The sequence below is a fragment of the Camelus ferus genome, chromosome 1 (genome assembly GCF_009834535.1).
Source record: "Camelus ferus isolate YT-003-E chromosome 1, BCGSAC_Cfer_1.0, whole genome shotgun sequence".
In the NCBI taxonomy this organism is placed as follows: domain Eukaryota; kingdom Metazoa; phylum Chordata; class Mammalia; order Artiodactyla; family Camelidae; genus Camelus; species Camelus ferus.
In genome coordinates, this window is record NC_045696.1 from 109,575,177 (window position 1) to 109,636,741 (window position 61,565).

At 52.9% G+C, this 61,565-nt stretch overlaps 1 protein-coding gene across 1 annotated transcript; it reads left to right on the forward strand.

The window, feature by feature from the left end:
* The first annotated feature begins 1,797 nt into the window (after window positions 1-1,797).
* RAB6B (RAB6B, member RAS oncogene family) lies at window positions 1,798-57,627 on the forward strand. Its single transcript, XM_032488203.1, has 8 exons — window positions 1,798-2,258; window positions 29,520-29,578; window positions 45,828-45,881; window positions 46,053-46,158; window positions 47,580-47,691; window positions 48,605-48,698; window positions 51,428-51,494; window positions 53,120-57,627. Exons 1-8 carry the CDS (start codon window positions 2,189-2,191, stop codon window positions 53,182-53,184), a joined length of 627 nt encoding a protein of 208 aa, XP_032344094.1. The 5' UTR covers window positions 1,798-2,188; the 3' UTR covers window positions 53,185-57,627.
* The last annotated feature ends 3,938 nt before the right edge of the window (window positions 57,628-61,565 follow it).

Below are 61,565 nucleotides of genomic sequence, written 5' to 3' on the forward strand. Positions count from 1 at the left end.
CAAGCGTTCTGGCCCACAGACAACACACAGGCTGACCTAGAGGCTGAGAGGTGCCCAGAGGGACTCGTGTCCCTTCCCACCATCCCATATTGCCGCACCGTCTCATGTATGGACTGGATGGCCCGGGAAGGCACAAGACTCGCCCAGGCTCACCTAAAAGATGGTACTTTTTCTGTCGTGCCTCAATTGCTTCGTCTTGCCACAGACGATTTCCTCAGGAACACACGAGGGTATGGGAAGACAGCACCAGATGTTAGGAGAAAATGCCCATTGGAGGAAGATTACCCGGTTGGGTGCCTCCCCTACCCCTTCTATGGAGGGACCACTCAAGAGGCAGGAAGAGCTGCGGCTTGGGAGTGCCATCTCCTTCCAGAGCTTCCTTCAGCCCCGTGCTGGATGCTGTCTCCCAAGAGAGCAAAACCCCAGGGCAGGAGTCGGGTGGGAGTTTGGAAGGGGACCCTGAGCCTGAAGCCATAAAGCCAGGGGGATGACCTACAGTCCCTGGAGCTCCAAACCAAAGGGACATTTGTTCTGATTTGGGTTCTAGACATTCACTCAAACATTCAACAGCTATTTACTAAGTTCTGAGCTAGGTCCTTGGGATTCAGTAGTGGAGCCTCAGCTCTGCTTCATGGAACTCACTCTCTGGTTCTTAAGAAGCAATGAGAGAAGAAGAGACTCTAGGCAAACAAACCAGGGAGCTAGATGGGAAGGCATTCCAAGAAAGCCCTGTGAGTTAAAAAGAGGGCAAGAAATGTCCCCTGGAAACTTCCAGAGATGAAGGCTGCTTTTCACTTTTGTTTCTGTATAACACACACACACACACACACACACACACACACACACAGCTTGTTCCCAAACGTTGGGGTTATAATCCCAAATAAATGTTCAGACCAGGTGGAGGCCGCTTTGTAAAACCTCAATTAACCACCATGCTAGGCTCGAGCTGGCAGTGCTTCTCCACAGAGCATCTTCTGCTTGTTCTCACCCACTCACGACTTACTCTGTGTGCCTTAACGGGTCAGGTGAATACAGAGGCAGATGAGAGGTCCCCCTCCTGGCCTCGGGGACTTACTGTCCAGATACACGTAATTGCCAGGGCAATGAGTGGCATTGTCAGCGGCGGCCCCAGGGTCCAGAAATCCACAGCACTGTCCTGGAGAGGGTCACGCTGATTTTCAGGGCGTAATTGCTCCTTCTCTCCCACGAGGTAGCAGGTTTAGGATAAAATGACCATTAGAAGCTGTTGGTTTGAGGTAGGTGCTCCTATTACTGGTGCCTCCTCTCTCGCTGGTAAGGTCTGCGGGGACACCTATGACCCCACAGAGGCACCCAGAGGAGGGATCTGGGGCTAAAGGCGCGAGGGAGAGCCAGAGATGCACAGGACTGCAATAGAGCCAGTCTGCGCCCACATGGTCCACCACACCCTGCCCCTCCCCCCCCCACTCCTTTCCTTTCTGCCCTCTCGGATGGCTGCGCTGAGTGTGCATCGGTGTTGCGGGAGGTAGAGGAAGGGACTGGCATCTAGGTTTAAAGACCAGAAACAAACGTCCCCTGACAATTTCATGTCATTTTCTGGATTCAAAGGAGGGGTAGAGTGGGGAAGACAGACGTAGACGGGCAAAGAGAGAGGGTTCGATTTAGGGGCCTCTCGGAGGCACGGGGAGGCGGTCCTCTCCCACCCAGATGCGGGCTCCGGGTGGGTGGGCGAACATCCCCCAGCCCCGCAGCGCTGCGGGCCCCGCATGACATCAGAGGCTGGGGAGCGCGCAGAGCGCAGGCGCGGGAGGAGAGAGGAGGGAGGGGGGCCGACTGGTGCGACTACGGAGAGCGCTCCTCCGCCCCGCGCGCCGTCCCTGCGCCCCGCTCCGCCCGCGCCTTGCTGTCCGCGCCGCGCCTCGGGCGTCCAGAGCGCGCCCCTCGCACCGCATCAAGCGCCGCCCGCGGCAGCCCAGCCCCAGCCTTCCTCCTCCTCCTCCTTTTTCTCCTCCTCCTCCGCCGCCGCTGGACACGCAGCCGCAGGCCGGGGCCGGGACGCAGCTGGGGAGTGAGGGACGCGCGCAGCCAGCCCTTCCCCCTCCGGCTCCCGCACCGCCGGCCGCCTCCCCTCGCCCTCCTCCTCTCCCCTCCCTGCTCCTTCGCTTCTCCTCCTCCTCCTCCTCCTCTCCCAGCCCCGGCTGCCAGCACCATGTCCGCAGGGGGAGATTTTGGGAACCCACTGAGAAAATTCAAGTTGGTGTTCCTGGGGGAGCAGAGCGGTAAGTACCCCGCTTATTCTCTTGGCTGGGCGCCGAGTCAGCCCCCGCCGCCAAATCATCCACCCCATTGCGACCCCGGCCCCGGATCGGCTGGGAAAGGCCCCTCCGTGCCTGGGTAGAGGGTAGGGATGGAGATGGAGAGATCGGGGCCGGCTCGGGTGGGGCCGGGTATGGGAGGGACCAAGGGTAAGAACCTTGGAGGCGCTGGGGGCAAAGGTGGGGGTGAGGGTGCGATCTGGGGTGGGGGCTCGGGGTGCAGGTGCGGCGCGGCGGGGAGGCTGGAGGGCGGCGGCTCACTCGGCGGCGCCGGCCGAGGCATGCAGGTTCCGGGCTCGCTGGCTCGCTCGCACTGCGGCACCGGCTGCGGGCGACCGCGCAGGTGGCCGGGCGCCCCTCTTTGCAGAACGAGACGGGGCTGGCGTCTAGCCGCCCCCAACCCCGCAGCACCAGAGGGGTTCCCTGCGGCCCCTGCTCTGAACCATGCGTAATTACGGGCACGACCAGGCCCCGGGGCCGACGGCAGCGGGAGGGAGACCGACACCTGTCTTCTCTGGAAAGATCTGGTGCAGGTCGTGGGGGAACAGGTCGCCTACCTCCCCTGGTTTATGTCCGACTGGGCACAGAAGATTCTAGACACGTTGCCCTTCGCCGGTGTGTGTTAGCTTCTTTGGGGATATGGGGTCTGGGCAGCAAGGATTCCCTAATGTGAGGTAGATTTGAGGGATGATACGGGGGCGCCTCGCACCAAGAGCCGTGAAGCCTGGCGCTGGGCAGAGAAAGGACCAGGCGACACGCCCTGCCTGGCTTCCCAGCACCCCTCCCGAGAGCGTTGGCGGCGGAGTCTTCCCACCCCCACCTCCCAGCTCGCCGCCCTTCTTGGGGGAGGGGAGGTCACCGTGGCAGCGGGCCAGGGGCGGGGGGAGGGGGAGACCGCTTACGTGCGGTCCAGCAGCCTCCCTGGGAAAGCATCTCTGAAATCCAAGGTGGGAAGATCAGATTGAAGAGCACGGACCCCCTGACACTTGTAGGAGGGAGTGGCTCTCAGAGCATCCCTCCAGAGGCTCTCACCTGGGGCTGCAGGGAGACAAGCTGGGCCCTTGATCAGCTCTGCTCTGGGAGAATGCAGTCCCTGCGGGCGGGACCACCAGCTCTGGCTCTACAGACCAGTCCAGTTTACCTATTTGGTGCCTGTCTGTACACGGGGCCAAGACAAACACAACCTTGAGAGGACCTGGTGGGTTGGGGGAACAGTGTTTCTGTGATGTGTGTACTCGTGGGCGGTGGAGGTCACATGGCAGGCTCCTGCCTGCTGCTCATTACCTGGGATGGAGGGTTGGCTCAGGGAAAGGTATCAGAAGGTGGTCAAGATCTAATGAGGGTTTGGGGGCCAGGCTGGACATTTCAGAACAAGATCCACTCAACCAGCCAGCCCTGTGTCCTGAAGTCAGAGTTTCTGATCTTAATACATTCCAGTTTCACAGAACTAACTTTTCCTTGTGCCTGAAAGAATTTGGTGGGTGGGGGTGGGGGTGGGGGGGTCTTCACATCCCAGTGCTAGTCTTACTGGGCCTGGAGCCCTGGGAGTTGAATTCTTAGCTGTATTCCCTTGAGCAGATTTCGAGGCCTCTGTGAGCCTTAGTTTCTTTCTCTGTGAAACGGTTGCTTGAGGGCAGTTCTCTTAGCCTTTCGTGTTCCCATAGTGCCTCTCCAAGGGCCTGGACCCTGGGAGATTCTCAACAAACACTTGTTTATTCCCAGTCTGAACACGCTTCAGTCACGGACCAGGGGTTTGATGAGTGGAATGTCTCTGGTGTGTCTGAGCAAAAATTCGGATCTTCCTGAGAATCCCTGAGGCTGAGGCCCCTGCTGGGCCCTGCAAACTCGCTTTGCACCTAAAATCACAGAAAGGAAAGCTGAAGGCCTCAAAGTGTGAGTCTTCCACTTCCCCAGCGATTTATATGGCGAGTCTGTGCCCCAGAGCAGGGGCAGGGAGTGGGCCCAGAGTCCTGTTGTGAGTTGTTAACATTTCTGGGGCTGGAACCCGTGTCTCCTGTTCCCAGTCACTAACATGTCATTGGGAAATAAGGTGACCTTGAATTGGGGAAGACAAGAATTGGGAGCCTTCCTGAGAGGGGTGAGGGTTGCCATAGTCTGGCCAGGCTTTTGGCTAGGTTGGGTGACTTGGAAGGGGTGCCAGGCTAGTTGTTTGGGAGCATGGTTTCTGGGCCCTTGGGACATGGTCATTAAGGCACTGCCATCAGTGAGACTGGCTATTAGCCACTCTGGTCCCCTCTGGCAGGGAGCCCCAGGCCCTGAAAAACCTCCTCCCACTTTAATATGTCATTAGTGGGTTGTTTACCATAGATTTTACAGAGCTTCTGGGGGCCCTGAGTTAGGTAGGGGACATGTGCATCCCTAAGCCTGATGGGAAGGGGGACTGCCACTACGGCCACTACTTCCATCTTGCCTGCAGTGCACTTTTACATGTGTTGGTCCTTTGTGCCCACATCCTCTGCAGCCTGTGTGGTGGAGGGAGCAGCCCTCACCCGCACCCTGGCTCTCCCTCCCTGTGTGACCTCCAAGGTAACCTCCCCTTCTGTACATGGGGAACTTGGGTCAGCTGAGCACAACAGAGACTTCTAGAACAGCATAGGCTGGCCTGTATGGGCTGTCCCCGGAAAGGGGCCAGGGGAAGGGGCTGAAGAGATGTGGCCTTCTCTAGTTTCCTGTGCCTGGCATAGTGGTAGCATTTCTCTAAGACAGCTGGATCCCAGAGAGGAGTGCCTGCCTCAGAGCCGAGCGATGAAAGGGTGCCCTTGACCAGATAACCCGGGGACCATCAGGCCTTCAAAGATCTCAGGGACCTGGTTTGAGTGGGAAGCCTTGAGGAGCCACCCTGGAGAGAACACCTCTAGCCCACAAGAGAGCGCCCCCTCCTGGCAGCAGAATGGTGGCTGTGCCCTGGACCATGGGGTACAGGCTGGCCAGCATGGTCAGCTTGGCAGGCGGAGGGATTGTGGGGAGGGTGCTGTGGACCCAGATGAAGGGTTTCCTTGCAGTAGGGAGGCTGTGCAGTCCTGCTGGTGCTCAGAAGGCTCTCTGGGTCTGCTGGCCGTGCCATTGTGCTGACGGCAGTGGTGGGGGACTGGAGGAGGGCACTTGGGCACTTGGTGGTGTCCATAGAAGGCAGTCATGAGCAGGTGTCTGCAGAAGGGACCCAGCCCTCCTCCTGAATTCTGATGCATCCCCTGGGGCTTCTCCACGCGTGTGGCAGGGCAGAGGGATGGGAAGTGTGTGCTGCCCTCTGGCCTCTGCTCATCTGCCTTCCTTGAGGCTCCTCCAGCTGAAGCAGGAAGATTGAGGGACACAAGTGCAATCTACCTTCCCAGCCTGAGGCCAGCAGGCCAGCTTCTCCCTCTAATCGGTCTCCCCCCTGAGCCCCCTCCCCCCCACCCCCAGCAGTTGTGCTACTGGAGGAGCCATCCACCTCAAGCACAGGGTGAATGGCACTCCTGGACTCAGCACAGTGACCCTGCGGGCAGCTTAGTTCGTTCAGTCATTTGTTCCATCAACCCCCCTCCCCTCCCTTCCCTTCCCCCTCTCTCCCTTCCTCCTTCCAGCATCCCTTTATTTATTCAATCAGTTCTTTGAGTGTATCCCTGTATCATGGAACTTATGGTCCACTGGGGAGCCTAGACATCTGCGGATATAATTACAGTAAAGGTCCGTGAGCACTGGGACGAAGGAGAGAGGAACAGCCACCGTGGGAGCACATAGCAGGGCGTCCTCCCCACCTCTGGGGGCGGGTGTCAGAGGAGGAAGTGCTTCTGTCTGCTGGGACTCCTTTGGGCTGAAGCAGGGAGCAGGTCTTGCCAGGGGCCCTCCCTCCCCAGGGAGTTTTATCTGCTCTCGTCTCTGCTCTGCAGAAGTGTGTGGGGTGGGAGCAGGAGGGTGAGGGTGACCCGCAGGCGTCAACCTGATAGTGCTGAGGAGGGAGGGGTGGTGCCCCCACTTCCATCTCATTCCTCGCCGCCCCGCAGGGCTCACCCTCCCCACCGTGGTGGCCCAGCCTGGCCTCTGCCTTCCCTCCACCCACTCTGCCACAGCCACCCAGGGGCCACCACTGGCCTGGGACTTGTGCCGGAGCCACGTCCCACTGCCTCCCAGCCCCTCTGGCTTTGCTGAGCCCAGCCCACCTGGGCACCCACCATGGTGGAGCTTTTTTCTGTTTTTTTCCTGAGTGTTTTTGAAAACAATTCCATGCTGCCCCATGACCTCTGTTGTCTTGGTTGCTCAGGATTTTTAAGTGTTTATTCGCTTTTTCTAGGTACAAATGCCCCATCTGAACGTTGAGTCCCTTCAGGGCAAATGTCAGCACCTTGAGGTGACTGGATCTTAGTCATCTTTCCCCCTCCCCGCCTGCAGGAGGCTTGTGCTCATTAAACATCTCATCTGAAAATGATGAGAGACCTTTGCCGTGTGGGAATCGCTGATGGCCCCTCTGTAGATTGAAAGTGAAAGAAATCAAGGTGGCTTTGAGATAGGGTTGTTCATCCTGACACCTGCCGCTTTCTCAAGCCCGAAGATTTTTTATCAGCAACACTGAAGTATCTTTCACAGAGGATGGGATCATTTAGCCTCGGTCGTGCCCAGTGCAGCATTCCTCTCACAGAAGCTGAATTCCTCAGGGCAGCCCTTATCCCCACCACCTTCTCTGAAGAACTGTGAGAAAGCAGCCAGGCCAGCAGAAGGGTGGGGCGGAAGGGACACATCCAACCCCAGCAGAGCTCTGGGGTAAATTACCACGCAGCTGTGTGCCTCAGCCCCTCTCTGCCCAATTTTTCTCCCTGCCTCAATGGCTGGAATGTGAGAGAGAGAGAACTTGAATGTTGGGTACAGACCCAGAACCTTTGCTTTATTTTGTTTGAAGAGGTGTGGGGGAGGTGAGACAGACAGACAGTCAGACAGACACCAAGATGAGAAGTAACTTGTAGTTGGTTTAGGAGAAAGGTGGCGCCCTCAGTGTTGATGATAGATAACTCGAGAACTAGCCAGAAAAGAAAAAAGAAGGAATGAGGACACTCTCTGTGCAGATGTAATAGTAATTGCCATCGTTTGCATGGTCTGATCATCATTATCATTTGCAGCCTCCAAATTGTAATGAATACCATTAAAATGTAACCGGGTAACCTCATTGTCCTTCGCTACTTATCACGTCCCTAAAATCAGCCCATGAATATTTATGCTTATAGGTATTGCTTTGACATTGCAGACTGGCCCAGGGCAGGCCTGAGGGTGGTACCATCTGTGTCCCACCCAGGCTGCAGAGTCCCTGTCCTCCGGCCGCGTGTCCTCCACTGTTGCAGAATGAATGAGCCATTGAGTGTGCAGGGCTGTCTGGTCTCAGTGTAAATAATTTAGAGAAAATTGATGCACAGACCCACGGGGGAAGGTGAGGGAAGGTTAGGTAGAACAGCAAAATTTATAAGCATCAGGGGTGGGCTGCTGTACTGGGCATCTCCTCAGCCGTCTATGTGTCTGTCGGTCTGTCATCCTTTTCCATTTCTCACCACAGAGAAGATGGGGAAGGTTGCCAGGGAGAAGCACCAGACACGCCCTTGAGATGGGCAGCTTTTGTGAGAGCCCGAAAGACAGGCTGCTGGGAAGTGGGGCCCAGGCAGGGCCTGGGCACTGAAGCCCCGAGGGGATTGCAGTGGTGAGGAGGCTGGTCTCTGCTTCCTGGAACACGGCAGGAGAGGAGGAAGATTCCTGGAACAGGGCAGGAGAGGGCTCCTCACAGAGGTCCTTTACTGTTTTGGTGGGGGGGGTTGAACTTCCCCACTCCCTTTATTATTTCGCTAACTTGGGCCCGGAATTAAGTGGGATCTTTTTGAAAAAGGAAATTTCACTGCCATGACTACATCATCATTTTCGTAAAATTATCTATTTTTAGTAGAAAAGCATATTTATCCTGGTCTCTTGGAAACAAGGCCAGTGGGAGCCTGGGTGACTCAACCATGTGTCCCGGGCTGGGTATCACCTCTTCCCAGGTGGTGGCATACCCAAGGGACAGACCAGGGTTCAGGAGAAAGCAGGTGATAACCTCACCCCTGAGGGCAGAATAGAGCCTTTAAAGCAAAGGTTACTTCCAGAAAAATGCATCAAAAGGAAGGCAGACTGGAGCTCCAGCAGGTGCTGTGGGCGGTGGACAGGCAAGGGAGGAAGACTTCATTCCAGTGCATTCTGTGCTGGAGACCACAGCTTTTTTCCAGGGCCTGGACAGTTGGGGAAGGGGCTTGCTGTCTTAGTGGGGTTTCCCTAGAGAAAGGGGTTTCCCTAGAGAAAGGGGTTTCCCCTATGGGGGTAACTGGCACACCCAGTCTCCCCTGCGGCTGGAGATGAGGTGAGGGCAGGTCACAGAGGCGGGCCCATGCGTGAGCTGGAACTTCATCCCAAGGGAGGTGGAGAACTGATGGAGGGGCTCAGCAGCGGAGTGGCTCAAGCACGTCGCTGCTTCGGAAGGGTCGTCATTCTAGTGGCTTGGAGAGGAGGGTGGATGGGGAGGGGTCCATTCCTTCCTGACAAAATGGAGCTGACCCTCCTGGGTTCCTGTGTCCTTCCCCCAGTTAACCCAGGTGGCATCTAGGAAAACCCACTGTGCCCAAGGCTCCACCAGGCACCGTGACCTTCCCCACACCCCATGGTAGGTGTAAGATCCGTCCTGTTTTGCAGGCCAGGAGGCAGAGGCTCAGAGAGAGCTGGTTGTGCCCAGGGACTCACGGCTGGTGTGGCAGGATTGGAATCCGAACCCTGGTCACACAAGAAACAGGGAACTGTTGGGCCTCCTGCCTCAAAGGCAGGCCAGGCTCGGGGTTGGGTGGGGTTGGGGGGCAGTGGACAGAAGAATGGTGAGGCCTTATGGACACGAGGTGCCCCATGAATGCCTCCCAGGGAATTACACACGAAGTTCTTTGCTGAAGAGGAGCCTGTGAGCACAGCATGGAGGTGGGCGGGAGAGGCCTTAGATTCCCCCAGGCTGGCGAGGGGAGGGGGCCCTGAGCGGGGAGGAGGGCAGTGGGCTCTCGGAAGGAAGCAGGTCTCTGTGCAAGAGTTCGATGGAGCCAGGGTTGCATAGCAGGCACTCTGTTCTTATGCAGAATGAGCTGCTTATCTGGGGAGATTTGAAAGGAGCTGCTTCCGGTGGCGGAAGCTAAAGCCGTCCATGAGCCCGAGGCCTACTGTGGTGGAGGAGGGACGCTCCCCAGGTTCCAGCTGAGAACTTATTACCAGGAAGGGAAGAGCCAGTCACACTGAGCAGCTGGCTCCCACCTGCTCTGGGGTAATCCTTCCCCTAGCCTCACTCTTCCTCCAGGCCTGGAGATATCGGGGCCCTGGAGATGCTAGTTCTGTCTGGGGTGTGCCCCTGGCTGGCTGTGTGGATGGATAAGCCCCAGCCCATCTCCGGCTTTCTCCATCTGTCCCCGGAGGCTCTTGGACTTGCTGATCACTCAGCCCACTGGAGCTCTAACTGGTTCTATAATTCAGCGCCAGCTTAGAGTATGATGCCAAGCCAGTAACACTCCCAGCCTGGACACGGCATGGGTTAGCGGGGCTGCAGGGATGAAGGCACGGGATCAGGGCCTCTGCCAAATGTTTCCCCCGGAACTGCCCCAGGTCCCAGTGCAGGGTCGTCTCCAGGCTGCCACCTCGTCTCTTGGCAGGCATTCTAGGCCCACCTGCCTGGGCCCAGCCCTCCCTGCTGTGCCCCTGGGGTGCTCTGGCTCATCCTTTCTGATGATGTGTTTGGCTCAGGTTGCCAGGCAACAGGGATGGGGTTGTCCTGCCCTTCCTGCTGGCAGACGTTTATTCCGTACAGAGAGGACCCGTGATGAGGACAGCAGAAGGGTGACAGCTCCCAGGTACTCCGACTCCAGGACTCCCTTCTGCATCCAGGTGGGTGGGTGGTAGGCAGGGAGGGCTGGGAAAGGGTCAGAGCCACCCGGGGTATGCGGTGTCCCCAGCGGACCAGCAGCCTTATTGACCCAGTCCTGGCTCCTACTCCAGCCCCATCACCAACGCAGTCCTCCTGAGCCCTGGGCTGCCACCCTAGGTGTCTGGGTGTTGGGATGTATCAGGACCACTCTGTGCTCATTTTCCTCCCCAGATAGTAGGGTATTCATTCCCTTGTTGGACTTTCATGAAGACCAAATATATCAGTACACGGCATGTGTTAAATGCTCCAGTGAGAGGTAATTTTGTTAATGAAATAGTGACAGCGATCCCCCACCTCCGTACATGCACAAGGGGAAGAGAAGTAGGGTGCGAGGTTTTGAGACTCACTGAGGGACCGTTTTTGTGTAGTGAGTGGCAGGACGCGCGTCCCTGTGATCTGACAGGTGGGGCTGCTTATCCCATATTACAGATGAGGGAAGTGGGGCTCTGAGAGGCATCGGCACTCACACAGAGTGCAGGACCCAGAAGCTGTTAGTGCTGAGCTGAGAAGAGCCCCCAGCTCTCTGAGTCCACGGTTGTTTGGTGTTTTCCCTGCTGCCCTGCCCAGCAGGGAGGGGCAGACTCACCCAAACCTGCCCTGTGGCCCCACAGCTGCTCACAAGCAGAGCACCTCAACTTCACTGCTCCTGGCCTTCCCCGAGGACACGGCCCAGGGGACTGCAGGCTAGAGGTTCTGTAGCGCTGTTCGTAGAACAGTGCTTGGCCCAAGGTAAGTAGGTAGTAAGTCTCAGCCAGTGTCAATAGGAACATTAAGTACACAGCAAGGCTGTGGGTGTGGTCTCCTGGGGGAATCAGGGAAGGCTTCCCAGAGGAGGTAGTGCCCAGTGAACAGAATTCACCGGCAGGCAAGGGGAGGCATTGTGAACAGAGGAAGCCTGGCTGTGCCAAGGCCGAGGGCTGTGAAGGGCATGGTCCTCCTGGGGAATCGAGGGTGGTTTACGGTGGCTGGACCTTGGCGTGGGTTGTGGGAGCGTGGTGAGAGGAGTTGAACCCTGGTTCCTGGGGCTTTGTGTCCACACACAGGAGTATGGGTCTTCCCTGCAGGCAGCGGGATCCACTGGGGGGTTTCAGCCAAGGAGAGACATGCACATGGGTTAGAAGATGAGGATGTGGCCCAGTTGCAGGCAGGCGATCCAGGCGGCCTGAACCAGGCCAGCTGGGAACATTTAGAGGATGGCATTTAGAGGAAGGCTTGTGAGAGGTGAGCTTGAACTTCCTTCTGGCCCTGAAGTTTAGCTCCACTGGGGATGCATATTTCCTTGATTGTTTCTCTGTTGAGTGAGGACTCAGGAACAATGAAGGGCTGTAGGGGAGGGGCTTTTGTCCTTCTCTGCAAGGCCACACTGTCCTCAGGTGGACCCAGACTGGCCACCTTCAGCCCCTCTGTCCTTCCAGCCTTTACAGTGACCTGGGTTTCCTGACCGCTTCTGTCCTGCCTGGGTGCTCCTGGACTGCTGGCAGTCCTGCCGGACTCTTCCCCTCTGCCACCTGCTCAGGGCGGGATGTGCCCCCTGGTGAGAAGCTGGCCATCGGGTGTGTAAGCTCCCCAGGCCCGTGGTCCTTGGATGTGCAAGCTTCGCCAGCCCCCTCTGGCCGCTGGGTGTGGGGGCTCCCTCCACCCTCTGTCACCAGGTCTGTGAGCTCCCATGCCCTCTTGTGCAGCCTCCTGTCACTGCCCCCTTGCTGGGCTCCTCCTCCAGCACACACCTGACTTTTGCTTTCTTCCTTGGATTCCCTTGCTCTCCTCTGCTGGCTTCCAGGTCCCCAGCAAGCGCAGGGGCCCCTGAGGACTTGAGGGAGGACTATGTGGGAAAGAACCTCCCTCCTTGGACACAGAAACCCAACCTGAAGCCAGCTGCACAAAACGCAAAAGGTGGGAGCCACAGGGAGGCAGGGGGCTGCCACCCTGAACCCGGCCCCCGCCCAGAGGGGCAGGCTGTTCGGTCCCCTGCCTGCAGGCCCGCTCATGGTCCGATGAGCTGTTCTCCAGGCCTGAAACCCCTGCCTCCAAAGCCCTGGTGGCCTCTGCTCCCTGCCCCTCCTGTCATCTGCCCAAGCAGTGCTCATGGAGGTTACCGAGCCCCACCTGGGGATTCCTTTGCCAGTGTAGCTGGTGGGGGGAGAATATCCTAATTATGCATCACTGTCAGTTGCAATGTCCCCTTTGAGTAGGGCCACAGTAGTTGTCTATGAGGTCAGGATGGCTGAGGGGACCTGTGCCCTCAAGTTGATACTCAGCAGAGGTGTCACCCTTGCCCAGGGTTCCTGGCACAGAGAAAATAGCCTGGAAGTTGGTCACAAGCAGCCCAGCTCAGCTTTGATCTGTTCAAACCCCTGCTGGTCCCCTGGTTGTCCCCACCCTTGGGGCGGAGGCAGGACCAAGAGATGCATCCCTGGTTCAGGACTGGACAGCTGCAGGTGTGGCCTCCCCACGGGAAACCGTCCCCTCCAGGGGCCGTGTGTGGATTCCGAGAGAGGTAGAGAAAATGGCCCTGTTGATGAACGGGGAGTAAACATGGCTCAAACTGAAGGAATAAAGTGAAGGATTCAGAACAGACGTTTCTTGTGTATTTCCCGGTCCAGTGGACCGAGAGGGCTGGGAGAGGAGAACCAGGGGAGTCAGGAGGTATGAGGGAAAGAGAGCCATGAGAACACTGAGGTGCTGGGGAGACGCTCCCACCAGACAGACAGATGTACATGTGTCCCCGCTGCAGGGCCAGCTGGCCACGTGCTGTGGCCTTGGGAAAGCCCAGTGGTACAGGGCTCCAGGGAGTGGTAGTGTCCATCCTGGGGTCCTGACCAAAAAGAATTAAAGGCTGGAGGATCCCATGGAGGCACTGATTGGTACTGGGGCACAGGAGTGATGGGACCAATTCTGTATCTGTGTGGAGGACCAGGTGAGGGATGGGGGCTACAGCTGTAAGGAGGGCTGATGACCCCAGCCAGGCAGAGCAGGGGTGGAGAGAAGGGATCTCGCCTCTTCCTGGGGGATGAGGGAGGGCTTCATCAGCTCCATTGCCGCAGTGCTGCAGACGCTGGGCTTCCACGAGCAGAATGAGCCTCGCCTCTCCCTCCCCGAGGCCGGTCCGCGCTGCCCCACGGGGACCCTGCGGTTCCCAGACTGGGCTGCCGTGAATAGGGTCAAGCCTTGAGGGCAGGAGATCTTTGGTTCTGTTCTTCTCTGTGTAGAGAGCTCCTCTGAGAAGGGTTTCTTTTTAGGGAGAAAAAAGCCACTCCCAGATTAGCCACTTATTTTTAGGATATTAACAGATCCTACTTGTCACACCAGGATCCGGAAATTCTCCTCTGATTCTAATTCATGAAGCACCCCCTTTTTCTCCTCCACATCCAGCCAACGCACTTGAGGCTGCTGCCCAGATCAGAATGTAAAGTGCAGGCCTGGAGAGGTGCCCAGCTGGCCCTCCCACCCTGGTCCTCTCCTACCTGCGTCATCAGAGGGCAGGACTCCAGGTGCAGAGCCGGAAGAACTCAGCTCCTCCCCTGCCTCCATCACGCAGCTCGAGGGTCGCTCGAAGCCAGAGTTCAGGTCTAGACAGCAGTGTCTGCTCATCTACCCACCTCAGCTCAGGGGAGGGCTGGAAGTGCTGTGGGAAATGCGTGGGGAGGTCATCACAGCCCCTGCCCTCCCACAGCCTCTGCCCAGGCTGGCTGGTGGCTTCAGTCTAAGGCAGAGAGACCTGTGAGGCTCTGTTGCAGGTGACCAGCTGCCTCGCCCCACTGCGGGAGAGGAGGCAGAGGCAGAGTGAAGCGAAGAGGGGCATCTTTTAGGAATGTGAGATAGTGTGGCAGATGTGACCTAAGGTGACCCGAATGGGACACCCCCTTGTCTGGTCCCCTCCCTCTGAGTGCAGGTGGAACCTAACCCTTGCCTCTTGCCAGTATTGTAGGGCAGAGATGAGGGGCTGTCAGTCCCACGGTTGTTTCTTTAGAAGACTCCTCTTACTGGCCTTGAAGAAGTGAGCTGCCGTGTGGTGAGAGGGCAATGAGGAGGTCACGTGGCTAGGAACTGTGGGTGGCCTCTAGGGCAAAAGCAGCCCCTGGCTGACAGCCTGCAGGAAAATAGAGACTCAGTCCTCCAGCCACAAGGGACTGAATTCTGTCAACAACCACAGACAGGAACTTGGAGGAGGACCGCGGGCTCCTGAGAGACACGGAGCTCAGCCAGGACACGATTGTAGCCTTGTAAGACTCTGAGCAGAGGACCCAGAAAAGCCGAGCCCAGACTCCTGCTCCACAGGAACAGTGACATAAGAAATGTGTGCTGTTTTGATCCACTAACTTTGTGGTGTGTGTTACACAGCAGAAGATAACTAATACAGACAGGGGTGAAGATTTTCCAGGGAGGACACACTTAGCGATGCCCTCCTCTTGTAGACAAGGAGTTGGAGGCTCCAGGAGGGGCTGTGACCTGTCCCCAGTTAAGCAGCTGTCTGGGGCCACCCAAAGCAGGCCCGAGGGAGGCCCCTGGGAGTCGGGTACTGGTTCTGCTGCTGCTCTCCCTTCGTGTGGCCTTGAGGAAACCCACCTGCCTCCTGGGCCTCTGATTTTTCTCTCTGTTACTGGATCAGACAAATCTCTAGGTGCCTTCTTGCCATGGCTTGGTATTCTGAGGCCACTCTGATCTGTCTTTGGGGTTTGGGGCCTTAGTTTGGTTTAATCTCTGCTGCTCCTCCCGTGTTGTGTGTTTCCACTGGGGCCCAGGAGGTGGGATCTTCCTGTCGTGTGCGCACTTTGGTAAGCCTGTGGGCTCAGGGAAACCTCAGGGGTGGAGCCCTTGGCTGTGCACCAGGAGAGTTCCTGTCTGCCTGTGACCCCAGTGCTGTGTGATCTTGGGCAAGTGATCCTTCTTCTCTGACCTCACATGTCCTCAGCTCAGTGAGGGGCTTGGGCCAGGTTGGTTCCAGAGTCTTCGATAGTTCACACCATCTGTGATGCTGCTTTTGAGAAGGCCTGCTTAAGGAGCTGGAGCTTGTGAGATGGGGACAGGTAAGCCTGGCTACATCTCCTTGTTGTGGTACCAGGGCATCCAAGTCCAGGCGCAGACCTGGATATCGACCCACTTCCTTGTTCCCATAGGCTGGTTCTCTGGCCACCACAGTGCCTGGCCAGCAGTCATCTCTGGTCCACAAAGGCTGGAGACATAGAGCTCCTCCTTGCCTGCTGGGTGGTCCTGTGCCGTTTCAGGCCCAGGGTCCCAGAGACCGAGAGTGTGTTTTCCACCCCAGAAACAGTGGTCCTCATCTCTAAACTTCACCTGGAAGTTGAATCCTGAGCAGGTGCCCTAAGGCAGGAGGGGTCTTCTTCCTCTTGGCTGAATGGGGAGGTCTCCACGTCCACTCTCCCCTCACCAACTAGCTCTGGACCTGCAGGGGCTGGGATTGTGCCCTGTCCTCCTTGGCAGAGCAGCAAAAGGAGAATAGAGACAGCAGGCTGTGTGAGGATGTGTGCAGGGACAGGAAGAGGCAAATGCAGGGAGCAGCTCGCTGTGCTCATGGAGGCTGTAAAGTCAGCACCCACGGTCGGCCAGCCCAGGCTTCCTCCAAAGGATGCCCTGCATCCAGCAGCCCAGGACCTAGAGGCCACCTTCCACCTGCCCGGACAAGCTTGGCCTCATGGCCAGGTCACAGCTGGGCCCCTTTGGATGGGAGCTGTGGGTCCATTGTCACAAGGCCCTCTGACTGGACCTCAGCTGACCATCTGGGAAACACAAGCCGTGCCTCTCAGCACTGTTTACCCATTGTCCCTGCCCCACTCCTCCCTGTGAGTGAAGTTTTAACATCAACACCGCCAGCAATTTGCCTTGGGAGAAAAAGCATTAATGTGAGCATGTATATTACTTTGCCAACCTCCATGCTGTGGATGGGCCAAGAGTTCCTCTCAGTTAAATAAACTACCAAATTGCATTAATACCAGCCTTGTCAAAAGGTCAGCTGGCAGTGGGGAATTCAGCATGTGCTTCCTCCTTCTCTCAAACATACACATCCTCACTAGGAGTTAATTCCTCCCAGCACTCATGCAGCTACTCAGACACGTGACATGACTGGCCAGTGTGGGGTCTGGCTGGAGTTGAGCTGAGCCTCAAGCCATTTGGAATGAAGTGCATTCTGCCCACCTGGGTCCGGCCGTCCAGGGAAGCCAGCCTGGAGGGTAACTGTGTGTGCACTGCGGGTGGGGGCTTCTGTCCCACCTCGGGGCGGAGGATGGCTAGCACTCAGAACTAGCAGGCGCTGGTGCTGCTGTTGGAGCCTGGAGAGGTCCTGTGCCTTTTCGAAGCTGCCAAGAGTGTTTGAGATGGTGGATGGGCTGACTGTGGTTGGGAGCTCTGCAGCCCACATGAGCTGTGTGGTCAAATCTCAGGTGGTTTTCAAGAAATCCTGAAGATGTCATTCTTGACCAGGATCTCAGTTTCACAGCTAAGACACCAGAGAGTCCCCCGGACCCCAACCAGAGCTTCTGGTGCCTGCTGAGTTGAGCACACGTGTGCGCATGCGCGCGTGTGTGTTTGTGTGTGTGTGGATGTTCCATGGTTAGGAGGGGTCACAGCAGTTCCCCAGTGCCCTGCTAGGTCCTAGTTCTTTGTGAAGACTGTTGATGCCACGTGCAGGTACATTCTGGTTCCTTAAGAAAATTTCATGTTGTCTAGAGTGCTTAATTAATCAGAACAAGCCATTTCCTGAATGTGCTTGGAATCCCTGAGACATGGATGTAATACACATGTGTTCGTGTGTGTGCATAATTTAAAAAATCACATTTCTTTGTTTCTTTTTTCCATTAACTTTTTATTTTGATGTAATTTTAGGCTTATAGAAAGTTGCAAGAATAGTATAAAGACTTCATTTATGCCTTTCACCCAGAATGTTAACTTTTTCCTGCTCTCGAGGGACTCATAGCACTTCTGTAACGTAGGCACTTCTGCCCCTTGTACAAATGAGGACTCCTCAGAGAGGATAGTAACTAACCCAGGATCACACAGCAGATAAGTGGCAGAACCAGGATTAAAATGCAGGTCTGTCAGACTGTACAGGGTGTGTACTGACCCTGTGTGATATAAGTGTGAGTGTGTGGATGTCCTGTTCCTTCTGCCCAAAGAACCTCCTTTCTGGTGCTGTAGGTCTGCGAGCAATAAATTGTCTTGGCATCTGACTTCTTTATTTCACCTTCATTTTTGAAAGACTTCTGCTGGGTATAGAAATCTGTGTTGACACTATTTTTCCTCCAGGACTTCAGAGATGTCACTTCATTTTCTTCAGGTTTGCATGGCTTCTGCATTTCTTTGGGTTTCTATGGTTTCTAACAAGGTAACAAAGATTTTCTATATTTCCTTAGGTCCAATATATTTTTGTTGTTTTGATTTAAGCAGTCAGTTATCTTTTAAAGAGATTTAAATGATACGAAAGAAATCTTACATATTTACCCATGGAGGGACCGTTTCCTGTGTTCCCCATCCCGTTACGTAAGTCCACAGTTCCATCTGGTATCATTTGACTTTTTCCTGGAGGACTACCTGTTACATTTATTGTTGTGAGGGTCTGCTAGTAATGAATTCTGTCAGCTTTTGAGTATTTGGGAAAGGTTTTATTTCATCTTTGTTTTTGAAAGACGTTAGATATTATTTATCTAGAAAGTTACAGAATTCTAGGTCAATGGGTTTTTCTTTCCGCGCTTTGCCAATAGTGCCCCATTGTCTTCTTGCTTGCCTTGTTTTGAGGAAGAAATTGCAGTCTTCTTTATATTTATTTGTTATCTTTGTTTCTCTCAATAAAATGTGTCTTTTTTTCCCCCTGGCTACTTTTAGTTTTACTTTTTTCCCCCTTCCTTCCTGATTCTATGCCATTTGATTATGATGTGCCTTGGTGTGCTTTCTTTTATGTTTCCTTTGCTTGCAGTAGGTTGAACTTTTTGGATCTGTGGATTTATATTTTCTCTCAAATGTGGAATATTTTCAGTCATTATTTCTCCAAAATTTTTTTCTGTTACCCCCTGCCCCCACCAGTCCTTCAGTGACTCCAGTTGCATGCGTGTTAGTCCACCTGATGGCATCCAACAGCTCACTGGTGTTCCAATCATCTGTGTCTATTCTTTTTATTCTGTGTTTTATTTTAGGTTTTACTATGTCTTCAAGTTCACTGACCTTTTCTTCTGCAGTTAATCTGTTGCTAACCACATCTAGTGTATTTTTCATCTCCCATGTTGCAGTTTTTTTTCCCTTCTAGGAGGTCAATTTGTGTCTTTCTTAATATCTTCCACATTTCTGTTCAACTGTTTGAACATATGAAATGCAGTCATAATAGCTGTTTTCTAATGTCTGTTTGCTAATTCTAACATCTGTGTCAGTTTGGGGTTGATTTTGATTGATTTTTCCCCCTCCTCATTAAGGACCCACTTTATTGCTTCTTTAGCCTGGTGATTTATTATTGGATGCTAGGCATCGTGAACTTTGCTGTGTTGTGTGTTGGATAGGTTTTGTATTCCTATAAATATCTTTAGGGCTTGTTAGCTGGGCTGGAGTGGGGCTCAGTCCTGGGCTAATTATTTCCCCCTCCTGAGGCACAGCCCTTCTGAATTAACTCCCATGTCCTGTGAATGAGGATGCTTTTCCCTCGAGTTGGTAGGAACAGGCCCTCTCCCCAGGCCTGTGTGGATGCCAGGCATGGTTTTCCTTTAATCCATTTGGGTGGTTCTTTCCCAAGACTTGAGTCATTTCTTTACACACATTTGCTGATCAATCCTCAGCTGAAGACTTCGGCCGCTTTGCAGACCTCTGGTGTTCTCTGTGCCTCCTCTCGGTACTCTGTCTTGTGACCTTCTGCTGCCTTGTTTTCTCTGGACTTTCAGCTCTATCTCCTCAACTTAAGGAGTCTTCCAGATTTCACCTGCTCCCCACTCCGTGTGCTGCGTCCTGAAATTTTCTCAAAGCAACAATTTGGGGGAAGTCGTGAGGGCACTCACTCATCTGTTTCATGTCTCTCAGGGTGTCTTTCACTGCCTGATGTACTATCTTGAAAATCATTTTCTCATATATTTTGTCTGTCTTTTGGTTGTTCCCAGTGAGAAGATAAATCTGGTCCCTGTTACTCCATGTTGACCAGAAGCTAATGTCTTGTGCCTTTGCTTTTTCATTTAATCATTTGTTTGCAGGGGACACTGGTCTGAGCCCCTAACTGCAGACATTGGCTTGGGTAGGGGTTGTTGTCATTCCAGTTGGCATCCTTAAGTTTCATCCATGATATTCATCCAATTAGTTATATAAACATAAATTTGCCCTTTAATGGGCTGCAGGATTTCTGCATGCTAGACCTTTTGCAAGAACTTTCTGCTACCCAACTCTTATAAAGCTTGTTTTCAGCAACTAGTTTGGGGTTTTTTTTCATGAAAACTGTGATTTTTTTTTTTTTTTTTGCTTTGACTGCCAGGGAGCTCAGGCAATTAGTCTGACCTCAGTGACTGGGTAAGATGTTATAAGATATATATCCGGACAAACTTTTTGCTCCAGTCTTATCTTTTTAGCTTATTTATCCTGTGCCTTGTACCTCCCTCAGAATTCTTAGTTGCAAATAAGAGAAATCTGCTCTTGCTATCCAGCTGATTTGAGCAGGCAGTGAATATATGAGAGGGATGACTGGGCAGTTCAGAGTCTCCGGGAGGGCCAGAGAACCAGGCTTGGAGCAGCAGCGTGAGTCACATCAGGACTGGTCCAGGGGGAGATACAGTCCCTGTGCTGGGTACTGGCAAGGCTGATGCTGAAACCCACATCATGGCCGCCCCTTTGTGTGGAATCCAGGGGCATCCCACACGTCACTAGATTCATGTTCGTCATTTCTGGTGAGTGTCATGTGAGCATCTGATGGCAGAAGCTTAGGCCGTGTGCCTACAGCAGAGCTGCAAGAGAAGCTCCTGCACTGGGGAGGATGGCTTTGGACCTCCGCAGACACAGTAGGGGCATTCAGAGGGACTGGGTAGCTGTTCACTATTGTTATTGGTGGCTGCTATACCCTGATATTATTTTAAACAGTTTTATCTTCAGAAATCACCATGATTCTTTTGGGGGGAAAATAAAAAGGAAAGGGTTAACCTGGGCTATCAAATGAGTGTGAGCACCCTGTGCACAGCAGTCACGCGGGCAGCGCAGCCTCTCCCTCCGGGCGGGGCACCCTTTCTGGCCGCTGTGCCCCTCAGCCCCTTCTTGATCTCTCAGGCTCCCAGGCCGGGTGAGGGTGGAAGTGGGGATGGCTAGGATGAAATATCTGAAGGTTAGTGAGGTCCAAGGTCAGAGGACTCCGCCCACAGCCAGCAATGAGCCCTCCTTGGGTGCTTGCATCCAGCCACATTCCAGGCTTGGGAAGTGTTGCCACTCACCTGAAAGCGGAAGCAGGCCTTGAAGACCATCTAGCCTGACCTCCCTGGTCCTCTTAGCCTGGTGAGCGGCGGAGCTGAGGTGCATGTTGGTGGGGAGCGGGGAGTGGAGGGCACCTGGCGGCCCCTGACGCAGGGCAGGCCTCCCTGGCATCGCTGGGCTTAAACAGAGGAGATGGGGCAGGCGGAGGACAATGGGCAAGCGAGAAGGTCAGGAATGGGCCAGCTCGCAACTGGAGGGGGAGAAAAGGCCGGGGCCAGACCAGCCCCCACCACTGGCCCGCAACCCCTCCTCCTCCCTCTCTGTTCTGTCTTCCCCGGGTCCCCCGGTGAGGCCCAGGTGGCTGAGCATCCTCTGGCAGAGGGATTTAACACACTTAATTAAAGTGTCCAATGAACAGCTTTGCATATTTCTTAATTACCGTCTGAATCTTTTGGGGGACGGTTTGAAATGGGATTTTCACGTGTTTCCTCATTTAGCCTATGGTGAGCCAGCCAGCCCCTCAGGGCTCAGGTAGGAGCTGGCAGAGCTCCCAGGCCAGAGCTGCTTTTCTGAGCATGGGCGGCAGGGTGGGATGCGCAATGGGAGCCAAGCCCCTGGCGCCCCATGCTTGTCCACCCTTCAGGAAGGATGGGCTGGGTTTTTTGGTTTGTAAAAACAACAAAAGGAAACAAGGATCAGACAGATGCAGCTCTTCCCCTGTCCAGCTGTTCCTCTTGTCACCACAGGGCCTAAGGGCTGTGCACCCCATGGTCAGGCCAGTAATGGGGGGCTTTGTGGGCAGGGGGTGCAGGGGAAGGGTGGGGTCCTCTCCCCAGGCCCTTGCAGAGCAGGGACACTGGACCAGGACAGCCTGGCCACCTTCCCAGCATCAGGAGGAGGCCTGGGCCCCTCGGTGGGCAGGCCCCTCCCAGCACTCCACAGCAGTTCCCATCTGTGTTCCTGTAACTGAGCTGGTGGGATGTTTGAGCCAGCTGGGCCCATCCTGGGACTGGGGTGCTGGCCTGAGCCTTGGGGAAGTAGATTTGTCTTTTCGGTCCCGAGGGCCACCTGGTGACAGCTGCAGACCTTCTCCGACCTGGGCTGGCTGGTGGGGGCCGTGTGGGTCAAGGATGCAGAGACTCTTTCCCTGGCATGTTGACCACTCTCCTGAAAACACAGGCGTCAAGAGGTGGGCAGCCCGCTGGAGCAGCCTAGAGGTGGCAGTGAGTTCTGCCCCATCTTTCCTGCCTTCCATTCAGGGCCCAGCTCTGTGACCTTGAGGAGGACCAGACAAGGACCCACCGACCACCCAGCGGCGCCCCAGAGCTGGTGTGGATGGGACATGTGTGTGTATGGCTGAGAGCAGACGGTGGGGCAGATTCGGGCTTGGCTCTGTGATGGGGAGGTCCCGTGGGTGGAACACACACCACCAAGTCTCAGAAGACCCTCTACCAAGTCTCCAGCTAATTTCTTCTGCTCTGCCTCACATTTTTCCCCATTTCTGGCCCTCACGGCAATCTCTCCACCTCCACCCACACCTGCCGTGAAGATGACAGGTTGGAGACAGGTCTTTCATGGAGGGAGACAGTGTCGGAGTGGGAGTCTGGGGCTCATAGTCCACTCAGCTATCACTGTGTGGCCCGGGCACCAGCCTAGGAGCCTTCGTGGGCACTGACCCCAAAGCCCTGGAAGGGTTTGGCTTCACATGGCAGCTGTGGAGAGATGTGGGTAAGGGACAGCTGTATGCAGAGGACATTGTGGCCCCATATCAAAAATCTATTACCTAGAACCTGCCACTGTGATGCAGACTAGGGCCCATGGGAGGCTGGTGGAGTGAGTGGCCTAGTGGATGAGGTCCAGGTGGGTGAAGGGCTAGCATCAGTCCACCCTGCTCTGCTGGAATTTCCAGGGTGTGTGGGACTGAGCTTATCTGGACAGCCCATGGGTTTGCGAGACTCCTCAGCCCCCAGCTTACATGTGGGTAAGAAAATGACTGTTTCGTGGTGATGTCAGTAATGAAAAGTAAGCTAAGATCCTCAGCTCATGAGGTTGAATGATTATTATTAATCATTACATAATTCCCCCCCCCTGAATGTAGTGCTGATATTTGTGCTGTGATCTGACAGTTTTAAAGAGTTTTTATGGGTGACCTGAATCCAGGGTGATGACTTGGTGTTTCTCCTCTGTGTCCAGTTTACTCAGACTAAGGAATGGCTTCATCTGCCAGGCTTGAAGCCAGGTGACAAAGAGGCTGGGCTCTCCTCTAAATCTCACCAGTTACTGGATTCCGTCACCCTCCTCTGCTCCCCACTTCTCCCCCGCCCCACTGCCTCTGCTTTAACTGAGAGCCAACCTCTTTTGCTGGACTCCTGCCCCAGATGTGTCCCCCTGCCCCTTAGAAGTGCAAGTTTTCTTCTTAAAACACATGTGTAAATTTAAAAAAATGCTGTGTAACAACAATCTCCCCTACCAAAAAAAAAAAAAACAACTTAGTGGGTCAAGACAACAAGAATGTGTACTGATGCTCAGGAATCTGTAGTTTGGGTGGGTCCTGGTGGGGAAAGGGTGTCTCTGTTCCACTTTGAGGGCTCCAAGGCTGGGGCTCGAGTCATCTGAAGGCTGGCCCGCCCACAGGTCTGCTGGCTGCTGGCGGGGGGCGTCCCTTTCTTGCTGCATGGGTGTCTCCGGGTGGTCCTCCCACGTATAGGCGGCACTGGGCTTCCTCACAGCATGGCGGCTGGGATGAAGGGCTAGCTCCCGGGGTGTGAGGGACCCAGACAGAAGCGGAGCTGCCTTTTCTAACCCGGCCTTCAGAGTCACACACAGTGCCATTTCTGCCACAGTCACAGGCACCCCGAGAGAGAATCCACGCCCCTTGATGTGGCCACATGGCCCGGCCATCTCACCCCTGCCCCCCTGAAGGCGTATAAAGTGAACTAACAAACTGACTCCCTGATGCAAAACTGTTTGCTGATTCATTCTCTACTGAGAGTAACTTTAATCGAGAGGCTACGCTCCAGGATGGTGATAATGGACTCATAATTCAGAAGAATGGACAGACCCGCCGGAGTGCCTCCTGAAGATTCGTTGAGGTTAAGAGGAATACGGCACCCTGTAAAACACCCTGATTGTTATCACCTTTTCTGTTCTGTCGAGTTTTTCTATAAAACCTCAAGACCCCAACCCCAAGAGGGGATCACGATCTTTAAGGCGTTACCCTGCTGTGACTCCCTTTGCCGGGCAAAATTATAAAGCTGCTCTTTCCTTTGCTCCCCATACTCTGCCTCTGAGTTTGAATTTGCTTCTTGGGGTGCAGAGGCTGATTTTTCGGCAACACCCCCAGGCTTGCCTCTGTCTGTTCCTTCCCTCCCTCCACAACTGGCCCCAGAGATGGAATTTGGTTTAAATCAATCTGCTGGCCTCAGGGCACTTGTTTTAACAATGTTTGTCACTTACTCTTCTCCTCACACACCCCGTCTGGCCCCATTTTCCCTGAGACAAAGGTCAGATGTGGCTATAGAAGCTTCCAAGTGTGTCCCCCCCTACTCTTGACCACGCTGCTGCCCCCACAGCCCCGTAACCTGGCTTGTCGCCTCCCCTCTCTCCCCACAAGCTTTTCCTTTCCCTGCCTCTGCGTTTGCTCACCGTTTCCCCCTACCTGAAATGCCTGTTCTCCTTTGCCCCCTCGCCCCCCTTCCCACCATTGCGCAGCTGCCCTGCCTCCTCCTTGCAGCCCTCCTGACTGCCCAGCCACCCGGGCCCCTGCCCTTTGTGATCTGCTTTGCTGCTGGTCAGACCTTTCCATAAACAGGCGCGACGTGGTGCACAAGGTGAGGACTTTGGCGTCGTATCTGGGTTTATACGGCAGCTCCACTGCTTCCCAGCTCCGTGACCTTGGGGGTAAGAACGAACTCCAGATCATGACAAGGATTACATGAGGAAACCCAGGAATTTCTTGTCTGGCACTGAATAGAAGCCCAGGGAGAGTTAGCGTTTCCATTCCCTCTTTCTAGAGGCTCCTAGTCAGTGCTCAAGTAATGAATTTTCAAAAGAGGAAAAATGCATCTCCTTGCTTAATCGTGTGGGACTAAACTACCAGAAGATTACAGGAATATTGCTGAGACACGAGCAGAGAGGAAAAAAGCTCAATAATGATTTACCTACTTATTTTTTATAAAATCCTGCCAGTAGAGCTGAATCTTTGCCCTCGGAAAGAGCTTCGCTGTGCTGCAGTCTTGTCTGAGAGCTGTTGGAGGGGAAGTGGGACGGGGTGACCTTGAGAACAGAGCTGTGTGGGGAGGGCGACTGCAGGCCGGATAGGGGGTGGGGGCGGAGGGGGGAGAGGAGAGGGTGGAGGGCGCCCCCCATGTCTCTGGCCCCTCCCACTGCCCAGCCCTGTCGGAGCTGCTTGAATGCGCTGCCCCTCTTGGGTACCCCTTGGCCTTGGCCCAGCGGTAGTGCCCAGCCAGGTGATGGCTCCAGCTGTCCTGCTGCTCTTTATGGTGACACTGAGAGTGACCAAGTAGGTGGGCTGTGCAAGGTCTCCGTTTCCAGGTTCCAGCGCCTTCCACCCAGGGCAGTTGCTGAGGGTGGGGTATGCGGTGAGGAAGGGGCCTCTGCCCTTCAGGGGGAGAGGAGCATGGCACAGGTGGCCCCCTTACCCCCCCCCAGCTCCCTTTTGTGATGCCAGGGCAGCAGTGGGCAAGGGGCTCCTTTGTAAAGCTCTGCCCCAGGGCCCTAGAGACAAAGTGCAGAGGACACCTTCCCAAAGTTCCCCTCGGACAGGGTGGCCCAGGCGCTGCTCTGAGCGCTGGTGGGTCCCCTGCAGGCTGGTGAGCCCTGCACTGGAGCCCTGGGGCCGAGGGTCAGGGTGGCGGCCCTGCGGTCAGTCTTGCTCAGGTTGTGGCGGGGACGGGACACACCAGCCACAGTGTCAATGCACATTTACCTGCAGTGACAGACAAGGGCCACGGGGAAGGACGGGCAATGGGAGGGCTCTAAGCAGGGAGGCCAAGCTGACAGGTTCAGGCAGAGTCTGAGCCATGTTATCCTGACAGCTGTGGAAAAAGTATGGGTGGTCTTGGGGAAACACTCAGGCAGGGAAGGGGAGGGCTTCTGCTCTGAGGAAAGAGAAAAACTGGCCTAGAAGGATGGGGAGAAGTCACTCCCTTTTGCAGCAGATCAATGAGTCCAGGCCTCAGTTGGTGTGCTCTGCGCCACGCATTCAAACTGCCCCCCCACCCCGCTTTCTGGACCCTCCTTGTACCCCACAGGGGCCTTAATCCCCAGTTTCTGACCTTCCAGATTGGGTCGAGCACCGACTGAGTAGGGCAAGGCCCCCACCTCCAGCCCATCTCAAGAAGAAGGTGCCTTGGCTTGGCAAGGCTATCCCCGGTGAGGGCTATGACGTCCACGGTGGTGACAATAACGAACCAGAAAAATCCTGAAATCCAGCAGGACCCAAGGATTCTGAGGAGCATCTGGAATAGGAGCTCAGTTCCTGGTCCAGCCGCCTCATCCTAGCCACTCTCGGCTCTGGCCCTGGGCAGGATGCTGTCAGCTTGTTTCCCCTTAGATCAAATGGGGACGACATGAGTTCCCGCTTGGACTTGAGGACTAACCAGGGAGGTCTTAAGGGCTTAGCGCAGCACTGCTGCAGGCACAGAAGTCCTGCAAGCTTCTGGCAGGCAGGTGTCCCGTCTCCTCTGTTTACTGCTGTTGTGTAAATCTTTGCCTGGCTCAGCCCTTGGGGTGTGCCTCAAACGTGCTCTGTAAATACAGGATTCAGGTGTGGCCTGTTTTGGTGATTGTGGGAAAGCTCAGGAAATGCTGGCACCGACCAGGACCCACACCTAACGTTCCTCCTGCACAGTCCCAAGACACGGCTGGTTTCCTTGGGATTTTCTCCTTCCATCCAGCGGTCACCTGCCAGCCAGTACGATGCCACTGGCCATGGCTGTGGCCTTGAGAAGAGGGAACTTGGCATGAGAAGCCAGGTGGAGATTCCTAAACTCTCAGCTACTCCATGAAACTCCGGTTCCTTTAGCGGCGTTTTGGGATTTGGCTGTCTCTCCTCCCCACCTGCTCAGCTCAGGGAAGAGCCTGGTGGAGAATAGGATGGTGCTTTTCCACCTTCTCTCCACCCTGCTCCCCGATGCCCGCCCCCTTCTCTCCGAGGTGTAGAATGCTGTGTGTCACCACCGAGGGAAGCTACCAGTGCCTCTCTTCCTGAGGAGGCAGTAACTTCCCATTTTCTCTTGGAAAAGGAGGATGCTGTGTGCTCCCTGATTTCATCCCCCTCCTGCTAGCTCGGGGTTACTCCGCTTTTCACTCTTTTGTCCCCTAAGCAGTTCCCAGCTAGGCCTTTCTGTGGCTGATAGTCTCAGAGGAGATCCTCCCGGTATGGGAAGCCCCCGCTTCACACCTTCGTGTGAATTTAAAGCAATTGGAAAGCACTTTACATACTTAAAATTTCTGTTGGAAACTCAAAGAGCAGTTTCCAGGTAACTTACAGGAGATCCCGGGTGCATTACTGCTCAGCCCAGAGATGTTCAGAAGAGAAATGAGGCTGTTCTGACACCGCAGTTGTACTGCAATTCAGTCCCAGCTCTGCCCACCCCAAGTTGATGTCAGACTGCCCAGGTTTAAGGACCTAGTCCCCAAAGAGACTGCTGTCCACTTCAGGCACCAGCTGTGAGTGGGATCCCCAGGGACACCTGCACTTCTGACCAACTGGCTACAAATCTGGGGGTCCCCACGACCCTCCTCAGCTTCCATAGTTCACCACATCAACTCACAGAACTCAGGGAAGCATTCCACTTAATGACAGTTTTTCTATGAAAGATACAAATCAGGAACAGCCCAAAGAAGAGACACAAAGGTCAGAGTCTGGGAGGACCTGGTACTGAGCTGCGTACCTTCTCCCTGTGAAGTCAGGGTACCTCGCCCTCCTGGCACGTGGGTGTGTCCACCAACCAGAAAGCTCCACTAAGCTTCGGTGTTATTGGGGTTTCATGGCTTAGGCACTGTTGATTGAAGTCAGCCATGTGACTGAACTCAATCTCCACCCTGCCTTCCCTCGTGGGCTCAAAGCCCCAAGCTCTGATCACAAGGTTGGTCCCGCTGGCATAACCCCACCCTGAAGCTACTAGGGGCCCACCAGGAGTCACCTCATGAGCACAAGCTCTGGTGTGATCCAGGGACTCAGAAATAGCAAAGACAGTACTTTTACTCCCACCCAAGAACCAAAGAGGAGTCAGATTCTTTGCCATACCGCAGAGGTGGTGGTGTCTGTTTTTCAGCTGGTATCTGGAGATGGCCTCAGCTGTCACAGCTGCCTGCTCCCTCCTTCCACTTTTAAGCATTTTCCACGTGCCTGGCACTTTTGTTATCTTACTTGATTCTTAGTACTGCCCTTTGAAATCTCTGATGTTGTTATGCCCGTTTTAAAATGAGGCACTGAGGTTCAGAGGGGTGGTGGCCACCTCAAAATGACACAGCTAAATAGCACCCCCAGGCTTTGAATCCAGCTAACCAATCCTGGCTCAAAGGTGGGGCATCTAAGTTTGCCCCACAGTGTGTCAGGTGCTCCTTCTGGTTGGAAGACGATTGCCTTTCCTTTACAAATGCTGGCTGTCGAGAGAGGGTTGCATTCGTCTGATGCCTGGTGTCCTATTGAGGCTTTCATGCTGGAATAGGGCCTTTCCCAGAGGAGCCCTGTTGGGTTGCCCTGCTTTGTCCTGGCAGTGACCAACCACCTGCCAGGCCCAGCCTGTGGACATCCCGTCTGAGAATCGGGGAGAGGCATAATGGAGAACTCTTGGGTGCTGGCTCTTTTGCTTTCCCCACCAGGGTTATCTGTCTCCAGCAGCTCGGAGCAGAAGGGGCTCTGAGCCAAGCCCCGCCGGTCCAGTCCCCTCTGAGCTTTCCAGGGCCGTGGCCAAATCGGTGGGACGGTGTGGAGAAGCACCCCATGCTGGACCTGACCTAACAAACGCTCCTTTCTCCTCCTTCCTCCCCTCCCAGATGCTCAGAAATGCTGCAGTAGGCATTTCTGCCGCTGCCAGGCCCCAGGGGGCCTGCACAGGGTTAGGTCAGAAGCCAAACACTGCAGTTTGGGAAATTAGCAGCACTTGTGGGATTCCCTAAACCATACCAGTGCTTCTCAGTTGGGGGTGTTACTGCCCCTTAGAGGGCATTTGCAGACGTCCAGGGGAGTCCACAATGACTGAAGAGCCTGCCGGCATTTACCCAGCGAGGTCCAGGGATGCTAAACATCCTTTGAAAAGCTGGATGGTCAGAAGGGGCTCACACATTATGGAGACTAGTCCTGCCCATGAGAGACACTGGGAAGTGACCCATTTACTCCCCCTGCCTCCTTGTTCCTTGAAAAGCCACCTTCCTCACCAGTCCCCAGGCTGAACGGCTGGGAAATAAAGGAGCGTGCCTCCCTCCCAGCCTGTGACCAATGGCAAGGCAGTATTTCCAGGTGAACGTGGGCGCACCAAGGGGAGCACGTTGTAGTGCACACGCTTGCTCTGATTCTTCATGGGAGGCTCTTGCATCGTTTGGGCTCTTGCGGGAAGACCTGATTTGGGTGGTAAGAATTCACAAGGCGTGGGGAAGCCTCCTTGGTGCTGGGCAAGAACTCCCATGTGGCCCTCCAGGTGTAGACGGGGCTGCCTCGCCTCGAGGTCTCTCTCTTTGGGGCGGTGGGGGCGGTGGGGGCAGTGGGGGGGGTGGTACTCCCGCCTTCCACTTCTGCTTCTGCATCTCTTCTTTTCCTCTGGGCTTTTTTGTTTCATTGTCTGTTTTTGTCACGTGAGATGTGTTTAGAGGAACTTGGATCCTAGCGTGGATCACGGCTGAACCCCTCTCTTCTTGTTTTACAGTCGGGAAGACGTCTCTGATCACGCGGTTCATGTATGACAGCTTCGACAACACGTACCAGGTGAGCTCCTGGGTCCCCGCCCCGAGCGCCCGTGGTGTCTGCAGCCGTGACCGGCTCGCTGATGCTGGGGTGAGAGCAAGGCATTCGCGGGTCCCAGGGTGTCCATGTAGCCTTGGAGGATTTTCCCACATGTGCACTGGTCCCAGCCCGGTGAAGACCCTGAGCCCTTCTGAAAATCCAGACCTCCATGAAGGAAACGCAAAATGAGGGACGTGAAAGAGCAGAAGAACCTGCTTCTCGAGTGTGGCTGTTTGCTGGACCTTCATACACGCACACGCACACGCACACGCGCACACACACACACACACACACACACACACACGGTTGCTAAGGCACTTTCTTCCTTGGAGAGGCTGGTGTGATGGGCCTAACCCCACTTACATGGGCAGGAGGCTGGATGGAGTGACCTGTGTGGCTCCTGGCTCTCAAAGATGGCCTGGAGTCAAACAGCGGTGACTCCAGGTGGCCTAAGTCTGAGCTCTTGGGGGTCGGTAATGCGTCACTTTTCTGGCACCACTGATGAGTGGGGAGGTTTGTGCAAATGAAGTGAATTTTCCCTGCAACTATAGCTTTTAATGCAAGGAGCCGAAGTAAATCATTTCAACTATTTTTGAGAAAAAATGTATTGTTTCCTTCCTTAAGACAGAGACTATAATGCATTTTTTTAAGCCACTGGGTTCTGTGAGATACTGGCTCTCAGGGATGTTAGTAGGCGTTATTCGAGAAAAAAAAAAAGCAGGGAGAAAGGTTCAGTGCTTGTATAAATTTAGAGAACTCTGAACAAAAGTAAACGGACTTCTCTACTGCAGGACTTCTCAGGGCCTTTACTGTATCAATGTATGGTTTTGATTTGCGGAAATAGAGGTGCAGTGTGCAGGATCTCCTGGATGTATTTAGTCATGGAATCCTTTTGTCATCGAATCCTCAAAGGATTTACAGAACACACTGGGGGCTGCTGTGCTAAGAGGTCTGCCAACCTTCCTGGACTTACGAAGCGTACAGAGAACAGCTCACTACGGATCACAGCTCTCTGTCTACTGTTCAATCTGTCTGTCTCCCTCTGGACTAGTCAGTATCTTTGCCTCAAATACAGCCCCTTTCTCTGCCTCCCTCTTAATCCCTGCTTTTTCTTTGCATTTCCTTCATCTGAAATACCAGATACCTAGTGTACTTGGTAAGAATTGACTGAAGGGTGAGGACATGGGGCCCCGAGTGACGTGCACAGCCTTGGGCGTTGGCTCTGAGACGATGATTTCAGCCGCACTTCGTGTCGGTTGAGTTTCTCCAGGCCAGGGCTTTGTACCCTGGTGGGCTTGTCAGAGGCCTCTCCTCCCACAGGGGGAGCCCCACTGTATCGCCTTGCATTCAAGTCATTGCTCTAACAGACTTCAGTTCTCAAGTCTGACTTGTATTCACTTACTTGTGTGTGTATGTGTGTGTATGAATGGCCTCACAGATATTGTTTTGGTTATTTGATTTTTTAAATATTAAGTCATTTATAATATTTCTTATTAATGTCCAACTGATAATAGTGACACTTGTGGTTGGTGTTCTTGGCAGTGGTGGGAGGCAGAGGTGGCCCCAGGGCCTTTGCAGTGGTCCTCACTGGCATGGATCAAAGCCTCAACTCCTCCCCAAGTCACTTGAGTCCCTCAAAATCTCAGCTCACCTCTGTCTCCAGTGTCACCTCCCATGGCCCACTGCTTGTCCTATATCCTGTGGTCCAGCGGGCCTCCCTGCCTGCTGCTTCCCGCTCAGTGATCCTGTCATGCCTCCATGCCTGGCCCGTGATGTTGCTTCTGCTGGAATGCCCTTCCCTCTTCTCTCCTCTCTTCTGCCATGAAAAATTCCTCTGACTCATCAAGGCTCAGAGCACACGTTTGCTCTGCAGTTGGGGCCCTCCACGCTCTTCCACGCCCCCTTTCCCCTGGCACATGGACCTCAGGGCTCCTTTGGCCTCCCAACTCCACAAGAACTCCTCCTGCTCTGGCTCCTGGATGGGCTTGGGGCCTGGGTGAGGCCAGGACCCCTGGGATCCACTGCTGCATTCGTGGGCCCAGCACAGGGCCTGCCCCCCACAGCTGGTGTCAGCTGCCTGCTGGTACCAAAGGGGCTTCAAGAGACATTGTCTGCCTTGGTTTTTAGACTCCATCAGACTGACAGGCCACAGGGACCCAGTGTCAATGTCCAATGTTGTGGCAAGAGGCGGAGAAAGCCCAGAGGAGAGCAAGTGCCCTCCCCACGGCAGGTTTTTCTGACTTTTTTTTTTTTTTTGCTGCAGGTACAATTTCTTTCCCAATACCCTCTAAAATGGTAATTAGACTGAGAGGCTAGGGCTCCAATTCTGTGCGTACACAGGCTCATGCTAATGAATTCTCTGGAGATGGAGAGGGGGAACTGTTTTTCTTTAACGTGCTGGCAGAGACACTCGGGGAGTAGCCAAGATCCCCAAGGGCTCTGGGGGTGTCCCCAGTTGTCCCCCGGCACTGTGACCATGCCTCACTGCCACCCACAAATGTCCTGTTTGTCAGCCAATACAGCCCAGCAGAGCCCCTACCTTGATTAGCTGAGGTGCTCAGACAGTTCCCAGGACCGAGGCACCACTCCCTCCTTCCCATCCTTCCTGTGTGTCTCCAGTTCTGTCTCCCATCCCCCGCCCCCATTCACTTATTCTGACGGCAGAGGTCTGTCAAGTGCTTACTCTGTGTTTGGAGAGGCAGTAGGAGAAAGCGACCACAGAATCTGGTCCTGCCCTGAGCCGGGGCATGGATGGTGGAGGGACTTCAGTCTCACCCTGGGTGGCAGCCAGTCTCCCTCTGTCTGGGGCTGAGCATGCCCGAGGCCCCAGGGGCTAGTGTGAGGGCCCACCCGGACCTGCAGAGCGGGGCTCCCCCACAGGCCCTGGGGAGACGCCAACTTGTTGGCCTGTGGCCTCAGGAAAGTGGGTCTCCAGCCGCCTCCTGCCTGGCACTGCCCCTACACGCACGTGTACCTCGTTCTCCTCCTGATACATGCATGCCCCAGCCTCCCACCACCCCACCCATCACCTTGTCTAAATCCACTCACTTAAAGAAGGGAAAGATCAAGACTTAGAAACGGCCTGGTGAGAGTCATGTCTGCAACAATTCTCTTGTATAAAACACCAACTAAGAAACGTCTTTCAAAATGTACTAAGAAGAAACTGTGATGAGACTAGCGCCCCCCCCCCCCGCCTCCAGAGGCCAGTGAAACCCACCTACCCGCCTGGCCCTTGGCCCACCTGTTTGAAACCACACTGGAGCCAGGATGGGAGGCTTCAGGCCTCCAGCTGGCGCCTGGGAGTTGTTGGGGGAGATGCGCTCCTCTGGGCTTTTTCACGGGTCCCTCACGGGTTCTCCATCTTGGCTGGATGCTAGCATTACCTGCTGGGGGCATGGCCAGAGATGCCCAGGCTAGCTCAGGCACTAGCATTTTTAAATCTCAGTGATGACTGAGATGAGCTGACTGCCAAGGCTGGAGCCTCCCAGGCCCATGCCTGGACCTCCCACCACAGCACAGGTTAGGAAAGCAGCCTAATGGGTCCCGGCCTGCTGAGGCTCACCCTCCCTCACCTGCTCCCGGGAGCATCTCTGGAGGACTCACTGGGGCACTCCCTGGGTCCCACGGTGCCTTCGGGAAGGGGACAGCATCACTGTACCTCACAGGCCGAGGGGCCGCCTGAGTTGCTCCCAGCCCCTCAGAGATCTGGCCGCTCTGCGCCGCGCGTACCTCTCTCACCCTTGGTCTGTATTAGTTTCCTGAGGCTGCTATGACAAGTTGCCACAAACCAAGTGGCTTTAAACAACAGAGATTTATGTTCTCACAATTCTGGAGGCCAGAATTCTGAAATCAGCAGAGCTGAGCTTCCTCGGAAGGCCTCCGAGAGAATCCTGCCTGCCACTCCCGGCTGCTGGCGGCTCCGGCCATCCCTGGTGTGGGGCTGCATGGCTCTCATCTCTGCCTCTGTCGCACACGGCCTTCTCTCTGTGTCTGTGTGTCCTCTCCTCTTCTTATAAGGGCACCGGTCATTGGATTTAGGGCCCACCCTAACTCCTGGATGATTTTTCATCTTGAGGCCCTTAACTAATGCATTCATGAAGACCCTTCTTCCAGATAAGGTCACATCCTGAGGTTCCAGGGGTACAGAATTTGTGGGGTGGGGGGCACTCTTCAACCCACCATAGTGTCCCAGCACCTCCCAGTCTGATCCCACTGGGGATGCTCTGCCACCCACGCTGCCTCCCAGCACAGGCCCTCCAGGCTCCAAGCCCCTCTGGGCCAGCATCTGACCTGGGGAAGCCATTTCCCCCAGGAGCTTATCTCGGCAGCAAGTCTTTTTTGTTCATACAGGGTTTTTCAAAATGATCAGATGTTCCTCTGTGTAACATTTGTAAGTTGATTTATTAAAGTAAATAGGTTTTCTGGGGCCTGGTCATTGACCCTCTGGGGCCGTCCCTCTAAATGCTCTGCAGCTCCCCAACCCACGCCTGCCCCACCCGACCATTCAGCCCTGCAGCGGGGTTAGCCTTGCAGGGGAGCTGAGCTGCAGCTGGGCCACACACCCGTACGTCCCAGGTGCTCAGGAAGAGGGCATTTGTGACAGATCATGGTGTGTGGAGGGCTATGCTTTGTCCGTGTAGGGTTGGATGCTCTAAGTTTCTCCTTCCGGGGCAGCAAGTTCTGCTAATGCTTGTCCATCTGTTGTGGGAGAACAGGTTCTTGCCTCGCTCAGGAAAGAATTCAAGAGCAAGGCATGGTAAAGTGAAAGCAAGTTTATTTAGAGAGATACACACTCACAGACAGAGTGGGGTCTGTCTCAGAAGGGAAAACGGCTTAGGAGATACACACTCCATAAGCAGAATGTGGACCGTCTCAGAAGGCAAGAGCGAGGGCGACCACAAGGTGCGGAGCTGTTAGGTTTTATGGGCTCAGTAATTTCATATGCTAATGAGTAGGAGGATTATTCCAACTACTTTGGGAAAGGGGTGGGGATTTCCAGGACCCCCTCCCCCCGCCACCTTTTGACCTCTTATGGTCAGCCTGGGAACTGTCATGGCCCTGTGGCTGTGCCATGAGGCTCACGGTCTACTGGAAGTTTCTTCCTTCAAAACATTGCTGCACCCAGAGGCCTGGGATCAAATCCCAGCTCTGTCACTGAGCTGAGAGACTCTGGGCCAGCATCCCAGGTTCTCAGTGTTGTGTATTTTTAACCTGGAAATTATTTGGATGGGATTTAACCTAGACCATATCACCTAGACCAGTGGTCTCAAACTTTAGCAATAGGGATGTGGCTAATTAGTTAATGTAGCTCATGGAAGTCTTAAAGTCTAGATGATGGAAAATTATAGGCCCCAAGCACTGTTGATACAAATGTGTATTACCAGACACTATCTAGAGAGCAAAACGAATTAACAACTCCACAGTAAACCAAGTTGGTAATGATGGAGTGAAGCCAACAACTTGCTGATGAAGTGTTTTTATGGGAAACTGTGGGCCCCCAGCCATGCCTGCATATGCACAGGTGCAGAGCTCTGCCACTCGGCCAGATGATGCCGGAGCCCCGGGCTTCTGGCAGAACGCTGGACTCCATCTTTCATTAACTCTAGCAACGTGATGACTTTATCATGTTAATACAGTAGAGTTCCATCTTTCACAAACATCAAGTCCTATGGCCAAAATGAGAGGCGACTCTCATATAGTGAAATGCTGCTGAATGCCAGGCAGCTTGGCAAGACAACCCTGCCCTCAGAGACCCGCTGGGGCACCACCAGTCACCCAGGGGCCCCCTTTGGGCATTTACCTGGGACTGATCTGAGAGCAGACACCCTCTAACGTCCTTTCTTTCCCTCCCTCCTCTCCCCTTCCTTTTCTCCCTCTCTTTTGTCATGCATTTGCAAATTAGGAATGCAGTCAGCCTCTGGTACAGAAAGCAGACTAACTGTGGCTTAAACAAGGAGGGGTTTTGATTTTTCAGGTGCAGGAAGTCGCAGTGGGATATGAGGTGGCCCAGCTTTGCGGTGAGGGTGACGCCATCAGGCAGGCCCCAGACCCCTGCCGTCATTCTGTTCTGCCTCCTTGTTCTGTGGGCTCTCGTCTTCATGCAGCCTGGCCATTGCTGCTCCACACATCACCTCTGCATTCGAGGCAGCAGAAAGCAAGAGCTTGCCTAGAATCCCCGCCCCCTCCAGCAGACTGCAGCGAATGTCTTATTGGCCGGAATGGAATCACACAATCACCTTTACCCTCTAGAAAGTCTGGGAAAGCAGAATTTCTCTTTTACAGTTTCCAGGCCAGCAAGGGAGTAGGAGGTTGCCAATTGGTGTTGGGTGAGTCCAACAGCACTTGCTAGTGTTTAGAAGTTAAATGGACCCATGATGCAACTCTCTGCCCCAGATTTTAGCAATTCTTTAATTCACTTTGTAGGTTACTTGTCGATAGCTCTTAGGTGGCCTCAGAAATCCACCTCCCAGAACACCTTTCTCCCTAAGAGCTGCAGAGAGGGCTTGTGCACCTGGATCCACCTGTGACCCTGTGGGAGACCTCTCAGGGGGCTTCAGGCCACACATCCGTGGGCATCTGTGTGGCTTTTGAAGAGCTTGACTAATTTTGATGCAGTTGAACCCCTTATTTAAAGTTGGAAGGTGCATATTGTTTGGTTCATGTTTCAGAGCACAGTCAAGTAATAAAAGAGCAATCAATAAATTTTTGAATTGGGTGATGACTAGCACAAGGCAATCCCCATTTTGGGAAGAAAGTCACCACTGGAAGTGTGTAGACTTTGAGGCTGAGGTGGCTGAAAGAATCCAGGTACCTGGCTGTGGCCTCCAGAGCCAGCCGCCCCTCCCCACAGCACTTGGTTGAGCTGTTGGGAAGGACAGGCTCTGCCCAGCTTGTTCTGTCTCCTTCCCCCACCATGTGCACTTGCTGGTCTGAATCCTTAAGTTTCGCCAGCCTCATTTGCATGCTAATTTGCATGACTTTACCCTGATCCTCTCATCTGATGGTTGGTGGTGCAGAGCACAAACAGCAGCTTCATTGTCAAGGGCCTGTCATCCCCAGCTGCTTTCTGCCATTTACGGATGCTTCCCCAGCCACGGGCCAAGGCCTGGCCCAGGCTAAAAGAAGACATACATACACTCCTTTTCATGATTTCTCTTCCTGGGAAGAGAATCTTGAGTCAATTTATGCAAATTACCATGCAAATTTCTACCGCAGACTTTATTACTGTCTTGTCAGAATGTGGATGCAAAATTACATTTCATAATAAATGCACATAGCAAAGGCGATTTCAACAAGTGCCTCGTGAAACATCTCTTTCCTCGGGGATCCGCTGGGCCAGTGGGAGCCCTTGTGCAGAGGGAGGTGTGTAACGTGCCACCATTCTGCACTACGCATCTGAGCCCCTGCTGACACTGGCTAATACCACCTTTAGAAGAAGATAAATGGAGATGCAGCTGTGAAATCTGTCCTTGTTAAGGTTCCTCATGTTTTGTATAAGGTGATGTGCCTGCCATTTTTCATAAGTGGTACAGTTGGCAGGCACAGTGATTTTAAGGAATAAATAAGCATCGCCAGGTTTGGGGAGATCTAATCACAGCAGGATGCAGTCTAGCCTCCTTGGAGGGGCCTCAGCAGTACGGAAGGCTTATGCAGCACTGCCAAAGGGGTGGGGAGGATCAGGGGGTCCTGGACTGGCAGGAGAGTCCCCAGAGTCAAGCTTGCTGCTCATGTTGTCTTGATACCCTCTTTACATCCCTGTGGAATAGTTTCCAGGTAGAATAATTTACTGCATGCCTCATAAGAGAAAAAGGAAGTACCTAGAATGAATGCCGTGGCCAAGACTCCATGGTTCCTTGGGAGCCCACCTCTGTGAGGGTCAGTCTTTCCTGAAGCTCTGGGAACATTCCTTTATTGGGATGTTAATAGGGATTACAAGCACAAAGGTTCCTAGGGGCCAAGAAGCTTGAGAAACAAGTGACATGAAATTGTTCATGACTCTTCAGTGCAGGACTTCTCAGAGCCTTTACTATGCCAGTGTGCTTTATGGCTCCCCACTAAGGGCTAGAGCATGCAGCCTTTCCCAGAAACACTTGATCACAGTTTACTTTCATCCTGTAGTTGGCCTCCCTCATGGGGCCATGTTCCACATAACCAGCCTGAGGAACATTGCTGGAGGCTCTCCTGGGGGTGGGTGAGTTTCTGCACCTTCTCTTGGAAATCCCTTGGTCAGTTGGTCAGTCCTCATTTTGTTTCCACAGAGCACCTTGACACAGTCTAACTCATCTGATCTAACAGTCCTTGTAGGAAGCTATGAGTATCCATTTTTTAGAGATGAGAAGCTGAGGGCCACAGGGGCTGTCATTTTTCCAGGACTCTCCCAACCCAGTGTTCTTCCAATTGTACAGCGTTCAGACCCTGCCAATAGGCACCAGCAGAGTCACTGAAAACAGACCGGGGCCCTCTGGACACATGACCCCACGCAGGTCCATTTCGGTGGGACACTCTGCTAGCTGCATGCCAGATCCTCTGAGGCTGGTCGTGGTCTGCCCTCGGGGCATTGACAGGGAGTCTAGGTTTGTAGACAGAAATCTGTCCCCTTTCCCCATGGAGGCTTCTGGTCACCTCAGCCTCTCAGCCTCCTGGCATCACCAGGGCTGTGTGCATATCATCCATCTGGGCTTTACCTCCAAAGCAGAATTGACTCCCTCCCCACCCCACACCCATACCCACACAAGCATCTTACACCCATTCCTGCCCGCATACACATACTTTGACATGCAAATACACAGTTGCACGCACACAAGTGTGTCTCCACTCACCATGTGTCCACTCATACACACCTGCCCATCAGTACACTCACACCGTGTGACTTGACCTTTGAGCAGGAATGCACGTTATGTCACGTAACAGGAAATTAGGACTTCTGGGGCCTTTTATAGGAGGGGGTGGCCTCCCTGGGTAGCTAGTTTTTCTTTTTGTCTGATGTCCCCATATTATCCTTTTACATCATTTCTACTGATCTGTTTTCAAGGTCACTGACTGTTTCATCTGTCATCTGCTCTCTCTGGTTAAGCCTGTCATTCATTTAGAAATTTCAGATACTGTATGTTTCAGTTCCAAATTTGTGTTTGCTTCTTTATAGTTCCTGTTTCTCTGCTGAGATTTAAAAATCTGCACCTTCATTCTGAGCATATTTTTCTTTATGTATTTGAGCATAATTCTATTAGCTGTTTAAAAATACTTGCTACTTGCGACATCTGGGTCACCTCAGGGCTGGTCTCCATTTATTCTCTTTCTGTCTTGAATATGGCTTTTACTTCATATGTCTAGTAGTTTTGAGTTATATCCTACACATTGTGATTAAAACTGTGGACTGCATTTGTTTCTTTGGAAGAGTGTTCGCTGGACCCAAATTCTTATTTCTTTTCCTTGTGGTAGGCAGCAACTTAAAATTCTGTTCAGATTTGTTTGTTTGTCTGTTTGGTTTTCAAGTCTTAGGTTGCATGTGGCTTGTTTGGGTCAGAGATTTGGGCAGCATTTACAAGCAGAATTTGGGGTGCCCTGTCTGTGGCTTTCTCATTTCCAGGATTTTCCACACTTTCTGTCTGCTATGATAGCTTTACAATTTGCCCTCTCATTTCTCAACCAGTAGGACTGTGGGTTTCTTGCCAGGTTTTAGCCTCCCCTGAGCTCCAGCCAGTGCTGCCCTCAGGTGGAGTGAATAGTCATCAAAACAGGAGCCTCACCCAGGGCCGTTCTCTTCTGTTAAGTGTTGACTCCCCTCCAGATTCTACCTGCTTTTGGTCACTTTCCAGTGCCTTCAGACTGTTGTTTGTTACGTTTTCCCAGAGTTTATACTCATAATCTGCAAGGTAATTCTGATGGGAGCTCTGTCCTTATGGAAATCAGACCTCTTCCTTTCCCTTCATCTGGGATTTACCCTCTAGACCTCCCACCCTCCACTACCTCCCCCCTTCACCTGCTGGAAAGTTAGTATTCGCTCAAGGACTTGCATAGTTGCCCTGACTTTTCTCAAGAAATCAATCAGAAGCAAGGTCCTCTTCCTCTTAGGGCCCCTCTGACTACACTGGTCCTTCCCATCTGTCAGGGACCACAGTTCTGTGTGCTAATCTTAGCTCCTCCACAAGGTTGGAAGTTCAAGGCTGAATCCTGAACTCTGAATGGGTGTTGACCACGTGGAAGGACAGCCCCAGGGACGGAACAGCTCCTTATAGGCCAGGACCAGCGCTTGTTCTGGTCTGTGTCTAACACGGAGTAGGCACTCAAGAGTGGATGAATGAATGAGTAGTCATTACTTACACCAAATGCCAGGAAGGCGCTGCCCAGGGAAGACCGTGACCACTTTCTCCCTGCAGATCTGGCCCTTCTGGGAGAGATGGGCTCCAGCTGGCAGCAGCGTAGGGCCAACTATTTGTGCCTTATTTTTGGAGAAAAAAAAATGGTGTCAAGGAGCTATAAAGTTTCTGGTAACCAAGGCTATCTTAAAAGTTCTTGTTTCTATTCTGTCCTTAGAGAGCTGACTCTTTTGTTGTTGTTAAAATGCAAATGAACTTCCCCTTAAGTGGGCTTTGCTGAGCTATTATGGCTAATGACGGTAAGATGCTGACAGTTGGGAGCCCCCCACATATTCAGTGACAGCTTCAGAAATGAAGGGTTTTCAGGAAGCAGAGGGAGTGCAGCTCAACAGTCAAGAGCAGGGGCTTTGCATGCAGGGAGACCTGGGTTCCAGTCCTACCTCTGCCACCACCACCTGTATGACCTCAGTTCTGAGTGAGCCTTGGCTTCTCCATCTGTGATCAGCCCTTCTGCAGGCACGGGCATTTCCATCCGTCTCTCACCTCGGGCAGGGACTCTGCCCTCCTCCAGGACACTGCAACCTCCCCAGACCAGTCACTGCATGAACTCAGAGTCTCCTCAGCTGTTTGCAAACTTTACTGCACAAATGAGTTACCTGAGAGCTTGTCAGGAATTCTGATTCCCAGACTGACACCCCAGAGGTTGTGATTCTGTCTGTCTGGGCCAGGCTCCGAAATCTGCATATTTAGCCAGCTCCTGATGTGACCTGAAGCATGGAGCAAGGGCAAAATGAAGGGGAGGACCAACTATCGCTGATAAGGATGAAAACTGAAGGTAATCAAGGGCGAATTGCCTGCTTGGGACTTACCACTACTGGTGCTCCTATGTTCCTTCTTTAAAGATCCAGACTTCCATCTGTAAAATTTCCCTTCAGCCTAAAGTGTTTCTTGTAATGAGGGTTCGCTGGTGACAAATGATCACAGCTTTCCCTTACCCGAAAACGTTTTTGTTTTGCCTTCATTGCTTTCAACTATATTTTTTGTTAGTTTTTCGTACTTACTTTTCTTAGCAGTTTTTAAAATAGATTTGTTTACTTTATTTTTATTTTATTTATTTTTTGAAGGCGGAGGTGATTAGGTTTATTTATTTATTTCCTTATTCTTTTAACGGAGGTACTGGGGATTGGACCCAGGACCCGGGGCATGCTCAGCATGCCCTCTACCACTGAACTATATCCTCCTCCTCCCCTCGCCTTCATTGTTGAAGGAACTTTTCACTGGCTGTGGAATTCTAGGTTGACATGATGGTGATGGTGGTGGTGGTGGTAGTTTTAGAACTTTAAGGATACTGTTGCATTGTCTTCTGTCCTGAGCTGTTTCCGAAGGGAAATCAGTCCTCGTTCCTGTCATTGTTCCTTTGTTTGTATTGTGTCTTTCTGTTTCCTAACCGCTGTTAAGGTTTTCTCTGTATCTTTAGTTTTCAGTAGTTTGACAGTGACTTATGTAGGTGTGATTTTCTTTGTCTGTATCTTGTTTTCGGTTCCCTGAGCTTGGAGCTGTGGGTTGATGTTTCTAATCAAATTGAGAAAATATTTGGCCACTAGTTTTGGGGGGTGGGGTGGGGGGAGAGGTAATTAGGCTTATTTATTTATTTGTTTGTTTGTTTTAATGGAGGCACTGGGGATTGAATCCAGGACCTCAGGCATGCTAAGCACACATTCTACCACTGAGCTATACCCTCCACCTCCTTTTTTTGTTTGTTTTTAATTTCTTTCTTCCTTCCTTCCTTCCTTCCTTCCTTCCTTCCTTCCTTCCTTCCTTTTCCTTCCTTCCTTCCTTTTCCTTCCTTCCTTTCTTCCGTTCTTTCTTCCTTTCTTCCTTTCTTTCTTTCTTTCTTCCTTCCTTCCTTCCTTCCTTCCCTTTTTCTTTTTTGCCACTAGCTTTAAAAACACTTTTTTTGCTAATTCTGTTTTTACTCTCTTTCTAAAACCCCAACTACATGTTTATCAGGTCATTTTATATCATCCTAGAAGTTCTGTTCATTTTTATTGCATCCTTTTTAAAATCTGTGCTTCAGTTTGAACAGTTTCTTCTGGCCTGTCTTCAAGTCCACTGTCCTTTCCTCTGAAGTGTCCTAGCTGCTGTTATTCAAATCTAGTGAATTTTCATTTCATATATTGTTTTTTTTGTGTTCAGATTTCTGAGTCCTTCGTCTTTATATATCTCTTGAAATTTACCCATCATACTCTTTTCCTTTATATTTTTAACACACTTATAACAAAGTCTTTGTCTGCCAGTCCAACATATGAGTCACCTGGGGATCTGCTTCTGCTGAGTTTTTTCTTGATTATGGCTTGAATTTCCTGCTTCTTTATGTTTAGTCCTTTATTATTGTGTCCACTGACATTGTGAATAATAAATTCTAGAGATTCTTGGATTCTGTTACCATCCTCTGAAGAGTGTTGAGTTTTATTTTAATAGGTAATTAGGTTATAGGCAGCCATTCTCTTTTTGTTTTTTGTGTTTTTTTTTTTTTTTTTTTTTTTGGAAAGGGTTTACTTACCATGTTTAAACTTTGTTAAGATAGGTCTCTTTGGGTTTTTCCCTTAGTCCTCTGATGTAGCCCTTCCTTAGTCCTGAGATGATGAGCTTTCTCCCAAGGCTGGCTCTTCTGGGATTCTAATGAAAAGCCTGAGTTGTTTACCAAGTCCTTCTAACTTGGTGAGACTAGAAAGCTACTTTGGGGAAAAATTGGTTAAATGTAGGATCTCACTGAGTTCTCTTCTCTTCCTTTAGAGATTGTGACCCCTCCATTTTCTGCCTGTTTTTGGTCAGTTTTGCAAATTGTTATTTCTTGTATTTGTCCAGAGTTGATAATAGTTATCTGGGGGAGGGTTAGTTTGATGCCAGCTTACTTAGCCATTATTGGAAGTAAAACTTGGGAAGATGTTTTTGAGCAGAGCTGATGGCTCAGCCATATCCAAGGACAGTGGCTCTGCTTTGGCACCTGTCTATATACATGTGGGAAGGTCTGTAGTGGCTCAGGAGCCTGGGTGGGTGGGGAGAGTGGCCAGAACAGGTCTGAGGGAGTGGGGAGTTAAGGAACCAGGTGTTTCTCTGGTGTAGAAGAAGCATGAGAATGGGAATAAAGGTGGGAGAGAGCTGAAGCGATAGGAAGTTGACCTTAAATTCCTCATCACCACTGATTTGGTCAGGCTATTGTGAGGGGTAATAAAGTACGTGTGTGTCCAGTAAATGGTGTTTATGATTACGGAGACCACTGGGCTGAGCTTTATTAGGGCTTGATCCAAATGGCACAGTCTTTGTCTTAGCATCTGGTGATTTCTCTGTCCTCCGTGGAAGCACACATGATGTGAAATGAGTCGTCATTGTTACATCATCATCAAGAACACGATCAGGAACCCCTGCTGCCTACCGTTGAGGGTCATGTTTCTCTGTGCTTGTTTGCTCTATCAGGTTAGAGTTAGGCTACGTTAAAAGAAACCCAAAATAACAGTGGCTTAAGCAAGGTAGAAGTTCAGTTGTCTGTCGCACAGAGTCTGGGTGTGAGCAGTCCAAGGCTGGTGAGGAGGCTCTACCGGGCAGGAACTCAGGCTTCCTGTCTCGTGCATCTGTCATCTGAATGGGCCAATGTGATTTATTATCACCTGTCTTCATTCCAAGTGGTGGGAAAGGGAAAGGGGCAACTGTGGGTACTTCCCCATGTCCCCAGGAAGGACCCATCCTAGAAGATGCATATGTCACCTTCACATCCCATTGATCAGAACTTGGCCATCCAGCTACAAGGGAAGCTGGGAAATACCATCTTTATTTGGGGCAGCCAGGAGTCCATCTACACATTCAGAGTCCTATTACTGTAGAAAAGGAGACTGCATGTTGGGGGACAGCCAGCAGTCCCTGCTACCAAACCTCAGCTCATGCACCTGCTTTTTAGTTCAGGGGTCACTTTGCAGAAGGAGCCTGGCCCTCCCTGGGGAGCCCCTGAGCACTGGAGTTGAGACATGTCCACCTGCTCTGTACATTTCTCCTTGTGGATATCAGCAGACAAGGACTGTTGCTCTAACATATACCAATAAATGAATATTGTGTGACTATTAAGGAACAAGGCTCAGTCCACAAGCTGCTCATTAATTCGAGACTTATTCCCCAGTGGCTACACCATGCGGGGAGGGTGTGCAAAGCTGGGGTTGAAAGAGCCCAAGTGATGCCAAGATTTTAACGCCGATCCTCCCAGCTCTACCACTGATTGGCAGAGTCACACAGGCATGTGCTTTAACTTTCCTGGTCTCCAAAGTAGGGGCCTGGGTTGTGTCTAACGTGTTTGCTTAGCATACATGTTCTAGAATTGTATGATTCCTTGACACTCCCCATCTTTGCTTTAAGGCCAGCTTCCAGGAGGACGCAGCCACCTTAACTCCTTTGTGGAAGGGGTGGGAGTGGGGGGTACATGCATGTGCATACAGTCATCTGGGGGGCCTGCGGACATGGCTTTCTCTGTTTCCTTGGGCTTCCCTGGCTGTGGCTTTGTAGTCCGAAGTCACTGTGCAATTTTCCATTCAATTAAGCTTACTTTTTAAACTTTGTTTTTCTTTTAAAATATTTCTGGAACTATTATATGTTCATTGTAGAAAACAGAGAAAAGTATAAACCCAATTACCTCCCCTTGCAAAAAAAAAAAAAGAAAAAAGAAAACAGATAAAAGTATGATGAAGGAAGCAAAAAAATCACCCACCCACCAGTACTCAGAGACTGGCTCTGTTAAGGCCTCAGTGTATTCCCTACACTTCAACGTCTAAGAAAATATGAAAAATACTTATAAAAAAATGTCCACTTCAGTTAATCAAATTGGGGTCACACTGCATGATGTTTTGTAACCTGCTTTTTTTCACCTGAGGACCATTTCCCCAGATCCTTAAATATTTTTGAAGAACGTGATTTTTAATGGCTGCCAAGGTTTCTAATCATTTGGATGAACTACTCTGGACTTAACCAGTTTCCTGACATTCAGGCTGTGTCTGAATCTCCATTATTATTAACTACATAACAGTGACTATTTCATACTGACAGCATCTTAGCTCCTGTCACAAACACTGGGTGCAGGTGAGGCCCAGAGAGGTTGGGTGGCCTGCCTCAGGCCACACAGCAAGGAAGTGGTGGGTCCCAGCCATCTGGCCACAAGGCTGACTATACTCTGCCCAGCTACCCTTCCTGGTGCTGGGACAGAGCGGGCATAGGCATGGCATAGGGGTGCTAAGGAGAGTTGGCTTCCAGTGTGTGGTTTGGATAGAAAAGAGCCAGTGGGGTTTCCCAGCGAGATGCTGCTGTGGGTGATTGCGATGCCCCTGGGGAAAGCCAGCTGCTCTCCATCCCCACACCACAGCAGGATGCCGTGCTCCCACTCCACCCCCTCCCACCTGGGCAGCAGTGAACCCAAGCTGGGCGCCTGATTTCCAGGGCTGAGCAGATAGGCTTTGGGAGCGTGGAGGGACAGAGGGAGGTGGGGCCAAGCAGGCTGGGGCTGGGAGGCCACCCAGCTCCTGCCTCCAGGCCCCCATCCAAGTGGGGCAGGAGATACCCGGTCCAGTGGCCTTGTTCCTGGGGAAGCCGCCTCACCCGCTCTCATCCCCATCCAAAGTACTTCTCTCTTTCTCTCCAAAGGGTATCACTCTCAAAAAAAACCTATCCTTATTCTTTTTGAGCTCAGACTCACTTTTTCTGAGAGGGGCCAGTGGGCTCACTGTTGAGTTAGGGGGTGTGGGAGCAGCAGAGCGAACCCACATGAGGCTTGGCGTGGGGTCCCCTTTGGCTGGCTGTGTCCCTGCCTGGATCACTGAGCTTTTGCCCTTTTCCCTGAGACCTTTCGGTTTTGACTTTTCTATGCTTTTCTCTAACAGGCAACCATTGGGATTGACTTCTTGTCAAAGACCATGTACTTGGAGGATCGTACGGTGAGTGACTGACTTAAGACCTGGGAGGACTGGGAGGGCTCCTTGGGACCAGTGGCCTGGGGCACTGAGAGCCCATGTGTGCCCAGAGCTTCCAGCATCGCAGACCCTGGATCCCCCCAGTCCCACCATGTCTTCACCGCCCCCCTGAGCTTCCTGCCTTCCCTGTGACAGGTGCGACTGCAGCTCTGGGACACAGCCGGCCAGGAGAGGTTCCGCAGCCTGATCCCCAGCTACATCCGGGACTCCACGGTGGCCGTGGTGGTGTACGACATCACAAGTGAGTGCGGGGCCTGAGTGCTGGGCGCAGGGCAGCTCAAGGGGCTCACAGCCCCAGCCAGGCTGCAGTCTGTGTGTGTGTGTGTGTGTGCGCGTGCCTGCATGTGCACATGTACATGCTGGTCCTCTCGATGCAGGAAGGCAGGTGCCCTGGGGGCGGCGGGGGGGTGAGTTGCCTTTGAACCCCCCCTGACTCCTGCAACAGGTCCAATGTACAAGACTGGGGTGGCCCTGCCCAGAGCAGGGGCCCATGTGTGGAGTGGGGGCAGATGCTCACCAGGCCTTTGGGGCCCTCCAGTGCCCTGGCTGCCAGAAGGAGCCCTAGGAAGTGACTTCTCTGTGTGTGTCAAGATGGGAGAAGACTCTGGTCTCTGGACCAACCCTGACCTGGCAGCCGTGGTTTTGCCAGCGGACATCCCAACTCGTCACAGGGCTCCCAGGGAGGCGAGGCCTGAGAGGTCCAGGAGAACCGGGGATGGGCTGCACTTCTGGCCAAAGCAGCTGTTCTTGAGAGCAATTGCACTGCCCTGAGGGAGGCTCGTGGGGCTGGGGGTGAGCCTTACTGCCCAGGCAGGTGTGCTGGCACACACATGGTCAGCCTGTGGGCTGCCGTCATGCCTGTGGTGGGAGGATGCCCCGGCCTGCTGCCTCCAGCTCTGCTCGCCCCCTCCTTCCACTGCCCCCCCTGACTGCAGGCTCCCTGCACACCTGAGAGCAGATGGGAGCTAGGCCCTGCAAGGGCTGGAGCTCCTGCAGCCTGATGCTGAGCAGAAGGGAGCTCAGGCTATGGGAAGCCCAGGTTCCCAGGACAGCGAGCTCCCCTCCCCTTGGGCTTCGCACTATGACTGCTCCTCTGCGAGGCCCGTCCCAGCTTCTGCCCTGAAACTGCCTGGCTCTCCTAGCTTTTGTCTGCTCCTGGGGCCACCTTCCCCCTCCCCTTTCCTGTAGAGCTCTGGGAAGCCCCTCTGGCCTTTCCCGTGTTCCTCTGAGCTACTCTCAGGGCTTCTGCGGTCCCCACACAAAATGTCACAATGTTTCCAAGCTCAGTCAAGTCCTCTGCACCCACTTCTCACTCTGCTCTGAGCCTCCAAAGTCAGGTCTCTCAAGTGGGCCCTAAAACCACTAGTACATGTAGCAATCATGACCCAGTGGCCTTCCAGACCCCGTGAATGCTGTCCCCAGAGGGTGGCTCAGCACCGTGAGGGTCTTTCCAGGGCCCCAGGGCACAGCTCCAAGAATCCTCCGGAAGGCCTGTGCCGCCGCCCTTCCCAGGTGTCTGAGGTGCACGCTCCCCCATCTCCCTCTTGCTCCTGCTCTTACTCCCTTCCAACCCTTCCCTTCCCACCCTTCCCTTCCCATCTTCCCCCTCTCCCGCCGGGGCTGCCTCTCACTGGCAGTTTCATCCCCACTTTGCACCTCCAGATCTCAACTCCTTCCAGCAGACCTCTAAGTGGATCGATGATGTCAGGACAGAGAGGGGCAGCGACGTCATTATCATGCTGGTGGGCAACAAGACGGACCTGGCCGACAAGAGGTAGGTGCTGGGGGCTGCAGCTCTTCCTGGACAGGGAGTTCTGGGATGCATGCGTGGTGAGGACCCTGTCTGACCTGTCCTCGTGCATCTGGAAAGGACCTCTGGGGCACCAGAGACTTTGAAGGCACCAGTAGACACCTGCCCACAGGTGTTCATCTCTGAAGCCCCGCCTTCCAGGTTGGCAAGGGCTGGGCACACCTCTGGGCTACCACCTGCCCTGCCCCTGTGAAACGCCTGTGCTGGTGGTGGTGTGAGGTCCTGGTTCCCAGGCATGAACACACAGAATTCCCCTGGCCGTTGCTGTGTCGTGTGACACTTTCCCTGAAGAGGCTGCCCTCCAGGCACCGGGCTCCCCACCCTGCCCTTCCCTGCACTTGTCTGCTCATCTCATGGGTCAGATAAAGCAACAGGTCATGGACAGAGGGCTTCCTGACTGTTTAGGGAATCGTCTGAATTCGAGGCTGCTTTATTAGAATCCTGTCCTTGAAGTGAAGAAAATGTCCTCAAAGCCCAGCTGCTTTGCAGGACGTGACCTTGGGGGGCCATCGCTTTTAACCTCAGTGTTCTCATTTGGAAAATGGGGCTGATGCGACAACCCAGAGAGGTGGTGTGTGGCTGGCACTGCTTTCCAGATGTAGGCTCTGACAGTGGTGACACTGGGAAAGGTGGGTAAGGGACAGCAGCCCCCCTGCCTCAGGACCTGCTCCTGAACTGGACGATACTGCCAAGGAGTGGACAGGGGCTGGCGTCCTGGCTATGGCCTGTGCCCTGTGCCCCCTGCATCCTGAGGGAGTTGTGGGGCCCAGCCCTGGGCTTTGGGCTCACTGAAGGGCCCTCCTCATCTAAGGCTCCCTCCACCTCCATCAGCGGCTACTTCTCTACTGAACTGGTTTCCCCGTCCCCTCCCCTCCAGGCAGATAACCATCGAGGAGGGCGAGCAGCGCGCCAAAGAACTGAGCGTCATGTTCATCGAGACCAGCGCGAAGACTGGCTACAATGTGAAGCAGGTGGGATGCACCGCCTTGGTCAGGCGCCCGCATGTGGCTCCTGGCACGTTTGGCCACGGGCTTGGCCCTGCCTTGCCCAAGGGGCTAGTGACTCGGTAGGGCAGCTAACCAGCGCAGCCATAAACGCACCCGATGGGGAGCGAGGGAGCCTCCAGAGCTCTAAAGCACGGGAGGGAGGGAGCACTCACTCTCAGGGTGTCGGGAGATGTCAGCATTAGCCACACACGGCAACCAGCCTGGCAGACCCTGAGCCCGCCGTGTGTGTCCAGCCACCAACTTCCAGGTGGCTGAGAGAAGCAGCAGTCCCTCCCTCTTACCTAACTTGGGATGGGGGTGCAGGAAATTCTATCTAATCAGCATTTTGGGGTTTCGGGCTTTGTGCTTGAGCTGGGAGGGCCAGGCAGGCTCGGAGGAAAGGGCCGACCCACATGCCTTGGAGCTCTGGGCAGTCAGAATCATCAGAGGAGCCACAGAGGGACAGGGCTAAGCCTCGGAGCAGGGGGCTTCTCCTGGGTCCACAGACCCCCAAGGAGTCCGTGGATGGTTTGGCCGGTCAGTGGACTTAGGTGGGAAGAAACCCCACCTCTCTTCACTAGCCTCTATCAGGTCTCCTGCGTTTCCTGCAGCGGTGAGCGTGGGCAGCACGACTCCAGATGTTAGCAGCATCATCGCAACAGTGGTCACAGCTGCTTTCTTGTCACCTTCCAGGGTCGTAGGTTTCTGGAACTTTACACACATCCCTACTTCAGTATCTCAGGGGTTCAGACCCGCTGCCAGCTTTTGCTCCTTAACACGTCCATGAGTCCGTGACGTGCTGCCGCGTCATAAGTCTGTGTCTTAAAGATTTGTAGAAGTCTATCTGAATCCTAAATGGTTTCCTTTATACAAAATTCCTATGTAATTTATTTCACACACTTAAAAGAAGCCCATAGGCTCTACCAGATCACCAAAGGAGTCTTTCGTTAAAAAAGGTGAGGAACCCCTGTCTTCCTGGAAAAGAGGACTGGGAGAGGCAATGAGGGAGGGCGATCTGGGCCAGGGGACCAGCATGGGCACAGGAGCAGCTGGAGGTGTGTCGGGGCCTGGCTGGGGTCACTTCTGCCCTGCTGCCCCAGCAGTGCCCAGAAGCTGGCCAGAGGCAGTGAAGGTCCATCCCCACTGGGCAGTGCCAGTGCTAGTGCCAGTGGGAGGTGGCAGAGGAGTGGGAAGGGACAGAAAAGGAGGCCCCAAACCCCCAGGACTCAGTACCCCCTGCCCCACTTGGAGTGCCTTCAATGTTCACATTGGCTCCCATCCCCTTCCCAGCCTCCTTCCATGTAAGTCGGGGGCTGCCGTGGGGTCCCCTGGAAGGGGGAGCTACCTGTCCCTGGAGGCCTACAGAAGACACTGGGCTGCTGCTCTGTGCGGCGCTGATGGAAAGGCATGGGGGGCAGGGAAGCAGAGGATGTGGTCCCAGGGGTCGGCATCAGGGAGATGCTTTCCAGAATGCTCTGAAGCCAGGTGATGGTCTGAGCAGGGGTTGAATATGGTCAGTTCAGTTCAAACCCTGTGTGGTTCAGAGGAGTCTCCATGCAGTGCAGACTCCTGGACTCTGAATGTAATCATATCTGCTCTCGGAGGCCTGCATGTACCCCAAGAGCTTCCATCTAACTGGCAGCTTGACCACTGGCAAAGGCTGAGACCACTGTGAGAGCCAGACAGGCAGAGCAGGGCTGCCTGGGGCGAGGCCATGGAGGAAGGCTCAGGGGAGGGACTGGGCCCTCTGTACTCTCTGCCACTTCTGCCCGCCCTGCTCTGGAGCCCCCCTGCAGCCCAGCCACGGGGCCCCATCCCGTGCCGAGGCCGCCATCTTCCCAACTCGGGCCCTCGGTCCTGTCACCCAGCCTGGGTGCTCCCACAGGGCTGGGCTCCGGGGTGAGACCATGGATAAGACTCACCTTGTCTTCAGAGAGCCCATCAGGTTCCTGCAGCTGGTGTTTGTGGGGAGACGGGAGAGCGTTCACAGTCTTCTGGTGCCTTGTACTTCTGCCTTGTACTTGTTGTCACCCCCTAGATTCCACGTCTGCCAGCCCCAAACCTGCCAGCCACACGCGCGCGCACACACACACACACACAGACGCGCACACACACATCCCCCCACACTTACACAGATTCACACACACACACAGATGCCACACGTGCACATCCATACCACATGTACTGCTCTACACACAACATAGACATCACACTCACACCCACAACCCAAGCAAAGCCATAATATCACATTCACACTCCTGTGTCCTTATTCCCAGCAAACAGTCTCCCGCACTCAGCTGCCTTGACGCCCTTGGACTCACAAGGCTTCCAGAGAAGAGGGTCATTGTCTCAAGGGCAGATAGAAAGTCTGTTCCCCACGCCTGGTCCCCACGTGGGCAGTGGGACAGAAGCCTGCCCAAGTGCTCGTCTCCCAGGGCCTGGATCATTTTCCACACTGGGGTAGGTCCCTTGTTAGCATGAGCCACGTCCAGCCCCTGGTGACCCCATGGCCAGCCTCCCTGGGTGAGGGGCCTGCTGTGACCCAACGCTGTGAGAGGCGCTGGGGCGCGGGAGAGGTCAGGTGCAGCCCCCGCCGTCCAGGGCGGGACAGAAGGAGAGCAGAGCCCCAGGTCAGGAGAATAGGTGAGAGGGCGGAGACACGGGAGCAGGGAGGGAGGGGTTGGGGCTCACACTGCGTCTCCCCCTCTCTCCAGCTCTTCCGACGTGTGGCCTCTGCTCTGCCTGGAATGGAGAATGTCCAGGAGAAAAGCAAAGAAGGGAGTATCCTTTTCCTTTGACAGGGATGAAGCTGGCCTCCTGGGTCTGCATTGAGACCCCATCCAGCTCGAACTATCTAAGCTTCTACTTCCAAAACAGCGTGGGGATGCCAGAGGGATGTGTGTGGAGGGACGGTGCAGGGCGGGAAGTGAGAAACAGTAACTCTGCCCTTTCCAGTGAGCATAGATTTGTATTTCACGGGGACAAGTAGACTCTCCACTTCTGTGCGCTGAGACATGATTTCAACGTGGTTCAACCTCCTCTACACAAGACAGCTCCCCTCCCAGGTGCCTCCTTCCCTGTCCTGCCTGCTTCCTCGGCCCAGCCCTGCACAGCCCCCGGCCTCCGCGCTGTTCCAGGGGCAGGGTCTGCACGCCACTCAGAGTCACCCCAAACCGCAGGCCACACACAGAAGCAGAAACGGAGGCTCAGAGAGGCAGTCTGAATTGCCCAGTGGGCAGGAAGGTAGTTGTTTATTGTCTGTTTACTAGTTTCTTTATACTCTGAATGTTATTTTAAAATGTGTTTATGTATATATACCCTATATATACACACAAAACAAGATAAAAATGCCCGTTATATGTGCATACACACACATAAGAGAACTAGGGTGTAGGGAGAATAAGGCAAAGTCAGGGACAAAGTCGTACTCAGAGTATATGCCGTGGCTGCGTGGGCAAAAAGTGGGAAGGAGGGAAGGTGGTCTTTTGAGGACGAATGGCTTTTTATAGTATTTAACCCTGAAAGAAGCTCCCCCATCATCCTTGCATAGGGCCCCATCCCTCCCTAGGACGCCAGCTACGGGCCCCAGAGCAGGGCTGCCTCTCCCTCCACTGCTCCCAGCCCCGGTGGAGACCCACAGCAGCCCGGAGCCCGGCAGGGGACGTCGATTCTGGGCGGGGCTGAGGGCCTGGGCCTCAGCTGTGACCAGGCCTGGCCTGACGGGGTTCTCAGCCTGGTGAGGGCAGCGGGAACAGCCTGGCTGAGCATTTAGCACCCACGCCTCTGGGGTTCTGATGGCTGCTTCTCCTGCCCACAGTCCTCACGGCACCGACGGAAGGGGCTGGAGAGGGGGCTGTGCTGAGGCCCTTCCGAGGGAGGTGGCTTCTCGCAGCAGCAGCAGCAGCAGCAGCAGCAGCAGCCGCCGCCGCCGCGGGGTCTAACTGACCCGCTCTGACTGGGAGCTTGAGGGGTCGAGGTGGCTACGCCACCCCGGGCAAGGGCCCCGTAGCCCCGTGACTTGCGAGGTGAGATCCATGCCCTGCCGGCGGGCTCTCCACCTGGAGTGCTCTCTGGGGTGGGGGCTGGGAGGCGGCGCTCCAGCAGCAGTGGGTCCCCGGGAAGGCTTCTGAGAAAGGATCTGGCCTGCCTCTGTTTCGACGGTCATCCCACAGCCCAGGTCAAGCTTAGCTTCGGGTGGATGGCGGTGAGGGCTTGTGGGAGGGCTGAGGAAGAGCAGGAGGGTTGGGAGCTCGTGACTCGCATCCTTCCCACCCAGGCCAAGCGAAGAGCGAGTCCCTGGGTATCTGCGGAGGGACGGAGGGGCTGAGCGGGGCAGATGAGGGTACAAGGGACGGGGGCGGGATCTCCTCCGGGAGCGTCATCTTCCTTAGCCCCTCCCCCTGCAGTGATCGACATCAAGCTGGACAAACCCCAGGAGCCCCCGGCCAGCGAGGGCGGCTGCTCCTGCTAATGCAGCCTGACCACCGGCTTCCTCTGACACTACTCGCTTGTTGTGTTGCTTCCTATTGGTTAGCTTCCTAAGGGGGGGGTGGGAAATGAGCTTATCCAGATGGGAGGATTTTTCTTTTCTCTCTGTCTCTAGGAGTCGGGTGGGGTGGGGCGGGAGGCTGGGCATCAGGGGTCACGTCACTCTTAACAGCTGTTACTTAAACAACTATTTTTTGGTTTGGTTGTAATATATTGTACTTTATTAAGATTGCCAAAAACTGTTAAAATTAAAAAAAAAATTTAAATCATGTGTATACAACTTTTTGCCAGATAAAAATGTAGTCATTTTTATTTGAAAGATGTGCTTTTTTTGTTTTTGTATATTTGTAAACTTACAGAGAACCTTTTCCACGCACCTCCTCCTTCCTGTCCTCTTTGAAGGGTTCATCCCCTCTGCCCTCCTCCTGCCCCCAGCCCAATAGATTAAAACAATTAATCTGGGCAATTTAATTCGGCTCCAATCCTGGGCTGTCTGGCCCAGACCAACACAAACAGGCCCCACCTGGTTAAATCAAACACTGAACGAAACAGTCTCTGAAGAGGCAGCTCTGACCCTGTCCTTTTGTGTACAGGGTAGGGACATCAGCTACCGCCCCAAGCTGAAATTAAGGCCTTGTGGACTGCAGGGAGCCCAGCCACAGGCCCACTGGAATTACTTATGCCTCTTTTTCTTCTCCATGAAAAGCCTTGAAGGGGTGGAGGGCACTTGCCACAGGCAACCGTCTGTGCTCTGTGGTCTGCCCAGTGATTGGCAGAAGAAGAGGCCATGGGACGGATGGGGTGCTGTTGACCACTGTGGGCTGGGGCAATGTGTGGTTTATAGAATTGGGGCACCATGTGTAGTTCTGAAAATGTTTTAACCAACCTGTCCAGCAGTCAGCACACATGTCTAGGTTGAAGCTAAGGGAAGGGCAAAAGGAAACTCGGCGTGTGCCCCCCTGAAGCCCTCCTCCTTGGATGCCAGGGATGCTGGAGCCTGCATGGCGCAGTGTTGGTCCACCTGTGATTAGGGAAGGGAGGGTTGTCTGCAGAGCTGCCGCCTGGAGGGTGCATATTCACTGATGCTTGGTTGCTGACACTGTTGAGTGCTGTTCTGGAAAAGTTGACCTCTTGACGTGTTTCTGCCACATTGGCCCAGTGTAGTTGAAATCTGTGTGCACAGAGCTTTGCAGACATTGTACCAGTACTCCGGTTGCCCGAGGGTAGGGCGGAGGCAGGGTCTCCGGAAGCCTGCCCAGGGAGAGCCTCCTTGCCATTTTTGATTCATTTCTGAGAAGGGCTTAGTCCTGAAGACCTACCTGTAAAACTTCTGAAGAGAACTTTCTCTTCCACAAAGTGATGTAGCCCGCCTGGCCAGCATTCCAAATAGATCCAGCCTCACCAACCCCGAGCCTGCATGAAACCAGGCAGTGGGCAGCAACTCTGGCCCGAAACAGTAAACCCCGCCCTCCAAGCCGGCATTGACTCTTCTCCAGGCTGCTGTTTGGCTTGTCACAGATGAGCTAAATGACCATCTGGGGTGTGGTAGGGTGTAAATTCCTCCATAAAACAGGGCTCCAATAAGTTACTGCAACGCATTTGGAACTTCTCGGAAACTAATCCAAAATGGCAGCCAGTTAGCGCAGCAGAACCTGGCAGAGCTCACTGACATTTAGCCAGGGGGCCTGCCACACACTCAGCCCAGGAGACTGTATGTCAGAGCTGATCTTTAGAGAGGAATTTATCTTCAGGAGAAGAAAAGAGGAAGCAGGGTTTCCACTGAGCTCCTCTTCCAGAAGGCAAAGACCGATGTACGACCGTAATTCCAATGTCACGTGTTTAGTTTTTATATGTGTGTACATAATTATGTATAGAGATAGACTTGTGTATACACCTACCACACACATTCTCACAGAGATACATGTGCTCAATGTATATTCTTGTTTTTCCTGCTCTCAAGTTGGACTTTGCATTGTGATAACTGTTTTGGAAATTCAAAAGTACTGCAATGTGTTGAAATAAGAAATACTTAATATTGTCCCAAAACTTGTGATTGTCTTGCCATCAATAAAATAACGCATAGACGTGTTACCTACAGGCAAAAATAGCCCCACAGGAATACGCACACCATTTCCCTATGTACTTATATGCACAGGTGTGCGTGCCCGCGTGGGCCAGTACCCCCCCCCATGGCACACCCCCAAGTGGTGCTTGTTGGAAGAGCGTTTACTTACCTTGTGAGAATTCACAGGGGTCCAGGTGACAGCACCCGGCTTGGCTGGCAGTGAGGCCCATTGCTTGTGGCCCCTGGGAGAGCCCCACGTGTAGGGATCTCATTCGGTCTCAGTGAATGAATGGATGGTGGATTTTATTTTCTTGGTACTAAACAGTCCTTTTTCTTAAAACATTCTTGTAAAAAAAGGTAGAAACTCAGCCCCCTTCTCAGGTGCACACATATCCAAGGCACCACGAACGTTTTTTTCCATCACAGCCTTGAGGAACAGTAAGAGACGCAGTAGATACCACGTGGCTCCATGTGGCCTCCGGGAACCCTCCTTTCCCAGCACGTACACAAAATCCTCCCTCTTGAGCCCAGGCGCTCCCTCTGAAGGTGAGGGTGGATTGCCTTCTCCCATCCTCCCATCTTGGTTCCCTGGGTCCCGTTTCCTCAGGCCTGATCTATACCCCTCGTTCCAGGGTGTGTCGGGGCAGCTGGAGCTCTGGCATAGAAGGGCGTTGGGTCATTGGCTCCTGCTTTAGGCTGGTGTCATCACTGTCCTCTTGCTTGTAGGTAGGATCTTGACTCAGAGTTTAGGTTCAATAGTGAAATGATCACATTTCCTTGTAGAAAATGTCATGAAAGTCCTCAGCATCCCTGGTGAGAGTACCTCATAATTGCGTATCCAGGTGGGCTAGCGAGAGGCAAAGGGCGGGAAGCCTTTTAGGAAGTGATCTCAGTTTACCAGTGGTTTGGTCCCCTTCCGCACAGAGCAGCCCTGACCTGGAAGTTGAGCAGAGTCATCTTCTGTAGCCCTCTTTTTTCTTTGAGGAATCTCAAAGAAAAGTTGTCAAGAAAGCTTCTGTTGTGTGGGCATCTGAAAAATCGTGCATACGATGGGGAAAGCAGGAAGTGTATCTGTGAATGCACACACACGCCGGAGTGAAAGCAGGACTCCAGCATCCTGAGTGCTGGAACTGTGGCTGTGTGGTCCGAGGTTAGCAAGTGTGGTGACTTGGTCGTTGGCCTCCCTGACATCACTGTCGCCACTGACTTCCTGTCAGCACCCTCAAACGGTAATGTCCCAGGTCTGAGGAGCAATGGCCAGATGGGTTTAAGTATCTCAGGCAACAAACAGAAATGGTGGTAGCTAAGGGTGCAGACACGTCTTGAGTGCGACATCTCTGTCCTCCCAGGGGCCAGCCAGTGCTGGGAGCCCCTGCCCTCAGGTACCAGGTGTGACAATAATGGCACCGCTGGCTTCGGTGTTCCTGTAGGCAGAGCAGCCTCATTCCTTCACATGGCAGAAGGCAGGTGAGGATGTCAGGATGTGAGAATAGGTAGCCGAGGGCTGTGAGGCATGTCTGAGCCATGAGGGGCAGCTGAGCAGAAGCGTGTCTGTGCATCAACCAAGCAAGGTTGTGTGTGCACTGGTTTCCTAACTACCTCTCCCCAAGAATGTGAGGCATTGTCACCTGGCTACAGCAGAGTGAGGCGGGGGGCTCAACCCTTCCTATGCCACAGTCAGGAAAACCAAGACGGAGAAGGGTGACTTCCTTATCATCACCGAGCAAGGCAGTCGTGGTCAGAAGCAAGGTGTTTCCATATTTCATCCATCACCGACCTGTGTGTACAAACGTGATGTACACTGGCACCCAGAGCGCTGCTGGGCACGTGTGCTCCTCAGACCATCCCTACTCTGGTCCAGATGTAAGAGTCTGTCCGGCGCATCTGAGTGAGCCAGGAGAGAATCCATGTACATTTCAGGCTCCTCCATTGCAAAGAAGGGCCAGTCCCCAAGTCCACTCTGATTGTCAGACCAGGGCATCCTTTGAATTTGTTGTTTGAAATGAACTACTTCAGTGTTCTAAAACCTTGGGCTTTCAGTGTGTAAACTCCCTGGACGCCAGACCCCCGTGTGGCTGACACTCCCGGCAGGGCGTGGTTTATCCTTGCAATGGGGTCCGGACGCTTCCTTCCGCTGGGAAGCCTCCATACATTGACGGCCAGCCTGTATCACGTGGTGTGTGTCACCTTTCCCCGCACCTGTCCCCATAAAAGTGATTGGTCATGAGGAGCCCAGAGGGTGGTATTTCCATCTCTTCCTGGCTCAGCAGGCTTAAATGGCCACATCGACTTTACATAAAACTGTGTAAAATGTGGAAGACTCAGCATGTTGATCAAACAATAAACTGTCCTGATTCTCAACACAAAGCCTCTTGTCTACTGTTTCTAAGTGGTGCAGTCACATATGGGGGGTGGGGAGGGGAAAGCTAGATTTCTTCACGTGCATGCTCCGCAAAGACCCTCTCGTGTCTGGGTGGTGTGTTCGCCACAAAGCCCTTTGCTTCTTCCTCCTGTTCACCTGGGCTCTCTACCAACTTGGAAGGGGGAAGGGCTGGACACACTAATATGATTACATCCACACTCTTCCATAATCTCCATTCTGCCTAAAGGCTGATGGAAAGGGAATCCCAGGAGAAGTGAGACTCAGAGCCGCGTGGTATCTCCTACCAACCCTGCTCTCCACTCACCATGGCTGAGGGTTAGGAAGGATGGGTGTGGAGACTGGATCGGTCTTCCTTCCGGTGATTTCCAGGAAGCTATTTAAAGGCAAGAAGTTCAGGTGAACCATAATCACCTTTCAGATGACACTACGCTGCCACGTACCACCTCATGCCAGTTGGAGCATCCCTGAGACCGCCCTTCCGTCTCGGTCATCTCCAGACTAAAAGGTGCCCTGAAGGCCAGGACAGTGGTGGGACTAATCCAAAGAGGAAGCAAAGGCCAGGACACAGAACTGCCCTGGCCTGAATGCTGGGAACCCTGGGGCTATAGAGTAAGCCATGTTCACCAGGTCTCATCCTTCTTCAAGTTCAGCCTTCACTGTCTTTCTCCTATAAGGATTCTAAAGTTTCTGGAACACCCTCCAACCTGCCATCTCAAGAAAGCCATTTTTAATTAAGAGGGACAGGAAATAGATGGCCCTACCCACTGAGCCTAGCTTTTCTGGCTGCCAGATGCAAAATGTGAGGTTAAGAGGTACAGGGCATGTGAAGGGGCGGAGGCCTGAGAGCCAAGTGCACATGCTTGTGTGGACCAGGTCAAAGCCAGCTGTTTGCGACAAGCAGTCATTCCCCAAGACTGGTGTTCAGGGCGACGTGTCTGGAGTGGATCATCCCCCTGAGCGTGGTGGTCACACGCACAGTGTCCAGCAGCTCCTTCCCCCGCAGGTGAGGGAAGCACTGTTGGGATTCCCTACACGCTGTGATGAATGTCCTCCCTGGAGTGAGCATGGCGCCGCTCGAGGTGGCTTTGTCTATCACTGTAGCTGTGTTTCACTGGCCAGCGACCAAGAGTTCAGAAAGGAGCTTTGATAATCCTATGCCAATCTCAAATTTTTAAAATTATTTTTAAAATTGAAATATAGTTAATTTACAATGCTGTGTTAGTTTCAGGTGTACAGCAAAGTGATTCAGTTATACATACACACTCTTATTCAGAGTCTTTTCCATTATAGGTTACTACAAGATATTGAATACAGTTCCCTGTGCTATACAGTAGGTCTTAACTTATCTATTTTATATACAGTAGTGTGTATATGTTAATCCCAAACTCCTAATTTATCCCTTCTCACCCCTCTGCTTTCCTCTTTGGTAACCATAAATTTGTTTTCTATGTCTGTGAGTCTATTTCTGTTTTGTAAATAAGTTCATTTGTATCATCTTTTTAGATTCCACATATAAGTGATACCATATTTGTCTTTCTGTCTGATTTACTTCACTTAGTATGATAATCTCTAGGTCCATCCATGTTGCAGCAAATGGCATTATTTCATAATTTTTTATGGTTGAGTTATATTCATACACACACACACACATACATACATCTTATTTATCCATTTATTTGTCAGTGGACATATAGGTTGCTTCCATGTCTTGGCTATTGTAAACAGTGCTGCTATGAACACCTGGGTGCAGGTATCTTTTCGAGTTAGGGTTTTCTCTGGATATATGCCCAGGAGTGGGATTGCTGGATCATATGGTGAGTCTATTTTTAGTTTTTTACGGAACCTCCATACTGTTCTCCATAGTGGCTGCACCAATTTACATTCCCACCAGCAGTTTAGGAGGGTTCCTTTTTCTCCACACCCTCTCCAACGTTTATTGTTTGTAGACTTTTTAATGACAGCCGTTCTGACTGGTGTGAGGTGATACCTCACTGTAGTTTTGATTTGTATTTCTCCAATAATTAGTGATACTGAGCATCTTTTCATGTGCCTGTTGGCCATCTGGATGTCTTCTTTGGAGAAATGTCCATTAGGACTTCAGCCCATTTTTTGATGGGGTTGTTTTTGATACTATGAGCTGTTGGAGCTGTTTGTATATTTTGGAAATTAATCCCTTGTCAGTAGCATCATTTGCAAATATATTCTTCCAGACTGCGTTTTTTTTCATTTTCTTTATGGTTTCCTTTGCTGTGCAAAAGCTTTTAAATTTAATTAGGTCCCATTTGTTTATTTTTATTTCTATTACTCTAGGAGACAGATCCAAAAGATTTCTGCGATTAATGTCAAAGAGTGTTCTGCCTGTGTTTCCCTCTAGGAATTTTAGAGTATCCAGTCTTACATTTAGGTCTTTAATCTATTTTGAGTTCATTTTTGTATATGGTATTAGAGAATGTTCTAATTTCATTCTTTTACATGTGGCTGTCCAGTTTTCCCACCAGCACTTAGAAGGGACTGTCTTTTCTCTATTGTATATCCTTGCCTTCTTTGTTGTAGATTAGTTGACCGTAAGTGTGTGGGTTTATTTCCAGGATTTCTACCCTGTTCTATTGATGTATATGTCTTGTTTTTGTGCCAGTACCATATACTGTTTTGATTACTGTAGCTTAGTCTGAAGTCAGGGAGCATGATTCCCTCAGCTCTTCCTTCTCAAGATTGTTTTGGCTATTTGGGGTCTTTTGTGTTTCTGTACAAATTGAAAAATTTTTTTCTTCTAGTTCCATGAAAAATGCCACTAGTAATTTGATAGGGATTGCACTGAGTCTGTATATTGCTTTGAGTACTATGGCCATTTTAACATATTGATTCTTCCAATCCAAGAATGCAGTGTATCTTTCCACCTGTTTGTGTCATCTTCAGTTTCTTTCATCAGCAGCTTATAGTTTTTGATGTACAGGTCTTTTGCCTCTTTAGGTAGGTTTATTCCTAGGTTTTTTTACATTTTTTTAAAAAAAGCATATTTCAGTTGAAACAAAAAGATCTTAAGTCAAAAGAACACCAAGTGCCTCACACAGGGCAGGACCACAGCGAGGATGCTGGAGTCCCAGGAGGCACAGAGACACAGGTCATGAGGAGAAGTGACAGCCCTGCTGGGGCTGCATGGGTGGGGCAACCGCACAAGAAAGGGTGAAGGTGAGGGCAGCGCTGAGGCAGCTGACCTTGAGGTCCACGCAGTGCTGGGGCTCTCCTGCAGCCATGATGGATGGAGCTCATGGTAATGAGATGGGGGAGAGCAGGGGGCCACACAGAAAAGGCACATTTCTTAACCTCAGGATGGGACCATGTGCCTGCAAAAGCAGGAACTGCGCCACACTTAGTATTCCCAGAGCCTGGCACGGTGCTTGGCATTTTCCGAATGAATAAAGGCCATGCGTGGCTCTCTTGAGTAAACAACAGTTTAGAGCTTCATAGCTGAAAGGGAAATGGGACTACTTTCCTGTGCAAGTCAGGTGAGGTGATCACCTTCCTTTAAATACGTGAAGAGCTGAAATAGAAGAGCATCTTAACTGCTGCTGACACACCTTTAAGTGAGTATGGGCATAAACCAATTGAAGGTTTGATCCTTCTCTTCTAAGCTCAACCCTTAAAAAAGAAAAACCGTAATATTCTGGCTGAAATGACCTCAAACCAATGAAACACAGTCAAGTGGCTGACACACAGCAGAGCCACCAGAATCCCAGGGGCACTGATTCAGCAGGCGTGGGAAGATACAAGGGGCAGACCCCAGGCACTCCCTGCCAACAGCAGATGTTGTTGATCAGAAACTAGGATCCCAGCAAACTGTCAGGCACCTGGCAGTGGAGGGGCCACTAAGGCCCCCAGTGAAGCACTGAAGGAACTGCAGTAAACAGGCGGCCTC

Coding starts and splice junctions, on each gene's coding strand:
- RAB6B (XM_032488203.1), top strand. CDS start 2,189: ATGTCCGCAGGGGGAGATTTTGGGAACCCACTGAGAAAATTCAAGTTG. Junction 29,579..45,827: donor GCTTCGACAACACGTACCAG/GTGAGCTCCTGG, acceptor TTTCTCTAACAG/GCAACCATTGGGATTGACTT. Junction 48,699..51,427: donor CTGGCTACAATGTGAAGCAG/GTGGGATGCACC, acceptor CCCTCTCTCCAG/CTCTTCCGACGTGTGGCCTC.